General features: G+C 37.8%; 1 protein-coding gene across 3 annotated transcripts; it reads left to right on the top strand.

Moving 5' to 3' along the window:
• Positions 1–16757: 16757 nt before the first annotated feature.
• Positions 16758–59565, top strand: PNPLA8 (patatin like phospholipase domain containing 8). Of its 3 annotated transcripts, XM_061165273.1 has the most exons (11): positions 16758–16897; positions 23890–24184; positions 24869–25038; positions 25191–25340; positions 34125–34276; positions 38586–38680; positions 41853–42024; positions 45478–45535; positions 47617–47811; positions 54233–54428; positions 57773–59565. In XM_061165273.1, the coding sequence occupies exons 2-11, from the start codon at positions 23980–23982 to the stop codon at positions 58045–58047; spliced, it is 1668 nt and encodes a 555-aa protein (XP_061021256.1). In that variant the 5' UTR covers positions 16758–16897; positions 23890–23979; the 3' UTR covers positions 58048–59565. The 3 variants fall into 3 exon arrangements, with proteins under 3 accessions (XP_061021256.1, XP_061021254.1, XP_061021253.1); XM_061165271.1 differs by having other exon boundaries at positions 24027–25038; XM_061165270.1 differs by having other exon boundaries at positions 23890–25038.
• The last annotated feature ends 12524 nt before the right edge of the window (positions 59566–72089 follow it).

Genomic DNA, 72089 nt, shown 5'->3' with positions numbered 1-72089 from the left:
TATCAACAAGTGAGTATGCTGCCCAATCTGTATACACAGATAGAGCTATTAAAGAACAAATGTAATTAAAATGTACTGCTTGGTGGGAAAAAAACTCTTATGAATCTGATTAGAGTTAATTCATTTTCTAAAAGTCTGATCATACCTGAAGGTATAAAACTGCTTTCTTAAATACACATGTTTGAAGACAGAATATTGCATCCATGGAAAGCCCATTCTGAAACAATCTGCCGACCTTGTGCAGCACAATACTGTCAGTTGGGAGAGATGTGTAGAGGCAATGAGGCTTTACATACATCCAGTTGTACAAATCATTTGGGAAGCCTGGTGGGCTGACATCTATGGGGTCACAGAGTCGGACATGACTGAAGTGACTTAGCAGCAATAGCAGCAGCAGCAGGATCTGGTTGAGTTCATGAAGAATCCCAGTCTCCCCTAACCTTTGTTTTTTAATCAAACATTAGAACTATACCAAGGAGTTCTAATTTATTAGACCTCTGAGAAATGATTCCATCATCATTTATTTATCAGTAATAAACATTATTTTTTAATTAGGCTTAACAAGAAATTTTAAGATATCTATATAAGTATTATAAAGCTAACCAAATCACACTAGTCAAAATATCTTGAGTTCTTTAGATTTAAGATCCATTATATGGAATATATATATATATATATATATATATATATATATATATATATACAATATATATATATTGATTTTATTCTGGGCATAAAGCAAAGGCAAGAAATTTGAGTGTAAGTTTAAAAAAACTATGAATATAATGACTTTATAATATAGAGTATATAATCACACCTATATAGTGCTACTAGTCATTTCTTTTGTTGTTTAACGAAGCTGTTTTTTTTTCCTTTGTGGTATAGTTGATTTACAATATTGTGTTAATTTCTGCTATATAGCAAAGTGATTCAAATATATACACACACACACACACATATATATATATACATTCTTTTTCATAGTCTTTTCCAATATGTTTTATCATAGGATATTAAATATAGTTCCCTGTGCTATACATTTGGATCATTCTAAATATAATAGCTTGCATCTGATAATCCGAAACTCCCAATCCATCCCTCCCCTACATTGGCAGTAACAAATTCTCCAGGTCTGTGAATTTGTTTCTGTTTCATAAATAGGCTCATTTGTGCCATATTTTAGATTTCACATATAAGTGATTAAAAATGATATTTGGGCCCTTGGCTAAGAGGAGACTCTGCCTTGGGCCCGCCGGTGTAATAAACTGCACTCCACTATCTGCATTGTCCTTCTGAGTGAGTTTGTTTCCCGGAAAGCATGGCTATAACATTTGGTGCATGGGCCGGGAAACTCCTCACTTTGAGGAGACAGGTCTCATTTGAGGCCACCCCGAGGCTTTGTGGCTTGAATCTCCTAGAGGGGGGAAGGCGCCTCGCCCCTCTGGAAGGATTCTGCTTCTCAACGCCCGGACCTTTCACGTCAGCAGGTAGTGGACGGCAGCAGGGGAACTGAGCGCTCAGGTGAGGAGGAACCCACCTGGCAGGGTGGAAGAGGGGGCCTGATCACCCCCCTGGGAGGGACTAGAAGGAGCGGGTACCCACAGGAGCCTGGAATAGGCAGGCGGCGATTGCTTGGTACACAGGTCCGCGAGCGTGCTAAGGTTTAGGAAGGAAATTTGTGAAGGTCATTTAGGAAGTGTTTCCACGCCGTCTCGGGGAAAATTATTACCAAGCGATCGCCAGGGGATTTTTAGGATAGGAAACTGGTCCTTGTATGCTCGTATTCTGCCCTCCCCCAGGAGGTGTCCTGTCTGCTGTGAAATTCTTGACCCCCTCGGAATTGTTAGGCTAGAAGGAGGGGGATACAGAAGTGAGTATGAATTGGCTTTTCCGGAGATGGCCTGGGACATGGGATTTTTAACCCATCTGTGTTTTCATCCGCACCTGATCAAGCCCACCAAGGCAGAATGGACTTTAAGGGAGAAACAGTCTTGGACCATGTGATGTTCTGGTTCAGCTATGCTGACTGGCAGGTGAAGACACGCCGATCCCCCTTCTCCCTCTGGGGTCTGGCAGGATTTGGACGGGGATGACCTGACCCCTCCCGCATACTGGATAATGACACGCCTGCCTCCCAGTGCTTCACCAGGACCAGAGGCCGCCTTAATCCAGGGCCAGGTGAAGTTTCTGCAACAGCCAGCTTTCCCGGAGTTCATAGAGCCGCCGTTTGGGCAGGCTCCGATCCCGGTGACAGAAGCCTCTGGCCAACACTTCCAGAATCCGGCTCCAACCGAACCGCCCAAGCTATACCCGCCTCTCCCGAGCAAAGAAGACATACCACGCTGACCCGGAGGACGCCGAGTGGACCACCCAGAAGGACCCCACCGACCCACGGGAAACCAAGATCATTCTGAGGAGGAAGAAGAAAACTAGGTCCCAGACAAGCCCTCTACAGGATGGAGCTGGGTAAATGACTCCTGCTGCTCGGCCTCACCAATGCAATTTTGAACTTGGGTATGTGGGGCTATGCCCCTGTCAGTAATAGACAGACTCCCCTGGTGGGTATCGTCACTCCGTTATGGGGACTTTAACAACAGAAAGGAACTTTCCTCTCTCTCACCAACCATAACCTTTCTTTGCCCTCTGGTGTTAGAAGAAGCCATCAGTGGGTCAGGGACATAGGGTTACATTTAACATGAACACCAGCCTTATGGAGATAACAAAGGCTTATACCTCATATATGAGAACTAAAGAGGAAAAGGGCTCCCTTACAAAAGGGGGACAGGCCTCCCGGTGCCTTGAGCAATACTACCAGGTCTGGGATGAATATTTCTGGATGACTCCTGAGAAAGGACAGTTGATTGCCCCTGCTACTATTTGCTGGGAACAAAAAGAACAGAAAGTTGGATTTGGAGACCATCCCCTAGACCCAAAAGAATTGTTATTTGTCCCCTGAACAAAGTAAACAAATCTTGGAAGTTACCTATCACCCCAATCAGTCTGCTCAGTGGCCCGGTTCCGACTGGAAATATAATCCTGGAATCCGCTGGGTAGCCCCCAATGGGACCCAGTGGCTCTGTGGGCTTAGCTTATGGCCATGGTTACCAGTTGGCTGGGTGGGGCGTTGCACATTAGGATTTGCTTTCGCCCATGGCAGAATTAAGCCTAGCCTACACCAGCCTCCAGTAAACCTGCCTTATCTGCATGCAAGATGGACACGATCTGTGTTCCAATGGTATGACTATCTTGCTGCCTTGTTTATACCCTCTGTAGGGACAACGGATATCATGGTTAAGGTAGAGGCCTTAACTAATTTCATTAAACAGGCCCTCTTACACAGTACTAAAGCCATTCAAGCTTTGAACGAAGAACAGATTCAGATGAGGAAGGCAGTAATTCAAAATAGGATGGTATTAGACATACTCACAGCAGCCCAAGGAGGGACTGTGGCGAATGGTGTGTACATCCCTGACCTGTCTGAAGATGTATCTGCTGCCTTGGAGGATATGCAAAATCAAGTGAAAGCCATGTCTAATGAACTGTTGTTATAGTAATCTTGATCATACTGCTTTGTGGACCCTGCTTCCTACGATGCCTTGTGAATTTTGTAACCCAGAGGTTGATAGCATTCTCTCATGTGGGTGGCAGGAGGGCTAAGGTACAATATATCTCAATAAATGATGCTCATTATGGAAACTAAGAGCATCAAGAGAGGGGAATGAAGAAGGAATTCATAGGGCCTGGACTCCATCTCAGGCCTGTCTGTGCTGATCGTGCGTGGCCACCTCTCCAGTGGACTCTGAACTCTGTGCTTAGCGCCTGTGGGAATGACAATGGAAGGATAAGATCCCCCTCTGAGCAGGGGAATCTTGAAGAACAGACACTAATCACCCCTGCCTCCGGACACTATCTATCAGAATGTAAGCACAGGCTTATCAGTTATTAACTATTTGGAATGTAACTGCGGGCTTATTGATTATTGACTGTTTGAACACATAACACGTGAATGATGGGGTTATTGTAGTTGTATTTACCCTTCCTTTGTTCATGTAAGTCTCAAGGGAATTGGGGTAGTGGGTTTGGACACATGCGGTATAAAAGATTTTCACAAATGCTGGTCGGGGCCCTTGGCTAAGAGGAGACTCTGCCTTGGGCCCGCCGGTGTAATAAACTGCACTCCACTATCAAAAAAAAAAAAAAAATGATATTTGTCGTTCTCTTTCTGACTAACTTCACTTAGTATAATAATCTCTAGGTCTAACCATGTTGCTGCAAATGGTATTATTTTTGTTCTTTTTTATGGCTGAGTAGTATTCCATGGTATATATATACCATGTTTTCTTTATCTATTCATCTGTTGATGGACATTTAAGTTGTTTCCATATTTTGAGTATTATAAATGGTGCTACTATGAACATAGGGGTGCATGTATCTTTTTGAATTATAGTTTTGTCTAGATATATGCCAGGAGTGGTATTGCTGGATCACATGGCAACTCTATTTTTAGTTTTTTTGAGGAACTTCCATACTGTTCTTTGCAGTGGCTGCACCAACTTTCATTCCCACCAACAGTGCAGGAGAGTTTTCTTTTTACCACACCCTCTCCAGCATTTGTTACTTGTATATTTTTTAATGGTGACTTTCTGACCAGTGTGAGGTCATTGTAGCTTTGACTTGTCTTTCTCTAATAATTAGTGATGTTGAGCATCTTTTCACAGTGTCTATTGGCCATCTATATGTTGACAAGTCATTTTTTTAGAATACAGGAAATAGTGTAAAATGTGCCTTTTGCAGCTTTCAAAATTGCTTAAGAAGTTTGAAAATATTTGAAATACTATTTTCCAAGGAGGTTGGAATCAGGTTTTACTTCCTCTTTCTATTTGAATAGCAAATACATTTTAAAGTTAAAATTACTTCGGTAATGTCAGAGGAAGAGGAGGAAGTTAATGCCAATATCCTCAGATGGTTTCCAGCAGGTAGTGTTATGGATGTTACTGGGGTAGCACGCTCCCTATCTCTTCCCATTGCCCACACCACGTTTGGTGGACTATTTTATTTCAGTTTAGGAAATTCTCCCCCATACAGTCTAGTTAACTCAAAACCATTCATTTGCATTATAGTACCTGGCACATTAGCTAGCAGGGCACCTCTCCTTCCACCATGCTGCCAAATTTCTGACATTTGTACATGTTTGGCTGGGGGAAATGGAAAGCTTTTCCATTTGTGCTTTCTTGATGTGCTAAGATTCTCTCTTGACTCACACAGTGTGATTCCCTTGAATAGTTTCACTTCCTGCTCTTTGGGGATTTATAAGTACATCATAGTTTCTGAATATTTCAACTGCATACAGGCTTGCTTTGCCTTTGTCTATGACTCACATTCCTAAGTATTAACTAATTTTCCTAGAGAGAACTAACTTCCCATTTCTTTTAAACAGATCTTTTCCTCTTCTCAAGGTGTTCAAGTATTTTTGATTGTTTATTCATTTATTTAATTTAAATTAGCTCATTAATAGCTTCTGCCACTATTATAGCCACATTGCATTTGTAATGAATTAAAAAATGGAACAAAAAGTTATAATATCTATTTCACCAAAATTATACCCCACTGTAAATCATCATCAAAGAGTGAATTTCTAGGTCAGCCATCCAAGGCTATTTGTGATTTAGCTCTTTGTAAAATTTTCAGCTTTGTTTTCCAACCCAACATCTAAACTTTTGGCTTTTACCCCATTCTCAGGAAAAGCTGTGTACAGCCCTTATTTTCATTTATTTGTGCTGTCATTCTTCCTATACTAAATGTTTTTCTTTACCTATTCTACATTTTACACATACTTCCATTTGGAAATAATTATCGATGGCTTCTCATCAATTCTTCTTAATTAGGTTAGCCAAATAAAACACAAGATGCCCTGTTAAATGTAAGTTTCAGATAAGCAACAACTAACTTCCATAAGCCTCTTATCCTTCTCCATCAGAGGGCAGACAGAATGAAAACCACAATCACAGAACACTAACCAATCTGATCACATGGACCACAGCCTTGTCTAACTCAATGAAACTATGAGCCATGCCATGTAGGGCCACCCTAGACGAGTGGGTCATGGTGGAGAGTTCTGACAAAACATGGTCCACTGGAGAAGGGAATGGCAAACCACTTCAGTATTCTTGCCTTGAGAACCCCATGAAAAGTATGAAAAGGCAAAAAGAACATGACACTGAAAGATGAACTCCCCAGGTTGTTAGGCGCCCAATACTCTACTGGAGAAGAGAGAAGAAATAGCTCCAGAAAGAGTGAAGAGGCTGAGCTAAAGTGGAAACAATGCCCACTTGTGGATGTGTCTGGTGATAAAAGTAAAGTCTGATGCTATAAAGAGCAATATTGCATAAGAATCTGGAATGTTAGATCCATGAATCAAGGCAAATTAGAAGTGGTCAAACAGGAGATGGCAATAGGGAACATCAGCATTTTAGGAATCAGTGAACTAAAATGTACTGGAATGGGTGAATTTAACTCTGGTGACCATTATATCTACTACTGTGGGCAAGAATCCCTTAGGAGAAATGGAGTAGCCATCACAGTCAACAAAAGAGTCTGAAATGCAGTACTTGGATGCAATCTCAAAGACAACAGAATGATCTATGTTCATTTCCAAGGCAAACCATTCTAATACTCCAAGTCTATGCCCTGACCAGTAATGCTGAAGAAGCTGAAGTTGAATGGTTATACGAAGATGTACAAGACCTTCTAGAACTAACACCCAAAAAAGATGCCCTTTTCATTACAGGGGACTGGAATGCAAAAGTAGGAAGTAAAGAAATACCTGGAGTAACAGGCAAATTTGGCCTTGGAGTACAGAATGAAGCAGGGCAAAGGCTAATAGAGTTTTGCCAAGAGAATGCACTGGTCATAGCAAACACCCTCTTCCAACACAAGAAAAGACTCTACACGTGGACATCACCAGATGGTCAATACCGAAATCAGACTGATTATATTCTTTGTAGCCAAAGATGGAGAAGCTCTATACGGTCAGCAAAAACATGACTGGGAGTTGACTGTGGCTCAGATCATGAACTCCTTATTGCCAAATTCAGACTTAAATTGAAGAAAACCACAGGACCATTCAGGTATGACCTAACTCAGATCCCTTATGATTATACAGTGGAAGTGACAATTAGATTCAAGGGATTCGATCTGATATACAGAGTGCCTGAAGAACTATGGACAGAGGTTCGTGACATTGTATAGGAGGCAGTGATCAAGACCATCCCCATGAAAAAGAAATGCAAAAAGGCAAAATGGCTATCTGAGGAGGCCTTACATATAGCTGTGAAAAGAAGAGAAGCAAAAGGCAAAGGAGAAAGGGGAAGATATACCTATTTGAATGGAGAGTTCCAAAGAATAGCAAGGAGAGATAAGAAAGCCTTCCTCAGCAATCAGTTCAAAGAAATAGAGGAAAACAATAGAATGGGAAAGACTAGAGATCTCTTCAAGAAAATTAGAGATACCAAGGGAACATTTCATGCAAAGATGGGCACAATAAAGGACAGAAATGGTATGGACCTAACAAAAGCAGAAGATATTAAGAAGAGGTGGCAAGAATACACAGAAGAATTATACAAAAAAGATCTTCATGACCCAGATAATCACGATGGTGTGATCACTCATCTAGAGCCAGACATCCTGATATGTGAAGTCAAGTGGACTTTAGGAAGCATCACTACAAACAAAGCTAGTGGAGGTGATGGAATTCCAATTGAGCTATTTCAAATCCTAGAAGATGATGCTGTGAAAGTGCTGCACTCAATATGCCAGCAAATTTGGAAGACTCAGCAGTGGCCACAGGACTGTGAAAGGTCAGTTTTCATTCCAATCCCAAAGAAAGGCAATGCCAAAGAATGTTCAAACTACCACACAATTGCACTCATCTCACACGCTAGCAAAGTAATGCTCAACTTTCTCCTAGTCAGGTTTCAACAGTACGTGAAAGATTGAAGGCAGGAGGAGGAGGGGACAACAGAGGATAAGATGGTTGGATAGCATCACTCCCAGAGTTTGAACTAGCTCTGGGAGTTGGGGATGGACAGGGAAGTCCATGGAGTTGCAAAAAGAATCGGACATGATTGAGCAACTGAACTGAACTGAACTGAAGGTTGGTGGGGAGAAGGAGTGACAATTTGACAAGGAACACAGCTGGCATTAGGAGTGTAGAGCGGCTCCTGGCTAACAGCCAGCAAAGGAATCAAAACCTCAGCCCTATAGCTGTAAAAACAGAATTATGTCTACAACTCAAATAGTTTTTAAAAGAATGTCCTCTGACAGAGCCATCAGAGGTCAGCCTAGGCCAGTTGACGCTTTGATTTTGATCTCGGGAGACCTGGAACAGAGGACCCAGTTGATCCTGCCTGGACTTCTGACCTACAGAATTGTGACAAGATAAATTTGATTTAAGTCATTGACTGTGATATTTTGTTTCAGCAGCAAAAGAAAATTAATACAATTACCTTTACACAGTTTATAGACATTTTGTGGGACATACTTATACTAAAAAGTTCAGGTCAGTTCAGTCGCTCAGTCATGTCCAACTCTTTGCAACCCCATGGGCTGCAGCATGCCAGGCTTCCTTGTCCATCACCAACTACCGGAGATTACTCAAATTCATGTCCACTGAGTTGGTGATGCCATCCAACCATCTCATCCTCTGTCATCCCCTCTCCCCACCCCTTCAATCTTTCCCAGCATCAGGGTCTTTTCCAATGAGTCAGTTCTTCCCATCAGGTGGCCAAAGTACCAGAGTTTCAGCTTCAGCATCAGTCCTCCTAATGAATAGTCAGGCCTGGTTTCCTTTAGGATGGACTGGTTGGATCTCCTTGTTGTCCAAGGGACTCTCAAGAGTCTTCTCCAACACCACAGTTCAAAAGCATCAATTCTTTGGTGCTCAGCTTTCTTTATAGTCCAACTCTCACATCCATACATGACTACTGGAAAAACCATAGCTTTGACTAGATGGACCTTTGTTGGTAAAGTAATGTCTCTGCTTTTTAATACACTGTCTAGGTTTGTCATAGCTTTTCTTCCAAAGAGCAAGCATCTTTTAATTTCATGGCTGCAGTCATCATGTGCAGTGATTTTGGAGCCCCCCCAAATAGTCTCTCACTGTTTCCATTGTTTCCTCAACTATTTGCCATGAAGTGATGGGACCAGATGCCATGATCCTAGTTTTCTAAATGTTGAGTTATAAGCCAACTTTTTCACTCTCTTTCACTTTCATCAAGAGGCTCTCTAGTTCTTCTTCACTTTCTGCTGTAAGGGGGAGTGTCATCTGCATATCAGAGGTTATTGATATTTCTCCCGGCAATCTTGATTCCAGCTTGTGCTTCTTCCAATCCAGCATTTTTCATGATGTACTCTGCATATAAGTTAAATAAGCAGGGTGACAATATACAGCCTTGATGCACTCCTTTCCCAATTTGGAACTAGTCTGTTCCATGTTCAGTTCTAACTGTTGCTTCTTGACCTGCATACAGATTTCTTAGGTGGCAGGTAAGGTGGTCTGGTATTCCCATTTCTTGAAGAATTTTCCACACTTTGTTGTGATCCACACAGTCAAAGGCCTTGGTGTAGTCAATAAAGCAGAAGTAGGTGTTTTTCTGGAACTCTCTTGCTTTTTCTATGATCCAGCGGATGTTGGGAATTTGATCTCTGGTTCTTCTGCCTTTCCTAAATCCAGCCTGAACATCTGGAAGCTCTTGGTTCATGTACTATTGAAGCATAGCTTGCAGAACTTCAAGCATTACTTTTCTCGTGTGTGAGATGAGTGCGATTGTGCAGCAGTTTGAACCACCCCTACCACCTGGGCTTCTCTCTGTCTTTTCTTCTACCACATCTCTACTGCTTCCAGCATGAGAAAAAGCTCATGTAATTAGATTGAGACCTCCTGGATAATTTGGGATAATATCCCTTTTTAAAAATCGGTACACTTAATTACATCTGTAAAGTCCCTGTTGCCATGTATTATAATGTAACATATTCAGAAGTTCAAGGGATTAGGCCATTATTCTGCCTACCACAGTATATATTCTTCTAGGATTATTTTCTGGCATATCCTTCACTTTGATGATTTGGAGAAATATCTTACAGCAATATTGCTTAATTTATTTGGGCTAGAGCATTGAGTTATGTTTGAACAATAAAGAGGCTAGAAGTTCTTTGAAGAGTTCTTATAAGCCAAACTTTAATAATCAATATAAGGAGAAGTTGACTATTGATTTAGAGAAAGAAAGGTCTATAACAGATCACTGGTAAACCTTGTAAATCAAATGAGAACAAATAAATAATACAGGAGCAATGTGGATACCTATTTTATCTAGTAGCCAAAGGATATAGGGTCGGACAATTACTGTGTTTAACATTATTGCAAGTGTGATCTTTTCCTGTTGCTGCTGCTGCTGCTGCTGCTAAGTCGCTTCAGTCGTGTCCGACTCTGTGCGACCCCATAGATGGCAGCCCACCAGGCTCCCCCATCCCTGGGATTCTCCAGGCAAGAACATTGGAGTGGGTGATCTTTTCCTGAAGGATGTTAAATATTATTAGCCCACTATTAAAAATAGAAGACAATTTCCTATTTTGCACACCACTGAATTTATAGTGTTTAAAATGAACTGAACTTCTCTTTTCTCTTAAATTTTTTTCTAACATCAAAAGAATCATGAAAGGGTTTTAATTTCCATTTGTAACTTATTAACTGGTAATCTGAATGAAATTAAAAATCAATTCAATAATACAGAATTTTAGAGAATCTACACTTTGCTGGGTAGTATGCTAGACCCAAAGGATACACATATAGTCATGTTATACTCCATGCCTACAGGCAACTCACAGGCATATAAACAAAGAAATAAAAATACCGTGGTGGCAGGGAACCTGGGGAAGCAAACACGCATGGAAGGCATGTTTTATTCAATGAATCAGTGTTGCTGTTTCTTTTCTTTTCAATTACACTTTTTTTCAGAGCAGATTTAGGTCCACAGCAAAACTGAGAGGAAGGTATAGCTATTTCTCATTTACCTCTGCTTTCACACATACATTACAGATTAAGATATCGCTCAGTCAAATCTGACTCTTTGCGACCCCATGGACTGTAGCCCACCAGGCTCCTCTGTCCATGGGATTCTCCAGGCAAGAATACTGGAGTGCATATCCATTCCCTTCTCCAGGGTATCTTCCTGACCCAGGGACCGAAGCCAGCTCTCCCCCATTGCAGGCAGGTTCTTTACCATCTGAGCCATCAGGAAAGCCACCCCCACCAGAGTGGTACATATATGTTTCAATCAATGAATGTACACTGGCACAACATAATAACCCAAAGTCCATAGTGTATCTTAGAGTTTACTTTTGGTTATGTATATTCTATGAGTTTGAGCAAATGTGTAATGAGAGGTATCCATCATTAAATATCACAGAGTGTTTTCACTGCCTTGAACATCCTCTGTGTTCTGCCTAATTCACACCCTGCCCCCATCCCAATCCTTAGTAACCCCTGATTTTTTGTTTGTTTGTTTTTACTATCTCTATAGTTTGCCTTTTCAGAATGTCATATGGTTGGAATCACACAATATATGGCCTTTGTAGATTGGTATAAGCATTTAAGATTTTTCCACATCTTTTCATGGCTGGAAGTTTGTTTTTAGCTCTGAATAATATTCCATTATCTGATGTACCACAGTTTACTTATCTATTCACTTACTGTAGGATATCTTGGTTTCTTCCAAGTTTTGGCAATTATGAATAAAGCTGCTATAAACATCTATATGCAGGTTGCCAACTCCTTCAGGTAAATACCAAGAATAACAATTGCTGGATTGTATAGTAAGAGTATCTTTAGTTTGTAAGCTTTTCTAGTTTTGGAGGAGGTATAAGCAAAGGTACTGAAGCATGAAAAAGCACAAGGCATTTGAGGAACCATAATTATGGTCTTGCAGTATGAAATGAAGCAGGGCAAAGGCTAATAGTGTTCTGCCAAGAGAACGCACTGGCCATAGCAAACACCCTCTTCCAACAACACAAGAAAAGACTCTACACAAGGACATCACCAGATGGTCAATACCAAAATCAGATTGATAATATTCTTTGTAGCCAAAGATGGAGAAGCTCTATACTGTCAGCAAAAACAAGACCGGGAGTTGATTGTGGCTCAGACCATGAACTCCTTATTGCCAAATTCAGACTTAAATTGTAGAAAGTAGGGGAAACCACTAGGCCATTCAGGTATGACCTAAATCAAAACCCTTATGACTATAAAGTGGAAGTGAGAAATAGATTTAAGGGAATAGATCTGATAGACAGAGTGCCTGATGAACTATGGATGGACGTTTGTGACATTGTGCAGGAGACAGGGATCAAGACCATCCCCATGGAAAGATGCAAAGAGGCAAAATGGTTGTCTGAGAAGGCCTTACAAATAGCTGTGAAAAGAAGAGAAGCAAAGGAGAAAAGGAAAGATAGTCCCATTTGAATGCAGAGTTCCAAAGAATAGCAAAGAGAGATAAGAAAGCCTTCCTCAGTGATCAATGCAAAGAAATAGAAGAAAACAATAGAATGGGAAAGACTAGAGATCTCTTCAAGAAAATTAGAGATACCAAGGGAACATTTCATGCAAAGATGGGTTCAATAAAGGACAGAAATGGTATGGACCTAACAAAAGCAGAAGATATTAAGAAGAGGTGGCAAGAATACACGGAAGAACTGTACAAAAAAGATCTTCGTGACCCAGATAATCACAATGTTGTGATCACTCATCTAGAGCCAGACATCCTGGAATGTGAAGTCAAATGGGCCTTAGAAAGCATCACTACAAACAAAGCTAGTGGATGTGATGGAATTCCAGTTGAGCTATTTCAAATCCTGAAAGATGATGCTGTGAAAGTGCTGCACTCAATATGCCAGCAAATTTGGAAAACTCAGCAGTGGCCACAGGACTGTGAAAGGTCAGTTTTCATTCCAATCCCTAAGAAAGGCAATCCCAAAGAATTTTCAAACTACCGCACAATTGCATTCATCTCACATGCTCGTAAAGTAATGCTCAAAATTCTCCAAGCCAGGCTTCAGCAATACGTGAACCGTGAACTCCCAGATGGTCAAGCTGGTTTTAGAAAAGGCAGAGGAACCAGAGATCAAATTGCCAACATCCGCTGGATCATCGAAAAAGCAAGAGAGTTCCAGAAAAACATCTATTTCTGTTTTAATGACTATGCTAAAGCCTTTGACTGTGTGGACCACAATAAACTGTGGAAAATTCTGAAGGAGATGGGAATACCAGACCACCTGACCCACCTCTTGAGAAACCTATATGCAGGTCAGGAAGCAACAGTTAGAACTGGACATAGAACAACAGACTGGTTCCAAATAGGAAAAGGAGTATGTCAAGGCTATATATCATCACCCTGCTTATTTGACTTATATGCAGAGTACATCATGAGAAATGCTGGACTGGATGAAGCACAAGCTGGAATCAAGATTGCCAGGAGAAATATCAATAATTTCAGATATGCAGATGACACCACCCTTACGGCAGATTGTGAAGAGGAACTAAAAAGCCTCTTGATGAAAGTGAAAGAGGAGAGTGAAAAAGTTGGCTTAAAGCGCAACATTCAACTGGGAAGACCCAGAGGGATTGGGTAGATTGGGTAGAGAGGGAGGTGGGAGGGGGGATTGGGATGGAGAATACATGTAAATCCATGGCTGATTCATGTCAATGTATGACAGAACCCACTGCAATGTTGTAAAGTAATTAGCCTCCAACTAATAAAAATAAATGAAAAAAAAAAAAAAAAAAAGCTCAACATTCAGAAAGCTAAGATCATGGCATCTGGTCCCATTACTTCATGGGAAATAGATGGGGAAACTGTGGAAACAGTGACAGACTTTATTTTTTGGGGCTCCAAAATCACTGCAGATGGTGATTGCAGCCATGAAATTAAAAGACGCTTACTCCTTGGAAGGAAAGTTATGACCAACCTAGATAGCATATTAAAAAGCAGAGACATTACTTTGCCAACAAAGGTCCGTCTAGTCAAGGCTATGGTTTTTCCAGTGGTCATGTATGGATGTGACAGTTGGACTATGGAGAAAGCTGAGCGCCAAAAAATTGATGCTTTTGAACTGTGGTATTGGAGAAGACTCTTGAGAGTCCTTTGGGCTGCAATGAGATCCAACCAGTCCATCCTAAAGGAGATCAGTCCTGGGTGTTCATTGGAAGGACTGATGCTGAAGCTGAAACTCCAATACTTTGGCCACCTCATGCGAAGAGTTGACTCATTGGAAAAGACCCTGATGCTGGGAGGGATTGGGGGCAGGAAGAGAAGGGGACAACAGAGGATGAGATGGCTGAATGGCATCACCAACTCGATGGACATGAGTTTGAGTAAACTCCGGGAGTTGGTGATGGACAGGGAGGCCTGTCATGCTGCAATTCATGGGGTCGCAAAGAGTTGGACACGACTGAGCCACTGAACTGAACTGAACTGACTGAATTATGGCCAGTCTTTGGGGTCACAAAGAGTTAGACACGATTGGGTGACTGAACACTGAAGTACAGACAGAGGGTAAAGAGCAAGGGGAAAGTAGTGAAATTAAGGCTGGAAACTTGTTAGGCTTGACGCATATCATGCCCTGCACTTGATTCCATGAAGATGAAGCATAAACTTTTTAATTAGTGAAATCACGTGATTGGACTTGCACTTTAGAAAGATTATCTTGGCTGCCCAGAAGAGAATAACTCTAGGTTAGAGGTCAGTTACAGGCTGGAAAACCAGTTTAACAAGATTGAAGATGAAAGCTTAAACTAAAGCAACGGAGGCCAAGATGTAGAGCAATGGAAAGACTTGAGAGATCCTGCACTAAGATCCTCAGACTTCAGGCTGGTTAAAGTTATGGGGATTAAAGGTATGGAGGTGGACAACAGTGACAAAGAAAGAGCAAAGGAGAAGAATTCACGAGTTAAAAAAAAATTCTGGCAAGGGAGAAAAATTTAGATATTTGATAAAGTCTGACTAAATTAGGAAGTGAAGGAAAACAAGTGGGGGGATGGATGATTGGATGGTGACAAAGACTTTCTCATTTGTCAAACTTTAATTTGATTTCTCTGAGCCCTCTTCCATCAAGGCTTCCTCCCCAGGTCCTGGCTTTGGTCTTCCAAGTCCAATTTTACCAAGAATCCTACTGAGTCAGTTTAGAGAACATCTCCCAACCTTGATATCTAGTCACACTGGTCAGTCTCTAGCAAGAATCTTGTTAAAATGCTTTAGCAAGAATCACCCCTACCCTTGGCGTCCCCTCTTAGTAATTTTCAATCCACTGGCCCCTGCCTTTCTGTTCTTTGGCTACACGTATCCAACTGTGTCTGTTGTATTTGTAATTCAGCCCAATCTCTCTCCCCAATTGCAAAAGCCTTGACATCTATGGCAAAAGTCCTAAGTAAAGTCTATTGTTTTAACAAGTATAATTTTTTTAACAATAGGGAGGAACATCTCTTTGGAACTAAGGTTACTTCCATATGCCTCTAAAGTTTAGTTTATGCATGTACCTTTTAACTATAGTATGGCTAAATAACCTGTCTAGATCACGCACTGCAGGGGTTTATCAGGCATTATGATGTACATAATCCAGCCATTTGTGCCCCAAGAGCCTGGCAAGCTGGCTTCCTCCTCTTAATTAAAAAGAAAAAACAAGGTGTAAGTCCAACACCCACTATGTGACAGCTCATACAACTCCTTCCTTAAACACCTCACAATCATCTTATATGGACTAGAGCAGTAACATTCACCGGTGCGAGACAAGTCAAGTCTAGAGAGGAGAGAATCTGTCATGGTAACATTTTGAGGTGAGTAATGGCTACTTTTCTGTTTTCTAACCTCAACTTATTTAGAGGAAGCTACAGTAACTATCCAAATTCCCTGTTTTAGCAGTAAAGCTTCTTGACATATAAAGTCTATGCTCTAAAAAATACCTTTTTATTTTTTTTTAAAGAACATTGAATTTGAATTTGGTGTCAATGTCACGTGTCCCCAAAGTCTTTCCCCCCCCCCCCCCCCTAAACTATTGAAAATGAAAAGCCCATTCTTACTTTGCAGACGTACAGAAACAGGCCATGAGCTGTATTTGCCTTATGGGTTGTATAGGCTATTTGCAGACTTGGTAGGCATAAAATGTTAGGATTGAAAAACGAATGTGTTAAGTGTGGGACCCTTTGGAAAGAAGAGGGTAGCGGGGCTTTCCTGGCTGACTGCCAACAGGATAACATATGTGAAAGAGCTTTCCAGCGATTTTTAGTCCAAGTGGCGAAGCTCAGGAATGATGACGGCAGAGTGGTTAGGCCCCCGGTCCATGCCGCTCACCATCCTCCAGGCGGCTGGTACACAGCCCGGGTTCCGGGAACCTGAAGGAGCGCGGACAAAATCTCAATGGACGCGGAGATGGATGCTTAGCTCAGCTAAGCGCGTACTGAGCCCTGTACACAAGCCCGCGGAGCCAAAGAAACTCCCACGGCTGGTCTCCAGGCTGCGGCTCCGCTGGTGCCCGCAGGCAAGTGCACGCACGCACGTCTCCCGGCCGCGCTCAGCCGTGCTCTATTGCGCATGTCTGGGGAGGGCGGAGCGGCGGCTGACGGGCAGGCAGAGGCCTCAGTGAGGCGGAGGAGCTCCTCCCCAGCCGGCCAGTAGACCCGGCCGCTCTGCGTCACTTCCGCTGGGGCGGGACGGAGCTGGGGGAGGGTGGCACCCCAGCTGCTGCCCTGGTGTTTGTGCTGGAAGCTCAGCTGATGCTGGCGGGCAGAGGGGACGCGCGTACGGGGGAAAGGCGCGTCGCCCCTGCCGCCCAAGTAGTTGCGGCCTGCATCCCGGTAGGTGGCCCGTGGGGGGCCGGCGGGACGGTCGGCGAGGGGAGAAGGCCGCGAGTCGCCCCGGGGACTCATTTGCCCCTCTGGGACTTCTCATCTCTCGTCGGAGGGCGCTTCCAGGGCGAGAGGGCGGGGAGACGCCCGGACCCGGGCTCCTTAAGGCGACCGAGCACCGGAAGGGTCCGCCGGTCCCAGGCCTGAGGGGTGCGCGATGCTCTCCGCCTCTTCTGGCCTGGTGGGCTTTGCTGGTCCGCACGGCTCAGACTGTTTAGGTTTTTTTGGTCCCGCCCGGAGCTGTCAGTTCCACCCCCGAGCCTCGCAGCCGAGGTTCCCTGAGTCTCTCTGACTTCCCTGGGCAGTGGGTGCTCCGGCAGGTCCCGGTTGCTTGTCAAAACCGCGTCCCTGTTCTACCTACATCATTCCCCACTGTCAGTACACCTGATGAGTCGGCTGCTCCAGGCTTTTAATTATCAGCAGTTTCTATGTCACCCCACCCACAGTGAACTCTGTCTCTCGCTCCTGTTGCTTAATCGGTTTCAGATGTGTGCTGTTCAGTAGGTGAAGGTTTGTTGCACTGCTTCCAGTCGCTGTCATATAAGTCATCATGCGGGGAGGAGACTGGTTTCTATACCTAATACTATGATAACTTTAAATAAAAAGTGGTGACACCTAGGGAGAACTTAGATGAGGAACTATCACATAATCCTATTTAAAGTGGTGCTTTTTACTTCCGGTAACATCCCAGTGGAACTGCATCCCAATCTACAGTCCCGATTATTGAGCTTTCAAAAATGACAAAAGTAGGTTTTGGTGTATCGAGGAAATGCTGTTAAGACAGTGAAATACTAAGAATTTTTAAATCCGGGAGTTTTAGAAACATTTGTTGCACTGTGAACCGAGAGTTTAATGCCTCTTATGAGTCAAATATTTCATGCCTATTGTAACTGTTTTTGTCAAATCTCTTGTGCACATTAGTTGTACTTTGAATATAAGAACATATTCTTACTTCATCATTTTTCTTAAACTTTTTTCTCAGTGTTGATCTTGTTTTTCTGTTCCTGGGTCAGATCTCAGTTAAAACCTTGAGAGCAATGTCGTTTTAACAAGTCATGTTGGATGAAAAGATCACTTTCACTAGTTTATATGTTTACTTGCTTGAAGTGCAGAGTTAATAAAGGTACATCTTTGAGTTGTTTTTTTGCTTAGTAATAATGACGGAGGATTTGTGCCAGAGGGTACTTACTGCTTCGTGTGTGGAGCATATATTTGTGAAAAGATCATAGAACTCTTAGCCGAACATCTTCCTGTCTTGTCTTACTTAGTTCTGACCTTTATTTCCCATGTCTTATATTTTATTTCATTCACTGTTCAGTACTTTTTCCGACGTCCTGCCATTGCCCTGAGCTTTTCTGGATGTCTTTTCTCCTGTGCTTTTTTTTTTTTTTTCTCTGCTTAGCAAACTACCTCTTCCTAACTCTGAATGGCTGTCAAGGCTCTATCCTTGTTCTCTCCACACCAGAATTTTTAAATTTGAAACCCAAGGAATACTTTAGTACTTCTGTAAATATCCTGAAATGTCTTGGAAAATATAGTGCATATATGCAGATAAGCATTTTTTTGAGGAAGAGAAAACTTGTATCAAACTCTGCGATCCCCAGATTCTGGAGAAGTATTAACTGTATACCCTTCTTTGGTAAATCCAGTCTTATGATTTCAGCTGTCGCTGTGCTAGTAACTCCAAACATAAATCCAACAGCCTATGTTCCTGTAGTATGTCTCCATGTGAATGCCCCACTGTTTCTGCATTCTAATTGGCCCCCTTCCAAGCTATCTCACATCCACAAATGGCATTCTCCCTGTTTCTCTGATTAAAAACCCTTAAGTTGTCTTGACACCTCCCTCTCCTTACCCTATTCTTTGCTGTCACCAAGCCCTGTGTTTCGCTGATTGCTCCGTTTTCAAAGTGTGGCTCAGAGCAATAGTCATCTCCTGTAGTACTTTTATCTTAATCCAATCCAAACCTCTGTCACTTCATGTCTGCATAATTGCAGTATAACCAAGTGAAGTCCCCCATAAATTAATTCTTTCCATCCTTAGCGGAGCCTCCACCTAGCAATTCCTGAATTTCTTCTAGTTACAACTTCATTCCATTCCCCAGTGGTTGGTCTAGGCCTCACTCTTCCATTTATGCCTGCATCTGTATTTGTACTATCCTATAAATAGAGAGTCTGGTCCTCCTGCTTTTTTCTCAGTTGATGGTGGCACTTTACAGTTTATCTTCTTATCTGTTTGCAATCTAAGTTTTGTCTCAGCTCAATTTGCTCTCCAAACCCTTATCTGCATTTACTAGTGTGGTTTGGGAGCAGTTAAATTCAGCTTGTTGATTTTGTTGACAGCTCTTTTCTGCAGTTTTGGCCTGATAACTGTAGCTTCTAGAAGAGTGTTTTAAAATTGTATGATCATGAGATTGTATAGACTTCCTTTAATTGTTCCCCTTTTCAGATTTGCTTTATTGCCAAGTTGATAGGTGTATTCTTGTTGGTCTTGAGGATTATCTCTTATTGGAAAGAAACAATGCAGATCCCTTATTGTAATCCCCGCTTTTATAGCTCTGTTCTCTGCTTGACCCTTGGGCCCATGTCTACCATTTCTCCTATTTCTTACTTTACTTTAACTACCTTAATCTTACTATTCTTGAATAGACAAAGGACATTCCTGTCTCCAGAGCTTTGGTTGCTTTTTCCTCTGCCTTGAGTGCTTTTTCCCTGGATACTTTTAAATAATTTGCTTCCTCAGTTCATTCAGATCTCCAGTAACGTGTCAACTCAATTCTTCTGACTACATCAGCTGAAATAGCCATCCCTGGGCCCTTTTCTACCCAGCCTCCAGCTTTATTTTTCTTCATGGTACTTCTCGATCTGTTGTTATACATTGTATTAGTTACTTGTTTATTAATAAGTTGTCTTGTTCTCCAAGACCTAGGAAACTGAGGTTTAATAACTCTCAATAAATGGATTATTCCTTTTACTATGGAATAGTATGCCTTTTGAATCTTATTTAATGTTTTTGCTTTAAAGTGCTTTTTGCTTTCTTTTGATTATATAGGCCTTGGTATATATTTCCCGTATTCCTTTTCAGCCTTTCTTTGTCATTATATTACAGTAACATCTAGTAACTAGCTTGTAGCTGGAATTTTCATTTCTAAAATTTTACTCTTCCTGTACATTTTGTACAGTTTTTTTTTTTTTTTTTTTTGCTGCCTTATTTTTGTTCTATCATTGAACGTCTGAAACCTACTTAATTTTTTTTCTATTGTTTCTAATCTCGGTTACACTTTTTCCTGTTGGCTGTACATGCCAGTCGTCTCTTGCAGTGATGGTTCTTTAACTGTGAGTTCGCCTTCAGTGGGGATTGCTGAATGAGAGAGTCTCTTGCCCGAGCTTTGGAAGTGTCCTTTATTTCTCAGGTATTTTTTTCTTTTTTTTTTTGGTAATAGCCACCCTGATAAGTGTGGGATATATACCTCATTTGGTTTTGATTTGTATTTCTCTGATATCAGTCATGTTGTTCATCTTTTCTTGTGCTTATTTACTGAATGTCTCTTTGGAGAAAGATGACATCTTTCATCTATTCAAGTCCTTTGTCCATTTTTTAATTGAGTTATTTGATTTTTGTTGTTGAGTTACAGGAGTCCATTATTAGTTTTGAGTATAGCTTTTTTATCCACGAGTCCTTTAGATGTATTTTATCATGTACTTCTGTGTTGGAGATTGTGAAACTTTTGTGTTAATTCAGCTTATTACATTGACTGCAGATCTTGAGGGGTTCTGAAGAGTCAGCAAGGCAGATAGTTTTGCTTCTTTTCTTTCCTCCCCTCTACAGATTTTAAAATAGTATGTTCACGGGCAATTTGGAAAGATGTTAGTTCAGACTATCTTCTGAAGAGTCACAATGGGTTCTTGATTCCTGTCATTCTCAGTCTTGTCCCGTTACTCCATCTGTCAGAGATCTGCTGGAAGCGTCTTCCTAATGTCATTCCTTTGCTTAACATAGTTCATTGACAGTTCGATCTTTAATCTCTATGGCAAGATTGTCGGACCCTTCATAATCTGGCTTCTCCTGTCTTTGCAGTATCATCTTCAGCTTCTCCCTCATTATTGGCTCCAGGTCCTGGAAAGAATTGACTGCTTGCGAATTTTGCTTATATTGTGTGTACTTTCTTAAATGCTTTTTTTTGTTTGTTTGTGTTTGTTTTCCCCATTATTTAGAATTCTCTCCTTCCCCTCTCATCTTTTACCATGTGATGAATTACTGTTTTGCCCAGTTTTCAGCATCATTTTTTTTTCAGACTTACCTGGATGTCTGCTCTGACTTTGTGTCTTCCATTCGTATAGTACCATCTATTAAAGTGCATTGCATTGTTTTCTTAAATTACAAATTTAAGAAATTTGTAAATAATAGAATCCATCCAAAAGTAAAAGCCCTTCTCAAAAGCTGTTCTCTCGAAAGCCCTTCTCTTTCAATTCCACTTCTCAGTTCACAGGAATAAATAAACAGATGCTTACCCTTTCAGAATGTGTGTATGTGTGTGTAGCCACAGATTCCAGCTGCATATGTAGGTTTTTGTTTTCTTGTATTACAGAATACCTTTGTGTCTACATCTGTGTATCCTTGTGTTATTGATATCATACATAAGTTATTGCAATTTGCCTTCCTCTCTATACTGTATATGAAGGATATATACATTGGATACATTGGATCATCTAGTTCCTAACTGCTATATAACATTACATTGTAATTCATTGTGTTGTATGTTATCTACCGTAGTTTATTTAACCATCCCTTTCTAGAAGACACTTAAGAGTTGTTTATCAGTGTTTTGATATTTCAAGCAATGTGGCAAAGAATGTGTATATATACCTGTACTCCTGTGCAGTTATTTCTGTAGGACAGATTCTTTATGGTGGAACTACTAATCAAAGAACATGTGCCTTTAAAATTTTGATAGATAGCTATTAAAATTTCCTTAGATTCTGTCAGGTAGCCCTTTGAGTCCCATTTCCCCAGGTTATTATCAGTACTGGATATTATCCATTATTTGCATTTTACCAATTGAAAGAACAAAATGTCTGTTTTAAATGGCATTCATGTTGTGGTTATGAGCCCCTGTCTGTTAGGTGTTACACATAGTTTTGGAGAAGGTGTCTAGTACTCTTGCCTGAAAAATCCCATGGACAGTCCATGGGGTCTCAAGGAGTTAGACTCTACTGAAGCAACTTAGCATGTATGCACATAGTTTATTCTAGTCTGACTTCTTTGCTTAAATGAGCAGTTACTACTAGACTGTGAAATCTTCTTTACAAGGCTATCTCAAGCTCTAAACTGAAAGTTTCTTGGTATCCTCTTTGTGGTCTCAGCATTTAGGACTATATCTGGCATCAAGTTGTTGAATGTGTGCCCAGCACACAGTGAGGCCAGACAAACTGAAATGTCCACGTTTGGAGTAGGAGAAGGGTTTATTGCAAGAGCCATAAAGCAGGCAGCTCCTACTTGAAAGACCTGAACTCTGATGGGTTTGGGGGAAGAGATTTTATAAGCAGAATTTGTGGGGGGGCCTCTTCTGATAGATTGAGGTGACAAAATGGTGTCCCAGGAATCTCAGTCATCAGCTTTCTGGTTCCAGCCAGTCTGGGTCTTGTGCTCAGCCTGACATTACCATCATCTTCCTGGGGACGGGCCTTAGTTCCCGTAGAAGAACTCAGAGATTTCTATCTGATTGTTATATACATCCCCCCAGGATGAACCAGGACCCTGCCCCATCTCTGCACTGATGTCTCTGCATTCCCTCACCCTCTTAATTAACTATTTGAATCTGCCCTTTGGAACTCAGGGAGGGTCTCGGAGGCTGAAGGCCTTTTTCTTACAAACAAGAAATTGGGGACACAGAGAGGCTTTCATGCATTGGGGGGGTCCCATAGGGTCCTACTTGGTTTGAGTCCCCCCCTTTTCTTTGATATGCCTCAATCCTGAGGGGAACAGGTGTTGGACAGGAGAATAACATTTTGGATAGAGGTTAATAAATTCAACAGAGGGACTCGGTTTCAGGGGGACTAAGTTTCAGATTAAATATTCTATAAATGGTTTGCAGTGAATAGGAGTATAAGACTTGACTATTGTCCTCAAAGAACTTAATGTCTAGTGTCACATAAACTAGTCGAGACTTCAATAATAAAGAAGAAAAACAGCAGAATATTTAAATTGTGTCAATGAAAAATTAATCAGTAGGTCTAAGAAAGAATTGGGAAATTTTATTTGAGCCAGATTTGAGGATTATAACCCAGGAAGAGTATCTCAGAAAACTCTCAGAACTGTTCCACCTGTTAGAAGTTGAGACACAGTTTATATAAGTTTTTTTGAAACAGAGGGCTGTACATAAAATAATGTGTATTGACAGTTTGCATAACCCAGACTTAAGAACCATCACAGTGGGCCATGGGACCCTTTACAAGGTCAAGAAAAGATGTTCTGTCTTGCTGATGTTGGGCGAATGTTGCTGTGAACGTGGAGCAGGGATTCCTGCTGGTGGGGGAGGTATGGTAGGTCGAGAGTGCAGGTAGAAAGGAGGCCAAGGGGCAGAGAAGAACTTTTGTGTTTAAGTTTTCCTTGTCTTACCATGAATACAGATTTTGTTTCACAGTTGCATGTTCGGTCTTGTGTTTTGGAGACCTTATCTATCCGGTAGTTTCTCTAAATTAGTTTTCATGAAACATCCTACTACTCACTTTCTTTTCTCATTGATTTCTATACCAGACGATTTAATTACCTTCTATTTGCTTAAAAATGAGATCTCTATTGCCATCATGAAAATATATTGTCCTATCTTCTTTTGAGACAAGTTGCTGAGTTTAGTTCAAGTAATGTAATGTATTTTATCTCTTCCCCGACTTCAGTTTTACCTTAAATCCTAATCTTTTTTTTTTTTCTTGCCATTTTAGGTAAGACCATGAATTATGGCATTTCTTAAATGAAGCATTCAGGAGTGAAGTGAAAGTCATAACGTATAGAAAATAAGTAATTTTTAAGTTATGTCTATTAATTTGACTATAGATCTATATTATATTTACCTCCTTAGTAATGCGAGAAGTCTTTGTGGGAAGCAGAGAAGCAAGCAGCTGCCTTTCTTGTGCTCACCTGAACATTACGGGAGGATAAGCCACATCAGTCTACAGAGAGGTGTTCATACAAGCAGAATAAGATGTAAATGGACCAAAAGTGAAGCTCATTCTTGCAGTAAGCACTGTTCCCCCCTAAGCCACCATGGTTTACATCTTGGAATCTTGAGACTTAGCACTTCTGCTCCCAAGGGACTTACAAAAGTGAGCCCTCGTATGTCCCGTATTAAAAATACTTTGAACTCTGTTTCAAAGGCTGTCTTTGGCAAGCAAAATGAAATGATTTCTCGTTTAGCTCAGCTTAAGCCAAGTTCTCGAATATTAAGAAAAGTGACAGATAGCGGTTGGTTAAAACAGAAAAGCGTTAAACAAACCATCAAGTTTCTGAAAAAGTATAGTGACAAGTCAGCAGAAAAGAGTTCTCTTCCAGCAAAGGAAAGTCAGGTTATAGAGAAAGACAATATAGGTAAACCAAGCCTTTTTCATTACACAAATAATATAACCACAAAATTTGGAGAGTCATTCTACTTTTTGTCAAGTCATATTAATTCATACTTCAAGCGTGAGGAAAAAATGTCTCAACAGAAGGAAGATCAACATTTCCAGGAAAAATCAGAACTTGAACTAAAGGTTGAAGATGAGAAACCCAGTTCTCCAGATCCTGGCATCCTGTCTGATAAGAAGCTAGACTCAGAAGCTTCTTTATATTCTGAGGACAAGCCTGGAAGTCCCAGTGAGACACCTGAGGTTCTTCCCATTTCTACTAAACAGAGTATTGCTAACTTTCTGTCTCGTCCCACAGAAGGTGTACAAGCCTTAGTAGGTGGTTATATTGGTGGACTTGTCCCCAAACTAAAGTATGATTCAAAGAGTCAGTTAGAAGAGCGGGAAGAGGCGACAAAAGCCGAGCAGGCTGTCAGCAAAGACAAAAACATAGAGGAGAAAAGGCGGTTATCTCTTCAGCGAGAAAAGGCAAGTCGTAATTTATTGTGATTTTAAGTTTTAATTTTTATCAGATTTCTAAGTTTCATTTCCTTATGTGATTGAAGAACTTTGATCATCTGTTGGTATCACTGGAGCAGTTTTCATACTTGAATCATACATATTTTAATATGTCTTTGCAGATCATTGCCAGAGTGAGTATTGATAACAGAACCCGGGCGTTAGTTCAAGCATTAAGAAGAACAACTGACCCAAGGCTCTGCATCAATAGAGTTGAAGAACTGACTTTCCATCTTCTAGAATTTCCTGAGGGAAAAGGAGTGGCTGTCAAGGTAATTTTGATTACCTTTAGTCTGGTTTTTTCTTGGAATAAAAGTACTAGTAAACCTTCTGAAATGGGGAAGGCAACACCTTTCATTTTTTTTTTTTTCATTTTTCTTTTTTTGTGGTTTTATCATACATGTGGTGTTTTACATACTTAGTAATTGCCCATTTATTTTGTGATATGCATTGCACTAAATGCTCATTTTTCTTCTGTAATTTGTTATGCTCTTAGTACTCATATTTGTTTGTACTTTTAAGATACTTCCAAGATAAGAAGATATATCTCAGTATATTAGTTGAATTGCCTAATAGCTACCAAGGTTTTCTTAAATGCAATGTTAAGTGTTTATGCTATGCAGCTACTGTTCAGACAGGAGTTGTAATTCATAAGTAAAACCATTACTTGTTTTTATTTCATGATCTTTTTGTATTTGAAAGTCTAAAAATTTTTATGATCTTATTGGCAGTTGAATGTGTGATTCTATTAATAAAACAAATAGATTTTCTTTGCCTCAGTTTTTTCAAATATAAAACAGTGAAAATAATTTAGATCTATTTAAGTAGACTGTTTTCATGGTAGCATGCATGCTAAGTCGCTTCAGTTGTGTCTGACTCTTTGCGACCCCATGGACTGTAGCCCGCCAGGCTCCTCTGTCTATGGAATTCTCCAGGCAAGAGTACTGGAGTGGGTTGTCATTCCCTTCTCCAGGGGATCTTCTCAGCTCAGGGATCGAACCTGTCTCATGTCTCCTGCATTGGCAGGCAGGTTCTTTACCACTTGTGCCACCTGGGAAGCCCTGAAATGCCATAAAATGTGAATGATGTCTCTTTACCTCTATACTATGATTATTTGTAACATATAATTAACAGTTTGGACATGTCATATAAAGAATGGTAGTGTTAATATTTTGTTAGAGATCCATCAGTGCTTATTTTTTACTTGCCATCCAAAAAATTGTCAGTTAACTTAGTTCATATTTATTCAACAGTTTGATAACAATCTTGCTAAAAAGTTACACATTTTTAATTAATTTTCCCTCAAATTTCATACAATACATATATTGTAATAGCTAAACTTTAGAATGTCATGTTCATAGAATTTGTAATTATCTTTCATATATGTGTAATCTCTTACCTAAAAGATAAATTTTCCTAATATGGATATGCTTTTAAGTCATTTTAACATTTGGGTGATACACTGAAAGCAAACGTCTAAGAAAAATATGCATACTTTAAAGAACTTTTAAGAAAAACATTTTATTGAAGTATGATACACATGCAATTGTAAGTATAAAGCTCAATGAGTTTTCATACACCTTCACATAGCCAGCACTCAGATGAAGAGCAGAATTTGTCAGCACTTCAGAAGTCGCCCCTGGACTCCGTTTCAGTCACAGTCTCCCAAAAAAGGATCACAAGTTAGTTTTGTCTGGTTTTGTACATTATGTAAACTGTTGTTTCTGTCGCTCAGCACACTGGTAGGAATCTTTTACATTGTTGCGGGTAGTTGTAGGTCATTCATTCTTGTTTCTTTTGTATTCCATTGTGTTTGAATGTATTGCAGCTTTTTTACTCATGGTAGTGTTGATGGATTTCTGGATAGTTTTCAGTTTTAGTCTCTTGTGACCTGTTTTGTTAATATAAACTTTGAGAACTCATAACTGACCTTAAATCCAGGGACCCTTCAATACCTTGGAGAAATCTGATATATATTTTCTTGTAGACTGGCTAACCTTCTGAGCTTACCTAGCTTCCTTTTTGTTGGTATTGTTGATGTATTCCTTCTTCCTTTTTGTTTCTTGCACATTGGAATTTAAATATAAAGACTTGATTGCGTTGAGTGTTTTCTTGTTGGAGCACAGTGCAGATGATATTATTCACCTTATATTGCATCATGTCAAAACAAAATTGGTTGAACAACAATTAGTAATGCTAAGGTTACCACTGAATTTGGAAGATTACAGTCTTATCTTTTCACTGTACTGTTAGGCTAAAAATATTAGTCCACCGTTAACCTAATTGTTTCCAAAACATGTCATTTTATTAGGGTTGCAGAATGATAAATTTCTACTTCTGTCATTCCTTCTGCCTTATAATTGACATGTTCCTGTAAAGTAGAGCTTTCTTCACCCAGCTAAAGCTATTTGGTTACTCTCAGAAATCAATGTTGCGGGAAAAGTAAAAGAAATGTGTAATTTCTTTCTACTTAGTCTCCAGTTTTCAAAGTAAAGAGTTTGCTCTAAAAGCTGCTTCAATGGTGAGATGAATCCTTGGTGTTTTTTTCTTTTTATTATCATTATGAACTCATAATTTTTCATAAGTTGTGTTTCCATAATCTTTTCCTCATCCTTTTTTTAAAATGTGTAATTTATTTTAACTTTGACTAGTAGGGTGCCCTTCAAGCTGTTTCTTGTGTCTTTTTTGAAATTTTTGTAAAAATATTATACAGAGAAAATGTATATACTATAAGTATACAGCTCCATAAATTTTCAAAAATTGAACACATCTCTATAACATCCACCCAGTTAAGAAACAGAATGTTTCCAAAAGCCTCTCTATGCTCCTTTCCAATCATTTTCTTTAGAAAGATTGACCAGTTTTCTAGCAGTATAGATTCGTTAGTAGTACCTCTTTCTACTTGTTATATAAATGGAATGACACCGAATGTGCTCTTTTATGCCCCCCCACCCCCATCAGCATTATGTTTGTGCAAACCTTCTATACTGATGAGTGTAGCTAAGAAACCTTTATTCTCATTGTTATGTATTCTGTTGAGTGATATAGTGCAATGTAGCGGACATTTGGATAGCTTCCTGTTTGGAAATATATAGGAATAGTACTTCTGGGATGTATCTTTTGGAAAACGTAAGAGTAGTCCTGCTTGGGCTTCCCTGGTGGCTCAGCAGTAAAGAGCCTGCCTGCAATGCAGCAGACCAAGGTTTCATCCCTAGGTTGTGAAGATACCCTGGAGGGGGATGTGGCAGCCCACTCCAGTTTGCTTGCGTAGAGAATCCCATGAAGAGAGGTTCTTGGCAGGCTGCAGCTGATGGGGTCGCGGTCAGACACGACTGAAGCCACTCGGCAACAGCAGCAGCAGCAGCCCTGCTTATAGAATATGCCTGTTCTCATCTGAGTGGGTACTGCCAGATGGTTTTGCAAAGTGCTTTTATCAGTTGATACTTTCACCAGGATTGTATGAGCCTTCTGGTTATGCTTCCTCCTCTCCAATGCCTTATTTTATCTTCTTATTTTAGCCATTTTGTTAGACGTTTAGTGATTTAAATTGTGGTTTTAATTTGTACTTCTCTGGTAACTGTGAAGTTCAGCAGCTTTCCATTGTTTATTGGCCATTTGTTTACTGCTGAAGCTGAAGCTCCAATACTTTGGCCACCTGATGCAAAGATCTGACTCACTGGAAAAGACCCTGATGCTGGGAAAGATTGAAGGCAGGAGGAGAAGGGGATGAGAGAGGATGAGATGGTTGGATGGCCTCATCAAATTCATCGGACATGAGTTTGAGCAAGCTCCAGGAGTTGGTGATGGACAGGGAAGCCTGGCATGCTTCAGTCCATGGGGTCGCCAAGAGTTGGACATGACTGAGTGACTGAGCTGAACTGTTTACTGCCCTCATGAAACGCCTATGCCAGGTCTTATTCATTTTTCTGTTGGGTTGATCAGCCTTTTCTATTTGACCTGGAAATTTTCTTTATTAATTATGGATATGTCTTTATATATTATAACACCTGTATATGTTATACATGTATGTGTCTTATAAATATATTCGTCTACTCTGTGGGTTACCTTTCGTTCTTTCTAATGGTTTTTGATGAGTAGATGTTCTTAATTTTAATATACTACAGTTTATAAATATTTTCCTTACGATTAGCACTTTGTGTCCTATTTATGAAATATTTGCCTGTTTTAAAATCAGGCAAAGATTTATCCTGTGTTTGGTTCTGAAACTTTATTGCTTTCACTTTTACATATATACTATTATAAAATATCATGTACTATCTAGAATAGGTTTGATTGTATAGTGTGAGGTAGGAGCCTTGATTTTATGAAATGCCTATATCCAGTTGACCTAGCACCATTTATTGAAGAGTGTCATTGTAAATCAGGTGATTATTTATGGATATATTTTTGAACACTGTATTCTTTTCTGTTAATACATTGTTTATCCTTGTTTAAATATTGTACTGTCTAATTTATTGTGTGTGTTAGTCGCTCAGTCATGTCCGACTCTTTGCAACCCCATGGATTGTAGCCCACCAGGCTCTCTGTCCTTGGAATTCTCCAGGCAGGAATACTGGATTGGATTGCTATTTCCTTCTCCAGGGGAACTTCCCAACCCAGGGATCAAACCTGGCTCTCCTGCTTTACCGTCTGAACTACTATGGAAGCCCAATTTATTGTAGCTTTGTAATAAATTTGATGTCTGTAGTATAACTCTTCCAGCATTGTTCTTCCTCTTAGTAATTGGCTTAGTTATTCTTGGCACTTGTGCTTCTGTATAAATTTTAGAATCAGCTTTGTTGTTTTTCAGTTGCTCAGTTGTGTCTGATGCTTTGTGACCCCATGGATTGCAGCACGCCAGGATTCCATGTCCCTCACCATCTCATGGAGCTGCTCAGATTCATGTCCATTGACTTGGTGATGCCATCCAATCATCTCATCCTCTGCGGTCCCTTTCTCCTCCTGCCTTTTATGTTTACCAGCATCAGGGTCTTTTCCAATGAGTTGGCTGCTCGCATCAGGTGGCCAAAGTATCAGAGCTTCAGCTTCAGCATCAGTCTTTCCAATGAGTATTCAGGATTGATTTCCTTTAGGATTTACTGGTTGGATCTCCTTGCATTCCAAGGGACTCTCAAGAGTCTTCTCCAACACCACAGTTCAAAAGCATCAATTCTTCAGTACTCAGCATTCTTTATCTTCCAGCTTTCACATCTGTATATGACTGTTGGAAAAACCATAGCTTTGACTATATGGACCTTTGTTGGCAAAGTAATGTCTCTGCTTTTTAATACACTGTCTAAGTTTGTCATAGCTTTCCTTTCAAGGAGCAATCATCTTTTAATTTCATGACTGCAGTCACTGTCCACAGTGCTTTTGGAGCCCAAGAAAATAAAGTCTTTCACTATTTCCACTGTTTCCCCAACTATTTGCTATGAAGTGCTGGGACTGGATGCCATGATCTTTGTGTTTTGAATGTTGAGTTTTAAGTCAGCTTTTTTACTATCCTCTTTAACCTTTATCAAGAGGCTCTTTAGTTCCTCTTTGTTTCTGCTGTAAGGGTGTTGTCATTTGCATATCTGAGGTTATTGATGTTCCTCCCAGAAATCTTAATTCCAGCTTGTGCTTCATTCAGCCCACATTTCACATGATATACTCTGTATATAAGTTAAATAAACAGAATGACAATATACAGCCTTGACACACTCCTTTCCCAATTTGGAACCAGTCTGTTGTCCCATGTTTGGTTCTCATTGTTGCTTCTTGACCTGCATACAGGTTTCTCAGGAGGCAGGTAAGGTGGTGTGGTATTGCCATCACTTTCAGAATTTTCCATACTTCGTTGTGATTCACACAGTCAAAGGCTTTAGTATAGTCAATGAAGTAGAAGTAGGTGTTATTCTGGAATTCTCTTGCTTTTTCTATGATCCAATGGATGTTGGCAATTTGATCTCTGGTTCCTTTGCCTTTTCTAAATCCAGCTTGAACATCTAGAAGTTCTTGGTTCACATACTGTTGAAGCCTAGCTTGGAGGATTTTGAGCATAATCTTACTAGCATGTGAAATGAGTGCAGTTGTGCAGTAGTTTGAACATCGTTGGCATTGTCCTTTGGGATTGGAATGAAAACTGACCTTTCACAGTCCTGTGGCCACTGTTGAGTTTTCCAAATTTGCTGGCATATTGAGTGCAGCACTTTCACAGTGTCATCTTTTAGGATTTGAGATAGCTCAGCTGGAGTTGCATCACCTCCGCTAACTTTGTAGTAATGTTTCCTGAGGCGCATTTGACTTCACAGTCCAGGATGTCTGGCTCTAGGTGAGTGATCACGCCATCATTGTTATCCAGGTCATTAAGATCTCTTTTGTATAGTTCTTCTGTGTACTCTTGCCACCTCCTCTTAATATCTTCTGCTTCTGTTCAGTCCGTACCATTTCTGTCCTTTTTTGTGTCCATCTTTGCACGAAATGTTCCCTTGGTATCTCTAATTTTCTTGAAGAGATCACTAGTCTTTCTCATTCTATTGTTTTCCTCTATTTCTTTGCATTGGTCACTTAGGAAGACTTTCTTGTCTCCCCTTGCTATTCTTTGGAACTCAGCATTCAGATGGGTTTATCTTTCCTTTTCTCTTTTGTCTTTCACTTCTCTTCTTTCCTCAGGTATATGTAAGTCCTCCTCATACAACCTTTTATTTCTTCATTTTTTTTTCTTGGGGAATTTGATACTATCAAAAAAATTTAAAAATAAGAAAATCATACTGAGATTACATTAAATTTATGGAGTAATTGTGGTGAATTAAGTCTTTACAGTAGTGTCTTCCAAGCCTTGAAAATCATGTCTTCTTCCATTTATTTGGACTGTTTTTATTTTCCCTCAACGTCTTAGTCTATTCAGGATGCTGTGTTATAACAAATGCCACCAACTGGGTAGCTTAGAAACAGCAGACAGTTATTTCTCAGAGTTCTGAAAGCTGGAAGTCCAAAATCAAGGTGCCAACATGATTGCTCTTGAAGATGGCCCTCTTCCTGGTTCACAGCGGGTGCTTTCTCACTGTGTCCTCACCTGGTGGAGTCTCCAAGGGCTCTCTCTGGAGCCTCTTTCATAAGGGCAGTAATCCGATTCATAAAGGCTCCACCCTCATGACCAAGCACATCCCAAAGGCTTCACTTCCTAGTACTGTCATTTTGGGAGAGTTAAGATTTCAACATATGAAATTTTGAGAAGACACAAATATTCAGACCAGGGCACTTAATATTTAAAAACTTTTCAATGTAGGTGTCTTATATATCTTTTGTTAGATTTTTTGAAAATTTAATTCCTAGATATGTGAGAGATTTGGGTTTGATCCCTGGGTAAGGAAGATGCCCTCGAGGAGGAAATGGCAACCCATTCCAGTATTCTTGTCTGGAGAATTCCACGGACAGAGGAGCCTGGTGGACTACAGTCCATAGGATTGCAAAAAGTCGGACGGGACTGAGTCGGATGGGACACACACACACATATACACATATGTTTGGGGATAGTAATTTTATTTTTGTTATTTTTATTCTATTATAATACCATCAAGATCACCTTTTGGTGTTTGGTCGTTTGGTACCAGATTCACATACCTTATAATTTTCCTGGATGCTGGATGTTGTAAATTTTAAATATTGCATAGGCTCTAGACCATATCAGATGATTTCTTTTTCCAGAGATAGTCTGTTTGTTCCTTTACTTGACATACAGAGTGAGGCACTGATAGCTTCAGTTAAGTTAGGGTCAGAGCTGCGTCATAGCTGGCTTACAATTGGCTGACACCTTTAGTTTGCCCAATTTTTAGGGTATATTCTTCTAGGACTTTTAATTGAGAACCTGGCGTGCTGTCTACCTCCACCACCCTCTTGACCACTAAAATCTCAAAACTACAGAAAATCCCATTCTCACATTCAGAGTTTTTCATTCTAGCTTTTGAACTTGTCATTCCACATAAAAAAATCTAGCAAATGTCTTGAGATGAAACCAGTCATGTGATTGAGGCCCCTCAAGGCTTCAGTATTGTGGCTCCAAACCCTTGAGATTCTAAATGCTCAGCTGATTTCTCTGGCCTCCATTCATGGCCCGCTGTCTGAACCAAGCCCAGCTTTTCAATCCTTTTTTTCTTCCCCAAATCACAAGTGCCTCAAGGAAAGAAAAGTTATACTTCCCAGCAGTTATCCCCCTTCCAAATCTGATTTATCATAGTAGACAGAATGATTGCAGCCTTGTGAGGTCACTTGATTTGCTGAATGACAGGGAAGTCTGGCCTGCTGCAGTCCAGGGGGTCATAAAGGATTGAACATGACTGAACAACGGCAAAGCACAAGTATAGCTGTGACTCAGTTGTTCTCTTAAACTTGGGGTGCTGACAAGATGAGATGCTTCTGTGTATAGTAGCTAGAGAAGCTCAGGTAAACTCAACATAGAACCCCTAGGATTTATTTAGTCTCCTGCCTTTGATCAACAATATGAAGTCGAATGCTTAGAATCTTGAGGTCTCAGGTTTGTTTAAACTAATTACTTGTTTGTAATGGTCACCCTTTGCCTTCTACCTTTTATTTATTAACGCTTGTTCATATTTCACAATGAGCTACCCTTGTATTCCATATGCAGTATACATGAGATGGTTTATTTTTTTCTGTTAATAACAAGTTTAATTTCCAATAATTACTATGAAGCAATTTCATCCTCTTTAGGATTCAGACAAAATATTGTATGAACTATATTACATTAACCTTTTGTTGTGACAGTACTTTGTAAATTTGTGTTAAGCAAATGGCATTTTCTCTAATTTTTAAGCACTGAACCTTTTAAAAAATATTTGGATTGAAGTTAATTTTTGGCCTGGGTATTAGGACAGATACATTCTAGATATTAGTTGACAGTAATATGTGAAAAGCTAGTCTATCATTTAAGATTACTGAGAAAGTAATAAACACTGGCATTCTGATTACATGAGATGATCTACATGTGTTGATTAAAAACAATGATATATTTTCACTCTTGTGACAAAAGCAGCAAAATGTCTTTACCTTCAATATAGGAAAAAATTATTCCTTACTTACTACGACTGAGACAAATTAAGGATGAAACTCTACAGGCTGCAGTTAGAGAAATTTTGGCCTTAATTGGCTATGTGGATCCAGTGAAAGGAAGAGGAATCCGAATTCTCGCAATTGATGGTGGAGGAACCAGGTAAAGCTAGAAAAATGATTTTTTAAAAATTCTTTTTACTGAAGTTAGTTGATTTGCAATGTTGTTTTAATTTTTGCTGTATAACAAAAGTGAGGCAGTTATAACATACATACATTCTTTTTTTAATATATTCTTTTCCATTATGGTTTACTGTAGAATATTGAAAAGAGTTCTCTGTGCTGGTCAGTAGGACTTTGTTGTGTATCCATTCTGTATATAACAGCTTATATCTGCTAACCCCAAACTCCCACTCCATCTCTCCCCAACCTTCACCCCCTTGGTGACTATAAGACTGTTTCCTCTGTCCATTAGTGTATTAGAAAAATGATCCTTTTAAAACTATAGATCCTAAATTAAAAAAATAGAACTACCATATTATCCAACAATTTCACTTTCTGAGTATTTATCAGAAGAAAATGAAAACACTAATTTGAAAAGATATCTGTACCTTTGTTTGTTACAACATTATTTACAATAGCCAAGATGTAGAAACAATCTGTGTCCATTGATGGATGAATGTGTAAAGAATATGTGAGGGATATGTGTATACACACACACAGGAATACTGCTTAGCCATAAAAATGAATGAAATGTCATTTGTGACAGCATAGGTAGAACTTGAGGTTATTTTGCTAAGTGAAATAAGTCAGACAGGGAAAGACAAATACTGTTTGATCTTACTTATATATGACATATAAGAAACGAAAACAAAGCAAGAGAAAACTCAAAGACTCAGAGAAGAGCTTGGTGGTTACCATATGGAAGGCAGGTTGGAGGGTGGGTGAAATGAGCGAAGAGAAGTGAAAGGTACACATTTCCAATTATGAAGTAGGTAAGTCGTGGGGATGTAGTGTGCAGCATAGGAACTGTAGTTAATAATATTGTATTTGCAAATTTGAAAGTTGCTTTAAAAAGTAAATCTTAAATGTTCTCATCATAAGGAAAAAAAATTATACTTTATATGGTGACAGATGGGGTGGTCATTTTGCAGTGCATACAAATGTTGAATCATTGCATTGCACTTGTGAAACTAGTATAATGTCGTATGCAATTATACATCAGTTGAAAAAAAAGCATACCTATAGATCAGTTCAATTGTAAGAATTTTTTAAACTGATTCAGTATAATTATGTTATTATAAAATCAAATTCTAAAGTGAAACATAAAATTATTTTTCTTGATTTACTGATTTATCAATCTAAGAACTTTTATTTCTAAGAACTTCTTTTAATATATACCTCAATTTCCTTTTATTTTAATGTGACCTAGTCTTTATGTTTTAGTTTGATCTTCTCAGACATTTTTGGTAGTTGAGGACAGTTTATCAACCATGATTCTCTTACAATTTTGGCAATGTTGTATAATGTTACCGTTCTTTTATTGTGTGTATCTTACCTATATGTATTAGTCAACTAGTAATAAAGTGATTGTTAGAAAAGGAGCCTATATCAGTAACTTCAACTCCCTACATCTTGTAGATGCCAGTTCTGGTGTACACAAGAAATATTTAATGCATTCTTAGCTCAGAAGGAGATTTCACCATCTGCTTTCACCATTTGGTAAAATTCACCAGTTTCACCATCAGACTCCTTTCTTACTACTGGCAATCCATCCATGCTTGCTAATTGTGTAGTTCCTTATTATTTGTTGGCTAGACACTTTGGCTTGGTTTTATAAATCTTTTCCCCCTAAAATTTCTAGCTTGTGTTCTACTTCCCTGCCATCTCTACTCTTCCCTTAAGAGATAACAACTAGAAAAACAGAAATGTATAATGTGTGCTATGAAGAAAAATAAGGCAAAGTGAAGGGATAGAGCATAACAGTGCTGTTTTAAAGAGTGATCATGATTGTGAGTCTTTGAAGAAATAACATTTGAGTTGAGATCTGAAATAAGAACCTTAAAGAGCATTCAAATGTCTGTTTAGAGTGAGGGATCTATAGAGTGAAAAGAGGTTTGTGACCAAAGAGTATTTGATTTCGTTTTATTAGTCAATACAGGGAGAAAATTGAACTGAAGACATTTGGGAAAATCCAGAGATTGGTTAGGATGAAGGTGGGTTGAGGTCAGTGATTATCTCCACTGGAGATGATTTTGCCCCCTGGAGAATATTTGTCAGTGTCTGGAGACATTTTTTCCTTATTACAACTGGGGGATCCCTGCTTTAATTTAGTGAGAAGAGAACAGTTGGTGCTAAATATCCTGCAATGCCTGGAATAGTTCCTACAGCAAAGGAATATCTTGCCCCGAATGTCAGTGATGTTGCTGTTGGGAAACCCTGGTTTAGGGGACTATGAGAAAGCAGCTAGGGTGGGGAATTTGTATAGAACGAGTAAGATAAGAAGGCTCATGGGAAAAGGAACCCATGCCCTGTATTTCCTTTACAAAACAGAACCTGGTACAGCGTTAAACATAGAATTGACCTAGAGATAATACTGATTTTAAAATTTGTCCAGAATTACTTTATGAATACTGCATTTTAAAAACAGTTTTCTTCTGGCTTATACAAGTAAAACTTGGGAGAAAAAAAAATATAAAGAGAAACAAGCCAAACATAACAGTCATATCTCATGTATCCAAGATTATTTTTACTATTTTGATTTATTTCTTCAAATATTTTTTCTGTGTGAATATATATATATATATATATATATATATATATGTGCATGTGTGTGTGCATGTTTTATTTTCCTTTTCATAAGATATATTTAACACTGTTAAATATATTTTATCCGGCATGATCTTTAATTCTTCATGTCTCACATTAAAAGCACATTAAATCTGCAGTGTCTCTCATAAACCATCTTGTCTTACCAGCTGTCTTCGAATTTACATTATTTCTACAATTAATAATAATCTTTCATTTTCTACATTCATAATACAATATTTTCTAGTGACTTTGTGCTTGCAATATCAAAGCACAATTTGACACTAAATTTTATTTTATGGTATCAGATTAATACAGTGTTCTCTGCTCCACACCTTGTATTGAGACTAAAACTTTTAATTGTATATGTATGTCCTCCAGTATTAAGGATTGTCCACCTGTTACACACAGCCTAAATTGGCCTGCATCTCCTAGGCTGTTTCGTCTTTCACATTTGAAGCTACTTGCTGCCTTTGGTGAGGATTCAGAAATGAACAAAGTCAGCAGCATAAATGAATACCTCCTTAGTGCAGAACCTTGTCTTGAGATAGTTGAGAGTTTTAAAAAAATGAATAAATAAAGCTTAAAAATATGACTGATGAGTTACAGAAAATGAAATGTGTAGAGGCACAGGTTACCAACCATGTTGGTAAGTGGAGAAACCAATGCATGACATCCCAAAACCGGTGAATACAGAGTTTAAGGAATTTCCAGAGTTATAGTGTCTGCTAAAATACCTTATATTGCCATATCTTCATTGTCTTATTTAAAGAAATACTAGTGTCAATTCAAAATGTGCTGCTGTAACCCAGGTTTTAATACCATTATTCAGATACTGTATTTTCAAAAGCAATCCAGAAACCTTTGGCAATTTTAACTGATGCTAATTTATATTACTAGTTTTCATGTTAACCTATAAACTAGAAAACCAGGGATTGTTTTAGTCAATAGATTCAGTTCAGTTCAGTTCAGTCACTCAGCCGTGTCCGACTCTTTGCGACCCCCTGAATCGCAGCACGCCAGGCCTCCCTGTCCATCACCAACTCCCAGAGTCTGCCGAAACCCATGTCCATCGAGTGGGTGATGCCATCCAGCCATCTCATCCTCTGTTGTCCCCTTCTCCTCCTGCCCCCAATCCTTTCCAGCATTAGGGTCTTTTCCAATGAGTCAGCTCTTTGCATGAGGTGGCCAAAGTGTTGGAGTTTCAGCTTCAACATCAGTCCTTCCAGTGAACACCCAGGACTCTCCTTTAGGATGAACTGGTTGGATCTCCTTGCAGTCCAAGGGACTCTCAAGAGTCTTTTCCAACACCACAGTTCAGAAGCATCAGTTCTTTGGCACTCAGCTTTCTTCACTGCCCAATTCTCACATCCATATATGACTACTGGAAAAACCATAGCCATAGCCTTGACTAGACGGACGTTTGTTGGCAAAGCAATGTCTCTGCTTTTAAATATGCTATCTAGGTTGGTCATAACTTTTCCTTCCAAGGAGTAAGCATCCTTTAATTTCATGGCTGCACTCACCATCTGCAGTGATTTTGAAGCCCCAAAAAATAAAGTCTGACACTGTTTCCCCATCTATTTCCCATGAAGTGATGGGACCAATAGATTAGCTTTCCTTAAAACAGGAATTCTCATTTTTGCCTTTTATTTTTCCTACAGAGGTGTGGTTGCTCTTCAGACCCTGCGAAAATTGGTTGAACTTACTCAGAAGCCAGTTCATCAACTCTTTGATTACATTTGTGGTGTAAGCACAGGTAATTGTTATTATTATATGGGAGTGGTACATCCCAGCAGTGCATTAAGAAAAAGAACATTAAACTCTCATGATTAAGATCATGGTCATTTCCTGAAATGATGGATGTTAGTTTCATATTTTGATACTGAATAGTCCTTTAATTTGCTTAATGAACTTTTAAAAATGCTTATTGGAAATAAGTTAACATTCAGAAACAGATTTTAGTGTGCTTTTCTAATATGTTTTAAATAAGCCACAGTGACAAGAACAATTTGTAAATTAATTGCCTTAAGGAAAGTAACAAAATGGTGAAAAAGTGAGTGTTAATTGCTCAGTCATGTCCAATTCTTTGCAACCCCATGGACTGTAGCCCGCCAGGCTCCTCTGTCCATGAGATTCTCCAGGCAAGAATACTAGAGTAGGTTGCCATTCCTTTTTCCAGGGGATCTTCCCGACCCAGGATCATACCTGGGTCTCCTGGATTGTAGGTGAATTCTTTACGTCTGAGTTACCAGGGAAGCCCACAAAATGGTGGGTATTCAAAATTGTACTTGAACCAATAGAACATCAAAGATGGATAAGATTTTGCTTTCTTTTGGAAAGTGTCCCTCTGTGAGGAAATCTTTTAAATGGATTCTCACATTTATCTGTTTTAAGTTTTGATTTCAGACAACTAGATAAAAAAGGATATAAGAAACAATTTCCTCACAGAAGGACACTTTTGCTACTCTAATATTCCTAACTGATGTACATTTAAAATTCTAGTTTCATATTTATGTAGAAGAAATTGGCAAGTTAGAATATGGTTGTTTCTGAGTAACTTTTAGTTTTTCACTGACTCACCATCAGATGAATATGTTTGTTTGCTTTCCGTTGGTTTTGTTTTTGTTTCCTGTATCAGCGTCTCACCCGTGTGTCACCGCCACCCCACCCACACACCTGCTCTCCTGTGTGTACATCCAGGAGGCTTCTCAGGGACCCTGGCTGTTGCCTATTGCCCGGGGAACGCTCAAGGACTGTTAGCATCACAGATCCCTGCTGTACCTGAGAGTTCCTTACTTTACATTAGTTCTTCATCATAGAGTTTTTTTTTTTCTGTTTTTTTCTCATTCTTCAGAATTATGATAGTAGTCCTAAAGACTACCAGCATCAAAGCCAAATGATTTTTCTGTATTATCTGGACCAAGTATGACATATTCCCAAAGGGCATGTTAATTTATGCTCCATTTTGAAAACTCAGTAACAGTTATGGGGATAATTTCAGAAGCATAAGGAGTTGATGATTCCTGTGATGTTCCACCAAACAGTGATTCCTCAGATGATAGCAAATTTGGAAAAGCCTGGGTTAAAGAAAATTAAGGGGCTTCCCTGATGGCTCAAATGGTAAAGAATCGGCCAGCAATGCAGGTGACTGAGCTTCGATCCCTGGGCCGGGGAGGTTCCCTGGGGGAGGGCCTGACAACTCACTCCAGTATTCTTGCCTGGAAAAGCCCACGGACAGAGGAACCTGGCGGACTGCAGTCCGTGGGGTCTCAAGAGTCAGACGTGACTGAACGACTAACACATACAAAGAAAGTCAAACAGTTTTCTTTACAGAGGCACTTCTTAGATCTTCTAGTATGTTAAAAATGCATTGAGACTCACTCTCAGGGTAGGAAAAAAAAAAAGCAAAGTCGCCCAGTCGTGTCCAACTCTTTGCGACCCCATGGACTGTAGCCTACCGCGCTCCTCCGTCCATGGGATTTTCCAGGCAAGAGTACTGGAGAGGGTTGCCATTTCCTTCTCCAGCAGGATAGGAAAGTAATACAGGATAGGAAAGTAATACTTATATACCCAATTATTTAACTATGGAAACTTTTCTTAAAGAGACCTTTCCCGGGGCAAATGTTGTTGGAATTTTTTTCCTGAAGCTGTTATTTCTGTTAATATTTGAAATGGTCCTAGCAACTCATACCTTTAAATGTATCTGCAGGCTAACTTCTTGCTTTGGCACCATGGTTAGTAGGTGGATGCTCGATAAGGGGGATTCAAATCAGAGATTCATCCATGGAGTAGAGTATCTTGTGTGATACGTGCATTTCTGCACTTACCACAGTGTATCTTTTCCGCTGTGTCTTCTTGATTATGTTAACCTTAGCTTATAGTGCTCATAATTTTCCTTTCTTTTTTCATTTTGTATATTCTAATATAAAACTTTTGTTTGCACATATAGTTTTTGTAAAGTTAAAAATACATATTTAGTTTAAAGTTAACATCTCTGTTGTTCTTTTTTCTACCCGTGCAGTAAATTCAGCTTTTTAAATATCTGTTTATCTTTATAGTAGCTCTCCTTAAAAGCAACTTAATTTTTTTGGCAGGTTATTTCCAGTGTAAACGTTTTCTGAAACTTGATAAATAACAATTTCTGTTACATAGTTATACCATACAGTGAATTTTAAAACAAGCTGAAGACTTCTTTTACTAGAAAAAGACTTAAAAAATACATAAAATATTTAAAATGCATTATGATAATGACTTACTATTTTTGTTTCTTTTTGTAAGCAGTGATGCCATACGGATCTTTGCCCCTCACACCCTTCTCTGCATCCCCCAAAGCATTCTTCTCCCCTTTTCCTCCTTAGTTCAGGGTAATGCCAGCTAGGTACACTAGATGGCAGTGTGTGATATCAGTTGCTGCTAGGGTATTAAGTCAGCTGTTTAAAAAGACATCCCAGAGACCTAATTTCTTTGTTATGTGAGTTCCTGGGACCAACCTGAAGGTGTAATTATTTTAATGAGTTGCTAAGTTGTCAAATATACTGTATTCTGTGACTAAAACTAAGGAATTAAGGTTAGAAAGGACATTACCTACCACAGTATCTTAATTATATGTTATTTAACGTATAATAGCACCTTTTTATATATTTTAAAATTATCATCAGTGGTTGGTATTTGTTGAATCTTCTTTGAGGCCTGGTAATGGCCTTTACATGTGTTATTCCAGTGTTACAATAATGTATGAATTTTAGTTATTGTCATTATCCTTATTTTATAGATGAACAGAATTAGAGCTCTGGGAGGTTAAGAGGTTTGTCTCAAGTGATACAGTCAAAAAGTATGAAAGCTAGAATTTTAACCAGGTCTGTGACTCAGAAGATCCTATAAGTACTGTAATGGTCATGCTGATAAAAACTAAGGATTCTTTCTTTCAGGTGCTATATTAGCCTTCATGTTGGGATTGTTTCATATGCCCCTGGATGAATGTGAGGAACTTTATCGAAAATTAGGATCAGATGTGTTTTCACAAAATGTCATTGTTGGAACAGTCAAAATGAGTTGGAGCCATGCATTTTATGACAGTCAAACATGGGAAAACATTCTGAAGTAAGTTGTATTTATTCTTTTTAAAAATGTCTTGTATTTAAACAAAGCAGAAAAATGTAAATACTCAATTGTTGACCTCATTCATTAGGAATAACCACTGTTAATATATTGGTGAATTGCATTCTATTCACTGCTTTGTTGGGTTCACATGTGTGAGATTGGTTTGTAAAACTTGCAGTCACCTTTTTAAAAGTTGCGACCACATTGTATATAGGACATGTTTGTCTCCTGTTTTTCCTTCACATACAGTTTCCCCTAGGCATCTTTAGTGGGTTGGTTCCAGGAACCCTCAGGGCACCAGAATCCACAGGTGCTCACCGACCGTATTTAAAAAGGCATAGTAGTATTAGCCTTTCTCAAGTCATTAACAGATATTGTTCTAAAAGATTTAATAATTTTAAACATTTTCCTCAAAATACTGTAAAGCTGTTATGCTCACTTTCTAAAAATATAAGTGTAAAGTAGAAACTTAAAATCACCCACAGTCTTATTCAGAGCCAAAGACCTTATATTTTCTAATTTTTTTCCCTAGATTATAGATATTTTCATATATATTTTATATGGTAGAAGTTATATTGTAATTACAACTTTGTCTTTTTCCCTTTTTTCAACTTTATTAAAATCCCTTGCCAAATTTTTAAAAAGACTCTGCTACATTCTGCAGGGTGATGCCATATTTTCTTAACCTAGTGTTAAGATTTATATCCTAACATTTCGGACATTTATGTTTCTGATTTTTTTGTGATTATGAACAGTGCTGTTATAGGAAAGTTTACATTTCTGCCCACACTTCAGAATATATCTGTAGGTCAGTTTATAAGAAGCATAATTATTGGGTCAATGTTGATGTTTTTCTAAAGTAATTATTAAATATGAAATAGAAAATATAGAAAGAAAATAGTGAAAATGTATAGTTCTGCAGAGACCAGAAGCACCATTAACATGGTGATGTACATTTTTCTAGAATTTCTCAGAGATAAATAAGTGTATGTGTGTGTGAGGTTGTGAGTATGCATTTGTATTCATACCATTCATAAAATTGGGATGATGATGCATATGCATTTTCACTTAGCATTTTATTTTGATTGGTTTCCTATGTCATTAGATATTTTTTGAGACATGTTTTAATGATTGTTCACAGTCCATTTTATGGATGTTCTATTTTCTAACAAATTTCCTAGTGAAAAAAGAGGACATTTCAGATATTTTTGCACCTAAAATAAAGTTTTGGTGGATACCCTGCATCTCTACTTAAATCTCTGGTTATGTATTTAAGATAAACTTCTTCAGTGAAATTTTTTGGGTCAGAGAGTATACATGTTTTAAGAATCATTTTAAAGAAAGATATATGTGTATACCTGAATTTAAATCAGTTGTCCCAGCTTAGCCACCAGCATCAATTTGTGTTTCCATTTCATGAATTACTTAACACCAAGCATTTTAATTTTTAAAACTTTGTCAATTTTAGAGATTTTTAAACTGGTATTTCCAGTTGGCATCACATTGGTTATTGATAAATTTGAACATTTTTTTAAAAATTTCTTTTTAGTGTGCAGATTTCAAGAACATAGTACTTGCTCATTTTCCTACTGGGACATTGTGCACTATATTTTAAATGTATTAATCATTTGTTGATATGTTGAAAATGTGCTGTTTAATTAACAGTATTTTTTAATGTGAGCTTAAAATCTTCATGTAGTCGGATCTTTTCCTTTAATTTTGAACTTTGATATTTAGAAAATGTTTTCCATATTGAAATCAGGCAAATCTTTGTATTATTTTCTAGTCCTGAAGTTTAAGTTTTTTTTAGGTCATGATTAAGTCTCATGATTCTGTGGTTTGAACTCAGTCATGGCTGCTGGCGGCCAGTGGGCAGCTCAGCTGAGATGGCCGGGACAGGTGGTCTCTCTCCTCCTGGGCTTTATTCCACTGTGGCAGTCTCAGAATCCCATCAGGGCAAGCCCAGAGCATGAGGACTCACCAGACCTTAGTTTAGTGACATGTTTGTTGATGTCCTATTGACCAAAACCACTCAAACCCAGGATCTGTGTGGAAAGGGATTGTATACAAGGATATGGAAATCAGAAAGGGAAGATTGGAAAATTCAGTGAAGGCCTTGCTGTTAATGCTCTACCATGCCCATTCCCTGGCCTTTTGGGTCATTTTTCTTTCTTTCATTGTTTATTGAGAACATTTTTATATTCTTCTTCCCCTGGGATAATGATTTTGTGTTACTTAATGGACACTATTTTTAATTACAGCATCAGTAGACTCTGGGAATGTTTTATTTTATTTTAACATTTCTCTAAAATAAGCAATTAATGTTTTGATTTTCTCTTCAAGTTTATAGTCATAACAATTCACTAAAACCTTTTAGCTCTTTATAAAATTAAGGTTTAAACAAAAAGAAAAATGTGACCTTTGCTTAAAGTGTGAAAGTAGCATCTTGCTTCCAGGATCTCTGTCCCAATCTTATAGAAGATTTCTATGAAAGGATAAAGTGAAAGACCCTTAGGAGGACGAAATTGCCTTGATCTTCATGCAGAAGAAACATGTAGATCTGGTTAGGGAAGACAAAGATCTTGTCCTTTATAGAAAGCATTTTACATTGTATTTATAAAAGATAATAAAGGGTATATTGCTACCTAATTTTTAAATATGTGAAATTCACTAATATTCTAGTTGAGAAATGTAAGTACTGTTTGAAAAAAATGTTGTTAGGAAGGCATTTTTCCTTACTGAGGCAAGTTGGTAAAAAAAAAAAAAAACATTTTTTATATTCAGTACGGGGAAAAATACATAATTTTTAAGTCTGGAAAAAAAATAAGCCCTGAATAAAATTTCCTTGTAATGGAATTGTGAAAATTGCTGCCTAAGGGTAATTTCTATAATGTTGCAGTAGTTCAAATGCCAGTTCAGATGGTTTAAAAAGCATTTTTGGGGGGGTGGCATAGGCTCTGTATTGCTAAAACAGGTTTGAAGTCTGAATGTCTTGATCTGGTTTTTAGACTGCTCTATATATAGCCTGCCATAGTTCAGCAGTCTTATTTCAGCACAGTTCCTTTATCCTATTAGGACCCTGAAAACAACAAATCTGTTCTGCCTCTGTGCCTTTACTCTGTATATGTTCTGGCTTTTAATGTGTTTTCTTGCCATCAGTGGTGTCCTTGTCAAGCTACACCTCCATCTATCTATCTTTCCTAGATAGGAAAGCCTGTATCGACTCCTCCCCCCCCCCACACACAACCTCCTGCAGGATTGTAGATACTTGTAGTTTGATTTGGAGGTTAATAGGTAGCTATATATTGTTTTATGTGCATTAGTTGGATTGTAAGCTTCCTAGAGGAGATTTTTCTTTTTTGTCCCACATAACAGGAACTGCATAATGTATGTTCCCTGATATTGGGAAATAAAATCATTTTGATATAATTTAATTCTTCTCCTTTAATAAAGGGACAGGATGGGATCTTCACTAATGATTGAAACAGCGAGAAACCCCACATGTCCTAAGGTAAGTTTAGAGTCTGTTAACTATAACACCTAGATGAAATTGAAGGTCAGGTGAATGGAATATTATGAAGGCCCTTTATTAAGAGAAAAGTTTTCTTAGGAATTGCTGTAGATTATATAGATTCCTTATATATTGGGTCATTTTATGAAGATACAGAATGTGAATGTTGGAGCTTTTCTGTATCAAGTAAAATAAAACAAAAGTTTAAGAACATGAAAGACTGGGACTAAAGATAAAGAATTATTATAGGGTTAATCTAATTAGGGATTTAAGGAAAATTGTGGCATTTTCCCCCATAGATTTTTTTAAAGAAACTTCATGTGCCTCGTGAATATATATTAGATTAATATACAAATGGAATCCCAACTTTTAAAGTGTCAGTGTTACTAGAATATGTCTTGGTATGGCTCCTCTTTTTATTTATTTTGTGATTGAATATTGCTAGAGTTCCATGTCCTGTATTAAGACTCATTATTTGATTAAGGAATAAGGGTTTGTGTACCTAGGAATCCCATGCAGCTTGTATTTATTCTTGAATACCAAGCTGTAACCATGAAAAGTCAAATACAACTCCCTCTATTGCTCTTTCACTCCTGCTTACACATATTTCATTCATTCTTAAGATATTAATTATGTACCCCATGTGCCAGCACTGTGCTGGGGACTTTGGATACATTAGTGAGTAAATGCAAACATGGAGTTTACAGTCCAGTAGGGCAAAGTAAGCATTAGTCAAATGATCACACAAACGAGATGCAGTTTTCCTGAAATAAGTGCTATGGAACACAAAAACAGTTCTCTGAAATCATGTGTTTACAAGGACATGAGGGAAGGCTGCTGTAAGGAAATGTACTCTGAGGTCTCAGTGTAAAGGCTGATGAGCAGTCCTGGCAAAGGAAACAGTCCGTACGGGGGGAGCCTTCGAGAAATGCAGGCCCCAGAGATTGGAGCTTAGGGATCCAAGGGCAGCGTGTACAACGAGGCTGGAGGGATGGCTCCGTCAGACCACATGAGGCCGTGAGGATGAGATACAGTAGCTCGTTGGAAAGGACCCAAAGATGAATGCCACACCTTTTGTTTGTTCTCCTGTATCTTCAGGGCTTCTTATTTGTTCTTAAAATGTGAGCAGATGGCGGACTTAAAAAAAAAAAAAAAGAGTGGGTGTGAGGGAATTGCAGCCACCTCAAAAAGTAGTTCACTCCTGATAAATGAGGCAGCCACCCACACATTTCTTAATTGAGCCTGCCTGTATACCAGTTAATGGAAAGACTCTAGTTTTTAGTACATGGTCAGCTCTTACCCACAGTGGCCTCTGTAGGCCACACTTGGGTCACTCACAGGAACTTGGAATGTGACTTTTGGTTTATAAAATAGCAAAGCACACAGGCCTCTTGCAGGACTTGGCATAGAGCCCTAACAACTTAGGCCTCACCAGTATCATTCAGCTTCTTAAAGTTCATATTGCAGGTTATTAACAGATACATCACATTTTATATAAATTTAACTGATATTGATAAAATCTGAGACCCTAGGTGATAAAGACTAGTTTTTTTTAGTTAAAAAAATAATTACCCAGCTTCCAGTTATTAACTATGATCAAAAAGCCTTGAGAATTAGTTTATTGTGTTAGAGTTTCAGTTACTAAAGTCATAATACTTTCAAAGAGCACAGAAACAGAGTGCTTTATAAGTGATATGAAAATAGTGTATTATTCATCTTTAAGTAGTTTTTGTTCATTGCTACTACTGCAGTATCATATAAAGGTCTGCAAATTTATGCCTTCTTGTCTTTTTAAATAGCTAATCAAATCGTGTAGTCAAAGAATATCTTTTATTACTGTTCTCTCATAATGCATTTGTCAAAATTATCCCAGCCCTAACTGTTTTCCCGTAAAAAAAAAGAAAAAAAAACCTATTTAAAAGGATCTGCTTCCCTTTGCTTAACACTCGGGTTATGTTATACACTTTACCTTGATGGGTAGAGTTGTAGCGTGTTCATTCATACCACTAAATAATATTTAATTTTTACAGTCCCAAATATTGCTGCTTACAATGCGTATTGTCCACTTTTTAATCGACTAGGTTGCTGCAGTAAGTACCATAGTGAACAGAGGGATAACACCAAAAGCCTTTGTGTTCAGAAACTATGGACATTTTCCTGGAATCAACTCTCACTATTTGGGAGGCTGTCAGTATAAAATGTGGCAGGCCATCAGAGCTTCATCTGCTGCTCCAGGCTACTTTGCAGAATATGCATTAGGAAATGATCTTCATCAAGTAAGTTGACTGTGTGGCTTGTCTTCTAAAACTTTACATGACTGAAAAGAGTCAGCACTTACAACTGAACTTAGAGGGATCCACCAAGGAAACTTTGCTCATGTCTCCATGTGGCAAAAGATGTATGTGCAGTACAGGATATTTTTAGCTGTTTGTTTTTCTTAAATTAACAGGCCTTCTGGCTTGAGAGCGTATTTTAGGAAAGATTTGTTTGTATCTTCTGAGATGAGATTCATGACCAGTTAACGATAATTTTAATTTGATGGAAAAATGAAGTAGTATGTATGCTTGACTTTCCAGATGTGATAAAAATTAAAAGTGAAACAGTCCCTAAAAATGCAGAATGCAGTCTGTTGATAGTTTTGGTGGACGTATTTGGAAGGAGATGTAATAAAATAGTAATACTAAACTTCAGGTTAACTAGGTGCCAGACACCTATATAGTCCTTTGTACACATATCCTCATATAATTATGACTGCTTATGAGGCAGATAGAGTGATGTCCATTTTGCAAATGAGAAATTGAAGTCTTAAGAAAAATTAAGTGACCAGACTAGGGTTGCAGCTGTTAATTGATGGAGTTAGGATGCTGTCTATAATTATACTATTTTAAAGTTTATGGCTAAATGATCTATTAAGCTGAACATTGTTTTTATAATGTTGAATGACATATTCTTTTTCTTTGACAGAGACTTTTATTTATCATAAATTATTTTCCCTATCAAGTTTTCCCACTATTTATGAAAATCTTAACTCATAATTTATACTCAGTGATAAAAAAGTCAACAAAGCTTTTGAACTGATGACTTCCAAAATATATGTTTTAATGTATGCTTAGTTTATTATATACTATTGCACTTAAAATTCTTTGATGGAGTCGATAACCTTAACTCTCCTGTCTGACTCGGTTTTCAGATATAGTCGAGAAGAAAACTTATTTTGATAATAATTTTTAAATATTGTTCAAAAACTCATAGTTTTTTATATAAATGTGTAACATCTATATATGTGTTAATGTTATAATATCTAAAACATTGTTCTCAATTTCATCTTCTATAATTTTATGTACCAGCTTAGATATATTGTATTAATTTTAAGTGTTACATTCAGCTATCTCATTTTATTTCTGTCTTACCAGAAGTAATATTATAATCTTGGTAGTTAAGAGATTAACATTGGTTCGTTTGGTCTCTGGAGTCAGTGCAGACTGTTTCCTACTTGGTCAGCTCAGTCATTGCAGAGTTATGTAAGGCACTTCCCATTCTCACTTTCCTTTGCTTTATTCCTCCCACTCAGGGCAGAAAGTGCTAGCTGTAGAGCTTCATTCTGACATTTTATTTAAGGACTTACTGGTCAAAATAAAAATTATATTTTAATATATATGTTGCCATTTGTAACGATGACTTCTTCATATTTCATAGTGTTTTCACCATGTCATAAATGGAGAAATAACAGTTTATTTGGAAATGTAATAGTTAAGGTTTATAGCTTACAACTTGAAGACCTGTCATGTTACAAAATTGCAGTTATGCCAAATATTAGTGAAAGTCTCAAATGATAAGTTACTGCATTTCAGGACCATACATTCCCAGACTTCAAAAGAAGTTATCTCATATGCTCTTTATGCTTTATCTAAGAGGAAGTAGTTCTGAGATTTAATTTAGTCTTATAGAATGCAAATCATAAAGTAATTCAGTGATTCTTTTTCCATTTCAAATTAGACTAGTGATGTTCCTTTCCATGCAAAGCAGGTTTTATTTTGATGACCGTAATCTTTGAACTTAGGCTGGTCTACAGATTAAAATAATTTATATAAATTTTATTTAAAGCATACAACTATGCAGGGAAATATACTCAATAGTTTGTAATGACCTCTGAGGGAAAAGAATCTGAAGAAGAAAATATTTAATTTCATAAATATATATATATATGAATTGCTGTGCAGACACGACTTAACGATTAAACCACCACCACCTCCATCACATGAGACTAACATGATATTGTAAATCAACTATTCTTCAATTGTAAAAACTTAAAAAATAATGCATAAAATCATATATGCAGAGAATATACTTTCATGTAAATCAATGACTTGATTCCAGAAAGATTAGCACATCTGACTTAAAAATATTCAGATAGAATCTAGCATCTAAGCAAACCATATGTGAGCAAATATTTTCCTTATTCCATATTCCTTTCTGGATACTTGAAGAATGGGATATTTTTCTCTTCCAAAGACACCATGTAAGGCTGATTAGCATATTCTAAGATATGAATGATCTTATTGCTCAAAGAAAACATTCAAGCAAAGTTCCCTTCCTATTTTCAAAAGTTGCCAAGAAGTTTTAAAACTATCACTCACTATTTATTACAATCCTCTTCTCCTTAGCTCTTAGAATAATTATATTCAATATTTCTGGTCTCATTTTTAAAATGAGACTGTCATGTCTTTTTAACTGTCGTGTCTGACATATGTTTTAATGTAATTTCATATCCTTTTTATAATCAGGTAGAGTATAAATTATAAGTTATGGGACTTCCCTAGTGGCTCAGACTATAAAGAATCTGCCTTCTGTGCAGAAGACCCAGGTTCGATCCCTGAGTTGGGAAGATCCCCAGGAAAAAGGCATGGCAACCCACTTCAGTATTCCTGCCTGGAAAATTCTATGGGCAGAGAAGTCTGGCAGGCTTCTCCCATAGTCCATGGGGTTGCAAAGAGTCAGACACAACTGAGTGACTAACACTGAAGTACAAGTTGGTGGATGGGTAGATTTCACTTGTCTTTGTAAAGAAATGAATGTTATTACAGTATTGCAAGGTTTATTAGATGTCCTGGGAAACTATAAAGTAGGAAGAATTCTTCTTGAATAGCTTCTAATGTATTATTTGTCTCCCCCAACCTAAGTAGCATCATATTTATCTTGAAATAATTACTTTTTACAAAATTATCCCTTCTCTCTTTTTAATAGCTTTATTTAAGCTTTATTGATAGACAAAAAACTACACATATTTTATGTATACAGTTTAATGAAGTTGATCATATGCATATCCCTTCTCTCTTTCCACCTCCTCCTCCAAAATTAAATCATTTTTTCACTGTCTTTGGAGAAAGATCCTGATAAATTAGCTTGCACTAAAGGTTTTGCTGGCAGATTCTAATATATTATTTCTTTTAGTCCTTATTTACATTTTAAAATGTTGGGTTCAGAACTCAGAATACTTTAACCTAAAACAAATTATGATATTTCATATAAACCTTCCAAGTAAAGGATGTTTTAAGCAGAAAGAGCCTGCCTAGCATTTTCTGTGCTAAATTATGCCTGTGCCAGGCCACAACTAACAATATTCTTTTTAACTGGATAAAATGTTGAGAGTGCTTACTTGGTTCCAGACATTATGTTAACCATAAAGAATATGAAGGTTTTTAATAATTGCTGACACATTGTTTGTGTTTCCTGGATCTTATCATCAAATGACTCAAAACTAGAAGAATATAAACAGTTATAGAATAAGACGATAAATTCAATAATAAAAATATGTACAGAGTTAAGAAGTAGTATAAAAGATGTGATTTATTTTGTCATGATTGGCTTTACAAGGAAGTCTTCTTCTGAGTTTCCATATAAAGAATGAATAATTGATTAGGATACAGATAGGATGGAGAGGACAGGGAATCATTGCCTAATGGTTGCAGATCCTGTTTGGTATAATAAAAAAGCTTTGGAAAACATTCTGAGTGTTACTGATGCCACTGAATTGTAACCTTTAAAATGCTTAAAAGGACCAAATTTATGTTATATATATTTTTTCATAATAAAAGACAAATTTTTAAACACCCTATTAGGGAATTTCCTGATGGTTAAGATTGGCACTTTACTGCCATCACCCAGGTTCAGTCCCTTGTCAGGGAACTGAGATCCCTTAAGTTTTGCTGCATGGCCAAAATTAAAAAAAAAACAACTAAACATGAGTTGATTAAGAGACATTCATTTGTATGGTCCATCGGTTATTTTCTAGTACAAATTCTGATTTATGATGTGAAATGATTAAATATACATTAAAAGCTGTAAAAAGTATCCAGATATTAGGCTTTTAACACATGCACAATGTACTACAGTTAAAACACAATCCTGTGTACCTCTAAAAGATAAGTATCAGTTTACTTAACAAGTTTATTTTTCAAGTCTATTTTACCTCAGCGCTTGGTATAAGCAGTGGCTGATAAACACGAAGTACACAATAAATAAGTAAATGTGAGTATGAATACTATGTGGGTGGAAAGGCTTCAGGAGATGCCATAAACATTACAATAGCCTAATGACTTGCTGATAGAAAAGGCATCTAACACGAGTGGGCTCTCATCTAACACGAGTGGGCTAATAACTCTGTAAATGGCATGAGGGATGGTATGCCTTAACACTGGGCTGCAGTGAATGCCAAAAATGTCAACTCCTGCACTTTTTTGATGGAAACCAAGTAAGGTTTAAGGAACAAGAATTTTAATTTTGAAGCAAGCTATTAAAACCATTGAAAACTTGGCAACTTTTGATGGGGGATTAATTTTACTATTATCACTTCTTGCTAAACCTTGTTTGCTCTTCTTTTCTCCCGTTTTTCTCTTTTCTTAATCCTTCTTTATCAGTTCAGTTCAGTGGCTCAGTCATGTCCAACTCTTTGCGACCCCATGGACTGCAGCTCGCCAGACTTCCCTGTCCATCACCAACTCCCGGAGCTTGCTCAAACTCATATCCATCGAGTCAGTGATGCCATCCAACCATCTCACCCTCTGTCGTCCCCTTCTCCTCCTACCTTCAATCTTTCCTAGCATCAGGGTCTTTTCCAGTGGGTCAGTTCTTCTCATCAGGTGGCCAAAGTATTGGAGTTTCAGTTTCAGCCATCAGTCCTTCCAGTGAATATTCAGAACTGAGTTCCTTTAGGATTGACTGATTTGATCTCCCTGTAGTCCAAGGGACTCTCAAGAGTCTTCTCCAACACCACAGTTCAAAAGAATGAGTTTTTTGGCGCTCAGCTTTCTTTATATTCCCTCTCTCACATCCATACATGACTACTGGAAAAACCATAGTTTTGACTAGACAGACCTTTGTTGGCAAAGTAATGTCTCTGCTTTTTTAGTATGCTAAGTTGGTCACAGCTTTTCTTCCAAGGAGCAAGTGTCTTTTAATTTCATGGCTGCAGTCACCATGTGCAGTGATTTTGGAGCCCAAGAAAATAGTCTTTGTTTCCATTGTTTCCCCATCTATTTGCCATGAAATGATGGGACCGGATGCCATGATCTTAATTTTATGAATGTTGAGTTTTAAGGCAACTTTTTCACTCTCCTCTTTCATTTTTATCAGGAGGCTCTTTAGTTGTTCTTTGTTTTCTTCCGTAAGGGTGGTATCATCTGTGTATCTGAGGTTATTGTTGTTTCTCCTGGCCATCTTGATTCCAGCTTGTGCTTCATCCAGCCCAGCATTTCACATGATGTGCTCTGCATATAAGTTAAATAAGCAGGGTGACAATATACAGCCTTGACGTACCCCTTCCCCAATTGGGAAGCAGTCTATTGTTCCATGTCCAATGGAACTATCCTTCTTTATAGTTGTTATGATAATGAAATGTTTCATCTAAAATAGCCAAATGATTAGAAGTTGCAGAGTATAAATACAGAATTGAAGATAAAAGTAATTTAATGAAAGAAATAGCTTTCTGCTGAATTAGAAGTAGAATATGGGATGGGCATCGTTCTTTATCCCATTCCTGGCATAAACCTCAGGTGATACATGTACTGAATTTTGAACAGCTATAAACTTTTAGAAAATTATTTTCTTTTCTTGTGGGTTCTTCAAAATAATGTAGATTATTGATAATGCTTAGAAATATAAAGCTTGCCTACTTTGTTTAGGTTATATCTGCAGTAAATGAAATTGATACTTTGTATTGTTAATAAAATTTCAACTTAAATTGCTTTAATCAATTTGGTTTTATTGGATTTGTGAAAGAACTGGTCTTTATTTATTTGGTAAAACCACAATTCTTTTGTTAGATTTTATATAGACTCTATTAACCACTAAACAAGGATAAAAACCTTTAAAAGTAATTCTGTTCATTTGAGTAATTTTGAGCAAAATATTCAGAGCAATCCAAAGTTCAGAAAGAACCTCCGTAATAGTAAAGGAAAGTTTAATAAAGCCAGTGAGACCAGTGAATTTTCATATGACTTCTTTTGCAGCTGTAGTTTATAAAATAAATTCACTTTAAAGGAATCTCTTGTTTTTAAATAATTTGTTAAGTTTATTACATAGTTCAGTTTTCCTAATTGACTAAATTTCAAATTGTGGAAAATGTAATTTGTTTTCACGTTTGTAAAAAAGAATTTCACTTCAGATTTACTTCCTATTTGTTTGACTTACATTTTACAGGATGGAGGTTTGCTCCTGAATAACCCTTCCGCATTAGCAATGCACGAGTGTAAATGTCTTTGGCCAGACGTCCCATTAGAGTGTATAGTGTCCCTGGGCACTGGGCGTTACGAGAGTGATGTGAGGAACAACGTGACGTACACGAGCCTGAAAACCAAGCTGTCTAACGTCATCAACAGTGCTACAGACACAGAAGGTTCGTCTGTTTGCTGTCTTAACATACTTCACCTTTAGAATTCAGTTTCTGGTAGACTATGCTGATGCTCACTGCAGAAAGTACATTGTTATGTCTGTATTGCAGGCTTAGGAAGCACATGGGAGCAGGTCTTTGTCATTTCTCTTTCGCCTCACTCATTTCTACAGTAGCAACTTCTCTGTGTGGGAGCTAGTGGTACCTTTGCCTCCTTACAGTTGGAGAAGTAGCTGAGGCAGGAGTCACACAAAGGCTTGGTTGGAGACTCTTAAGAAAAAGAAAAAGGAGGTTGGTTCAGACAAACACAGGATAACAGGGAGAGAATTGGATTCCTTCTGGATTATTTAATGACATGGAGGTAAACCAGAATAAGTCCTTACTTCCACTCTGGCTGCCCCTGTAATCTAGCCTTCGTAATAAAGCCCAAGTAATCCTTTAAAATGTAAATTACATCATGTCTTTACCTGGTTACAAACCCTCTAGGCATCCTATCACACTTAGAACAAAATCCCAAAGCCTCATTCACTGAAATTCACCAGGCCTTGGAAGACCTAGCCTTTGAATGCATCTCTTCCCCTTCTCTCAAGCTGTGTCCCCTCTGTAAAGTGTGTCCGGCTACACTTGAATTCTTGCTGTTCCTCAGCTTCCTAAGAAGGCCCTGCCTCAGATACCTATCTGTCTTCTGTTTGTAAGGCCTTGCCCAGATGTCAGTACGTGCTCAAGTCCCTCCCTTAACTTCATTCCCGTCTCTGCTTAGATGTACTTTCCCTGAGAGCCCTTTTCTGTTCACTTTCTAATCTCTGTATCCCACCAGAATGTAAGCAGGAACTTACCCAACTATGTTGACTGCACTGCCTGGCACATAGTAGGTAGTCATTATTTGTTGACTTTCTAATTTTGGCCTTGAGGTCTAGAGCTTGTTATTTTACTATGTTATTTTTTAAGTCCTATGTGAAATCTGTTATTAAATTTGTAAAAAGAATTGTTCCCACTTAACAGCCTCTTGCTTCTGAATCTCATTCTTTCTCTGATATCTTATTACTGACTGAGTCATCAGCCTACATGAGCATCTTAAACTTCCCACTAAGGACGTTTATCTATTAAATGATAACCCAAGAACAGGTGACATTCTGGATTTTTCACTGTCTACAATTTTGTTGTCAAATCAATAAAATATTCTTACTGTAAGCAGTTTTCTTAGAAAAAGATAGCTTTGATCACCCAATCTCATGATACTTATATGTATATCTTGTGCAAACCACATTATTGGCTCACTTGAAATTTTTAAGAAATATGAAATACTGCCTTTGTGCACATACACTCTAATTAATGAAGAATTAGAGTGAAACATGTAATTGCTGATACTAGATGGTTATTGATGTATAAAAACAGCAGTTCCCATTAAAAGTTATATGCAAGACCTGAACAGTAAAAAGTACAAAACATTACTGAGAGAAATTAAAGCAGGCCTAAATAGTTGATAACTGTGCTAATGAATTGGAAATGTCAGTATTGTTACAGTGGCAAACCACAGATTGATTTATAGACTTCATGCAACTGCTATAGAAATTAAAACAGACTTTCTGTGGGGTAGAGATTAACACGATGACTGTAAAATTCATATGGGTATGCAAAGGACCTAGAGTAACCAAAACAGTTTTAAAAAAGAACAAAATTAGAGGACTTCGACTCTCTGACTTCGAGGCCATAAAACTATAGTAAACAAGGGTGGTGTTTGCATTAGATCAGTGGTACCTAATAATTCAGAAATTGATCCAGACATGTATGCTCAAAAGATTTTTGACAAAGATAACTCAAAGAGGAAAGGATAATCTTTTCAACAAATAGTACCAGGACAATTAGATAACTGTATTTAAAAAACTGAAACTTGACCCTTCACATCATATACAAAAACTAACTTGAAATGGATCATAGATCTAAATATAAGAGTTAAAACTGCAAATCTTCTAAAATACCCTGGAGAAAATCTTGATGATGTTGGGTTAGGTAAAGAGTTTTTGGTAGTACATAAGAGGCAAAATAGATAAATTAGACTTCATTAGGTTATACATTTTGTTCTTCAAAAGACACTTTTAATAAAATGAAGAGACAAGCTATCTACTGAAGTCAAATATTGGTAAAATGTGTTTGATCCGTCATTAGAACGAAATGTATAATCAGATACAAAACATATAGAAAATGCTTCCAATATATCATATAAGGAATATATAGAGATGAAAACAAAACAAAAAATCAGTGAAAAAAAAAATGGCCAAAATATTTGAACAGACACTTCACTGAAGAAGATATACAGGGGACTGCTAAGTACATGAAAGATTTTTCAACATTATTAGTCATTAGGGAAGTGAATATTAAAACCACAAGATACCAGTACACACCCTTTAAGATGATTAAAAATAGACCAACAATATCAAGTCTTTGCAAGGATACGAACAGTGGGAACTCAGATAATCCTAGTGGCTGACATGCAGAACGGTGCAACCATTTGGAAGAGTGTTGTTTGTTCTTAATAAGATAAGTAAACTTTTACCATATGAACAAGCAGTTTCATCCCTGAGTATTTATGCAAGAAAAACAGAACCATATATCCACAAAATGATTTAGAATTATTACTAACAGCTGAAAACTGAAGAGAAGCAGACCCAGTCCAGAGAGAACAAATTGTGTAATATCCCTACATGAATTACCACTTAGCAATAAAAAGGAAGAAACTATTGATCCATACAGCAACATGTATTTCAAAAGCATTTTGCTGAGTAAAAACAATAACCAGACACAGAAGAGCTATGTATATATTTGTAAGTTTATTTATATGAAATTCTAGAAAAGGCAAAAGATAAGGGAGGAATCAACCATAAAGAGGCATGAAGAAGCTTTTGGGGTGATAGACAATATTCTGTGTCATGGTGGTTGTGATCAAACAAGTGTATACAGTTGTCAAAACCTGGCAGTTTAGACATTTAAAATTTATTAACCTTATTGTATATAAATTATACCTCAATAAAGATGACCTCAGGAAATTAAAAAACAACAAAAGGAAGGTTGAAGAGGCATCTCAGCAGTATGACGGAAAACAGAGAAGAGAGTCCTGGAGCTGGGATCCTAATTTAACAGAATTATATGGTACATATCAGGAATTGAATTTCATTTCATAGTTATATTCAATATTACCCGTTCTTTACTCCTGCCGTTAATTAGCTAGAATGTGAAAAATAAGCAGGCTTTCTGATTTGCCTAAAATAGGATAATTTAAATAAACATAAAATTAGATCATTGCAGAATAACTTGATTTTTTAATTCGCCCTGTCCTCTCTTTGTTTTAACAGAAGTCCATGTAATGCTTGATGGTCTGTTACCTCCTGACACCTATTTTAGATTTAATCCTGTTATGTGTGAAAACATACCTCTAGATGAAAGTCGAAATGAAAAGCTGAATCAGCTACAGTTGGAAGGGTTGAAGTACATAGAAAGAAATGAAGAAAAAATGAAAAAACTTGCAAAAATATTAAGTCAAGAAAAAACAACTCTGCAGAAAATTAATGATTGGATAAAACTAAAAACTGACATGTATGAAGGCCTTCCATTCTTTTCAAAGTTGTGATGAGTGTGTGCGTGTAGTCTCCTAACTGAATGCCTGTTAAGAAGATCCACAGAATTCAACAAGGAATCGTGGGGTTCAGCATGATTTATCTCTAAAATGCTCTTGAATTCTGGGGAATCCTGAAAAGACAGTGTTTGGACCAGCTCGCACAGTACCGAGAGAATGTACTTGGTTACAGAATTCATATGGAAATTAGGTTTTTATGATGTTAATAATTAACTGCGCTTTAGGAATCTTACTGTACCTAGTTGGTTTTAGTACATATCAATGTTGTATTGTTTGATGTTTGAAAATTTATTAATATATGTGCCAAACAAGAACTGAAAACTATCACATTATACTTGGTATTTTTACTTTAGTCACCATAATCATGTTAAATTTATTTGATCATTGATTTTCTTTCATGTGGAAAACCTAATTTCTTCTTCATTACTTTAAACTATACTTAGGTTTTTGATAGCTACATTCTATGATCCAAATGTTGCCTCCTACGATTGTCATGTGATCTAAACAGATGCAGAAAAAAATGGAATTCTCTCTATCAAAGGACTTTTGCATTTGAAATATGAAAGAGCCAGATACCGTTTTCTATTCCAAATATGTTTATTTCAACATTGTTTGGTTGCAAAAGATAGGTGAAGTTCCAGTCAACCACTTTCCCCCCCTAAAATTTCAAGGTAATGCTGTGTGTCAGTTTTCTAGCTCTAGCTTATCATTCATTCATATAAAATTAATTATTTGAATTTAGTGAAGAAATACCCCATCATTGGCAAAAAATAAACTGTTGAAATAATCTGTTAAAAGGCTGAAGTCATTTTTTAATTATTTACTATTTATAACGTAGCCTGTCATCTCTTTGTAGCTCTGTCAACAGTATGCTTTGAAAAAAATGTCAGGCTTGTTTTATCTTAACTCCTTTAACCATCTAGACTTCACAGAGATTAATAATATACACAGCCACTTGCATCATTGGTTATGCTAACCAAATTCATCTTTGTTGTATTATCTATCTGCCATGTAAATCCTTTACCACGTTTAGATTTGTCAAGAGACATGAAAAGAGGTGAGTGTCCTCTGCTTTCTTTACATAAACTAGAGCTAAACCCGTTATTGTGTCTTTGAATAGTGTTGCATAGAGCCAGTGAGGCGTGGTTCACAGATGCTGGGCGAGCTGAGAGTCTGGGTGCTAATTTGGGCTCTGATGCACAGTCCTTCAGTTTTGACTTGGAGCAGGGTGGATGACCTCTCTGGGCTTCAGATATTTTATTCTGGGAAAGTGGGAAGAGCTAGCTCTAAAATTTTATTTACTCTTAGGGCAGCTGGAAAGAAAATTCTACAAATATAGAAACAAAAGATTAGAAGAGTTGTGAAAATGAATTTTCAGTCCTACACAGGTAAAATATCTGCTCTTTTCAAAGAGGCAAAGAATTCTCTTGTTTCAGAAAGAAAATGTAATAAATTATCCAACTCATCAATTATTTTAAAAATATAGAAAATAAAAGTTGTAGCTCAGTCTTTTTTGGACAGTTCTGTTCTTATTTATGTGATCAGTGCTGTGCTGGTAATATTTCACTTCTGTACTTGCTGCTGATGTTATCCATTATTAAAAATGGTGCCTTGGGAAGAGTTGTCCTTAGAGGCATATAGGCTGGGATGGAGAGAGCCTGGCTGGGGTTATAATTACACCCTGCACCTCTCCCTCCCCCACGCCACACTTTATCTAGGAGAAAGAAGATGACAAAGGAACCTTCTGAGAGGGAGGGAAGTCAGGAATACTGAGCATGCAGTCTGAGGGGACACAGCCCCTGCTTCCTGCCCAGCAGTTTCTGACAAATGCCTTCTCCTTTCACTTGGAATGAATCTGCTAATGACTGAAGGACTGGGACCACTAGAGTTCCAGGCTCAAAATTTTACCTGACCCGCTATGCTCTAGATATTGGGTTGGCCCAAAAGTTCATTCATACTTTTCTTTAACATCTTACAGAAAAACCTGAACAAACTTTTTGGTCAACCCAGAAATTCCAGTTACAGTTTTGAATATTCCATAAGTATCAGTGCTAGTTAATGTGACTAGAAGCATCGCCTTGTAACGTCCAAATTACACTTTCTAGACACGTGTAAGTAACTATGAAGCTACCGTTGATTTTTAAAGATAGTGTAAAACAGTCATTTCAGACCACAGATATTGCATATTCATATACATCTAGAAGAACTTGTACATATGAGAAAAATGCAGATAATTAGAAATCAAAATATTCTGAATTTTCATTGTAATATTGTAATATAGCAAAGTTCAAGTACATTAAAAGTATTACTTAATGCAGTTTACATACTTGTAAATTACATTCTTGTCCTAACATGATGCAGTTCATCTGTTTTATAGCTAAAGTTAACTCTCCATCCCTTTTTTTTGCTTGACCGATTATTTCCCTCTTAAACATCACAGGGTACTTTAGCTGAAGCTTTTTTCTGGAACCACACACGTGGCATCTAAGTATGTTCCCATGTCCCTGTCTCTGTTCTTGTTGCTTCTGCTTTTCTCACTCTTCAACAAAAGGCACCCAGTTGGGTGGCACACCCATTTTCCGTTGTCCCCATTTGTGCTTGAAACTGGTTATCTGAAGAATTGTCATTCACCTGAGATAACCTTCACTTTACAGTGAAGCCAGTGGATCCAAAAGCAGAGTGGATTTCTTTTCAGAAAAGAACAGAAGAAAAGAATATTCTCCTGAAATATGAAGACACACTACCAAGTAGGTTATGGATTCTTTATTGGACTGTTTTTAAAGTACGATCAGTTCTTTATGAGAAGAATGTTTTAAAGTTTTAAAGATAGATAATGGCCTAATTAGGTTCCTTCTAATGGAATAATTCTGTGATAACTTATAAAAGTAAACAGTGATCAAATGAGTTAAATGTGTGTCAGTCAAAGAAGAAATTAGGATATTCCTACTTATTCATTCATATCACTTATTCTTGTAAGATTTAACTGATGTCTTTGGCACACAGTTTATGCTTCTTGATAAATTCATTTAAATCAACTAGTTTTCATTCATGCTAGTGAATTATCTCATTTTTAAAATTATTTTGATTTTTTAAAAATACAGCAATGTGTGCCTTGCAGGTGGCTATATTTTGAAAAATGAAAAACCAAAATGTATCTACTGTCAATAGTTTTGCAGCTAAACCAATAAAGTTATTAGATTGTAGTTCCATTTTTACTGTAAGGGAAATTTCATAGCTCTGAAAGTAGAGAAATATAAATGTATTTAAGTGTTTTCACATCTATAGAGGAAATGTGAATGTTTTTATGATTATTACTAGCTAATATCTAGCACTTACATGCCAAACACTATGCTGAAAGCTTTATGTCCACTATCTTATTATATTATTTATATCCCTGTGGAAGAGGTACTGTTACTATTATCCCTAATAATAAAAAAAAAAAAAAGAAAGTTAAATAAGGAGCTTCCCTGGCAGTCCAGTGGTTAAGACTCCATATTTCCAGCACTTTACTACAGAGGATTTTAGGAGCTAAGGTCACACATGCCAAAAAAAAAAGTTAAATAAAAATGAGGTAAAGAGAAAAATCATAAACGTTTTGAACTTTTTGTTTCTCTCAAGTAGCCAGGTTCAAAAGTTCATTATTCATTTTGCAAATATTTATTAACTGACGTCTTTGTTTCAAGATCGACTCCACCCTTTACATCACCCATATTGGATCATTCTGGCTTTCACGTGATGTATCTTTTTTTTCCTTCATTTTTTACAGCTTGATTGAGATGTGATTTCCACACCAAAAAAGTTATCCACTGCAAGTGTTCAACACTTTGTGGTAGATTTATGGAGTTGTGCAACCATCAAGTAGTCCAGTTTTAGAGCAATGCCGTCATCCACAGATCTTGCCTCATGCTTGTTTATAGCCATTGCCTACTCTTGTCCCCTACTCCAGAAACCAGTGTGCTTTCTGTCTGTATAGAGTTACTGTTTCTGCATATTCCTATAAATGGGATCATATAGTATATAATCTTTTGCATCTGTTTTCTTTTCACTTAGCATGTTGCTGAGATTAATCCAGGCTGTAACATAACAGTAGTTGGCTCTTTCTCATTACATTCCATGGCGTTGCAAAGATTCAGACATGACTGAGCAACTAATACTTCCAGTAACTATTGATGTTGAGTATCTTTTGAGGTATTTATTAGTTATTTGTATGTCTTCTTTTATGAAATATCCATTCAACTCTTTTGCCCATTTTTAAATGGTTTATTTTATTGTTATTGAGTTGTGCAAAAGCTTTTTATGTTCTAGATGCAAGTCTTTTGCCAGATAATATGTATCTCCCAGTCAGTGGCTTGTCTTTTCATATTTTCAGTAGTGTCTTTTAAGTATGCATATGAGTTTTTAATTTTGATGGTCAGGTTATCAATTTATTCTTTTGAGTTAATTTTGTATATGTGTACATGTGTGTTCAGTCACTCAGTCATGTCCAACTCTTATCAACCCTATGGAAACTGTAGCCCGCCAGGCTCCTCTGTCCATGGGATTCTCCAGACAAGAATACTGGAGTGGGTTGACATTTCCTTCTCCAGGGTATCTTCCTGACCCAGGGATGGAACCCATGTCTCCTGCATTGGCAGGCGGATTCTTTACCACTGAGCAACCTGGGATACCTATATGGTGTGAATAAGGGTCAAATCTCTCTTTCTCTGTTTTGCATACAGATAATAGTTGTGCCAGCATCATTTGTTAGTCACTCAGTCATGTCCAATTCCTTGTGAACCCCTAGACTGTAGCCCGTCAGGCTCCTCTGTCTGTGGAATTTTCCAGCAAGAATACTGGAGTGGAGTGCCATTCCCTTCTCCAAGGGGATCTTCCCTACCTAGGGATCGAACCCAGGTCTCCCACATTGCAGGTGGATTCTTTACATCTGAGCCACTGGGTTGGGAAGATCCCCTGGAGAAGGAAATGGCAACCCACTCCAGTATTCTTGCCTGGAGAATCCCATGGACAGAGGAGCCTGACAAGCTACAGTACATGGGGTTTTAAGAGTCGGATACAACTTAGTGACTACACCACCACCACCAGCATCATTTGTTTAAAAAAAGTCCTCACACCACTGAATTGTCTTTGTTCTTTTGTCAGAAGTCTGTTATCCTTATATTTGTGAGTTGATTTCTGGACTCTCTTTTCTGTCCCGTTGACCTGTATGTTAATTCTGTACTGGTACCACAGGTCCTGTTACTGTAGCTGTATGTAACTTTTAAAATCAGACAGTAGAATTCTTTCAACTTACACTTTTTCAAACTTATTTTGGTTTTTCTGGTTCCTTTGCATTTCAAAATAAATATTAGAATCAGCTTGTTGGAGCACATGTACACATACACACATACACACACAGAGCTGAAATTCTGATAGGGATTGCACTGAGTGTATTAAGTTGAGAGAACTGACATATTAACAGTATTGATCAATTGTCTGTCCTTTGAAGTATACAGTGAACATGGACTATCTCCATTTTATTTAGATTAAAAAAATTTTTTTCTAAAGTGTTTTATAGTTTTCAGTGTATATATATATCCTGTACGCCTTTTGTAGAATTTATTTCTAAGTATTTTTAAGTGTGCAATTCCAATTGTACAGCAATATGTGTATATACTAAATGTTACAATTAATTCTGTGTAAGAATTAACTGGTGTAAGGGATTTAAATCTCAGGAAATAATATTGATTGAGAAAGATCAGATCTAATTCTGCATTAGACGATATTTTATTGTTGCAGGTGCTCAGTAACTGGTAAGTTACTGAGTTAGATTTTAACATTTTGTCTTCCCTTATTCTTATGTAAAATGTTTTGAATTTATTTCTGATTGAATGAGTTGGGTTGGTGTTCAGTCTCAATCAGGAAAAACAGGAATTATAGACTACTTTAGAGAAGATCAGTGTGGTAGATACTTAAGACATTTGCTAGATTTTGAGTTTAGAAGTTAGCGTGCTTTCCTTTTCATATTTCTTCATTGTAGATTTCTGTGTTGATACTAACTAATAAAACAAAATCCTTTTACATAGGCTAAGCAATTACAAACTCTCAAGTGTAGAAGTTCCTGAAATGTATTTAGTTAGAACAGGAGCCAGTGATGAATTTAAACAGTGGCTCAAAAGAATCAACATGTGCAGGATACAGAATTAATACACAGAAATCCCTTGCATTCCTATACACTAACGATGAGAAAACAGAAAGAGAAATTAAGGAAACGATCCCATTCACCATTTCAACAAAAAGAATAAAATACTTAGAAATAAGTTTACCTAAAGAAACAAAAGACCTATATATAGAAAACTATAAAACACTGATGAAAGAAATCAAAGATGACACAAATAGATGGAGATATATATACCATGTTCGTGGATTGGAAGAGTCAATATAGTGAAAATGAGTGTACTACCCAAAACAATCTATAGATCCAGTGTAATCCCTGTCAAACTACCAACAGTATTTTTCACAGAACTAGAACAAATAATCTCACAATTTGTATGGAAATACAAAAAACTTCGAATAGCCAAAACAATCTTGAGAAAGAAAAATGGAACTGGAGGAATCAACCTGCCTGACTTCAGACTATACTACAAAGCTACAGTCATCAAGACTTATGGTGCTGGCACAAAGACAGAAATATAGATCATAGGAACAAAATAGAAAGCTCAGAGATAAATCCACACACCTGTGGACACCTTATCTTTGACAAAGGAGGCAAAAATATGCAATGGAAAAAAGACAATCTCTTTAACAAGTGGTACTGGAAAAACTGGTCAACCACATGTAAAAGAATGAAACGAGAACACTTTCTAACACCATACACAAAAATAAACTCAAAATGGATTAAACATCTAAATGTAAGACCAGAAACTATAAAACTCCTAGAGGAGAACATAGGCAAAACACTCTCCGACATAAATCACAGCAAGATCCTCTATGACCCACCTCCCAGAATATTGGAAATAAAAGCAAAACTAAACAAATGGGACCTAATGAAACTTAAAAGCTTTTGCACTACAAAGGAAACTATAAGTAAGGTGAAAAGACAGCCCTCAGATTGGAGAAAATAATAGCAAATGAAGAAACAGACATAGGATTAATCTCAAAAATGTACAAGCAACTCTTGAAGCTCAATTCCAGAAAAATAAATGACCCAATCAAAAAATGGGCCAAAGAACTAAACAGACATTTCTCCCAAGAAGACATACAGATGGCTAACAAACACATGAAAAGATGCTCAACATCACTCATTATCAGAGAAATGCAAATCAAAACCACAATGAGGTACCATTACACGTCAGTCAGGATGGCTGCTATCCAAAAGTCTACAAGCAATACATGCTGGAGAGGGTGTGGAGAAAAGGGAACCCTCTTACACTGTTGGTGGGAATGCAAACTAGTATAGCCACTATGGAAAACAGTGTGGAGATTCCTTAAAAAACTGGAAATAGAACTGCCATATGACCCAGCAATCCCACTTCTGGGCATACACACTGAGGAAACCAGATCTGAAAGAGACACGCGCACCCCAATGTTCATCACAGCACTGTTTATAATAGCCAGGACATGGAAGCAACCTAGATGCCCATCAGCAGATGAATGGATAAGGAAGCTGTGGTACATATACACCATGGAATATTACTCAGCTATTAAAAAGAATTCATTTGAGTCAGTTCTAATGAGAGGGATGAAACTGGAGCCCATTATACAGAGTGAAGTAAGCCAGAAAGATAAAGAACATTACAGCATACTAACACATATATATGGAATTTAGAAAGATGGTAACGATAACCCTATATGCAAAACAGAAAAAGAGACACAGAAGTATAGAACAGACTTTTGAACTCTGTGGGAGAAGGTGAGGGTGGGATGTTTCGAAAGAACAGCATGTATATTATCTATGGAAACAGATCACCAGCCCAGGTGGGATGCATGAGACAAGTGCTCGGGCCTGGTGCACTGGGAAGACCCAGAGGAATTGGGTGGAGAGGGAGGTGGGAGGGGGGATCGGGATGGGGAACACGTGTAAATCCATGGCTGATTCATATCAATGTATGACAAAACCCACTGAAAAAAAATAAAGGAAATCAGTTCTGAATAAAAAAAATAAATAAACTCAAAATGGATTAAACATCTAAATGTAAGACCAGAAACTATAAAACTGCTAGAGGAAAACATAGGCAACACACTCTCTGACATAAATCACAGCAAGATCCTCTATGACCCAACTCCCAGAGTAATGGAAATAAAAGCAAAAATAAATGGGACCTAATTAAACTTAAAAGCTTTTGCACAATGAAGGAAACTATAAGCAAGATGAAAAGACAGCCTTCAGAGTGGGAGAAAATAAAAACAAACAAAGCAACTGTCAAAGAATTAATCTCCAAAATATACAAACAGCCCATGAAGCCCAATACCAGAAAAATAAACGACCCAATAAAAAAATGGGCTAAAGAACTAAGCAGACATTTCTCCAAAGAAGATATACAGATGGCTAACAAACACAGAAAAGATGCTCAATGTCACTCATCAGAGAAATGCAAATCAAAACCACGATGAGCTACCATCTCATGCCAGTCAGAATCAAAAAGTCTATCAAAAAGTCTACAAACTATAAATGCTGGAGAGGGTATGGAGAAAAGGCAACCCTATTACACTGTTGGTGGGAATGCAAACTAGTACAGCCACTATGGAGAACAGTGTGGAGATTCCTTAAAAAACTGGAAATAGAACTGCCATATGACCCAGCAATCCTACTGCTGGGCATATACACCGAGGAAACCAGAATTGAAATAGACATATGTACCCCAGTGTTCACTGCAACACTGTTTACAATAGCCAGGACATGGAAGCAACCTAGATGTCCATCGCAGATGAATGGATAAGAAAGTTGTGTTACATATACACAATGGAATATTACTCAGCTATTAAAAAGAATGCATTTGAGTCAGTTCTAATGAGGTGGATGAAACTGGAGCCTATTATACAGAGTGAAGTAAGTCAGAAAGAAAAACAGCAATACAGTATATTAACACATATATATGGAATTTAGAAAGATGGTAATGATCTTATATGCAAGATAGCAAAAGAGACACAGATATAAAAACAGACTTTTGGACTCCATGGGAGAAGGTGAGGGTGAGGTGATTTGAGAGAATCACCTTGAAACGTGTATATATGAAATAGATGACCAGTCCAAGTTTGATGCCTGAAACAGCACTCAAAGCTGGTGCACTGGGACAACCCAGAGGGGTGGGATGGGGAGGGAGATGGGAGGGGGGGTTCAGGATGGGGGGACACATGTACACTTGTGGCTGATTCATGACAATGTATGGTCACCACAATACTGTAAAGTAATTAGCCACCAATTAAGACAAAAACATGAAAGCTCATCTCAGGCTTTGTGAGTTTATGAAAGTGCACACTTTCTTATTTTTCTTTTACCAGTTGGTAGGACAACAGATGAGACATTTCTAGTAGCAGAAGTTGACCGCTTGATTTATTTTTTAGTTGTTTTTAAAGCTGCCATAATTTACCTTTTTCATCCAATGTATGTTATTCTGACAGATTTGTGCTCCTCATGAATGAATTAGCTATTAAATGCATAAACTTCCTCTTTGCTCCCTTTATGCATTACAGCCATGACATTTGAGTATTTGCTAAGTACCAGGAGCTGAGCTAAGCAGGCTGCATGTATTATGTAGCACATTTAATACTCACATGTAAGCCTATGAAGTGAATAGCATAATTATCCCTTAGAAAGAAAATGTTTCCCAAGATATCCCAGCTAGGAAGTGGCAGATGAACCCATTTTCTAAACCATGACTCTTCTATACGTCTTCCCTAGAACATCATTTTGTGAAATGTTGTAAAGAGATTTCAGGTCCTGTTTACTAAACTGAATCTGTAAACTCAAGTTTAATCTGTGAAGTATAATTCTAACATCTAATTGTGTGAATACTTTCTGTGTCCTTGTATACCACAGTGGTTCTCTACTAGGAGTGGTATTACCCTTCTCCCTGGAAGGATTTGAAAATCTGAGAGAGTGAGGGGAGATTGTCTGGTAGAACTACTGGCCTTTAGTACCCCAGGAGTCAGAGATAGTAAATGTTATATATACAATGCACAGGGCAGCCTCTCATAATGAACTCTTCCACCCAAAATACCAATATTGCTCCCTTTCAGAACCACGAGCTACTTATCTTTACGACGTAAATGATGAATTTCTTCCACCAGAAATTGAGGGTATACTTTGCCCAGAGTTAGGGTGCATATTTGTAAAGTTCCATTTTGATTCCATCTCAAGAGGAATTCTTTGTGCATTCATTGCCCCTTGTTCACTGGGTCTTTTTTTTTTTTTTTTTTGCCAAGTTTAAATACAACTGAATTGTTCACTTAATCTTACTTTTTGGACCAAATCTGTGGCAGCTACTCTGTCATGACTAGGAAGGAGGGAGATCACATTAAAAAACAGTTTGTTCTGTTCCTGGCAGAGCTATCCACCATCCGAAAAAGGATTCATAGAATACAGATGGCCCTGAACGAAAGTGTTTTCATGTGCCGGTCCAGGGGTTTGATAAATGTGTGTCTCTCAAGAGTCAGACTGATTGCCTTGTTCATTATAACCTTTATTCAACTGATGCAAGTCAACTGAAATATTCATTACATTCCACAGATACATATTATTAATTGAGTCTTTTGAAGTATTGACTGTAATGTTGACTCACTTTCATGATGAAAAATTTTAATACAGATTCATTCCTTACCTCTAGACAATATATGGTGAGTTGTATTTTAAAGATTTCAGTTTAATTGAATGTGAATAGTTTACATGGTCCAAAATGGTTGAGAGTTCCAGTAATAGTTGTAGCTAACATTTATTGCCATATAATCTTCATACCAAAGTACTGTCATTATCCTTATTTTATATTAGCACTGAGATGATGATGGTGGTGATGAGAAAAGTCTTACATTTCTTGCCTGATACTGAGTTTGAGCTCTGTATCCTTCCCCAAAGAGAAAACAAATAACCTTTTCATTATAAGTGGAAGGTTATCGATCATAATGTGGACATGGGTGGATAGTTGTCTTTCTTAAATTATTTATCTAAAATAACAAACACCTTACTATCCCTTTGTGTATTTTATTCTCATCTACATTAGGTATTACTATAATACCTGATTTATATTTTTAGACAATTTTCAAGGATCAGACTAAGATAAATGTGCTCATCTTATAGAAGAATAAAATAGTAAGCTAACAATTATGAGTTGGTAACACTCTTTCCTGGCTACAGTCCATGGACTCGCAAAGAGTCGGGTGTGACTGAAAGACTAAGGACAGCACTCTTATAGATTGTACTGCTACTGACAGTGTTTGTAAAAACAAAGTGATAACAGCAAGCCAAAAATCAATCCAATGATCTGCGAAGAAAGAGAGGCTGTGTCATCTTAGATTAATTGTGTGACATTGTATTCCCAACACACCTTGCCCCAGAAAGTATTTAATGTAGTGTTAAATAGCCTATCAAGATAATTTTAAAAGAACTCTGAGTACAATTAAAAATAACCCATACCTTGGCCAAACAACAGAATATGAAAAAAAAAAGTCATCCAGTGTTTTATGCCAAGATACACAGTCTTTGGAATTCACTGTAGGAAGAACGTCTTACCTTTCATTATGTTTTGTACAATTGGACCACCTTTTCAAAAGCAGATGTTCTACGGTAGCAAACATGTCACCGTGCTTCTGTGTTTGTGATACTATATGAACAATCTAAGGAATTCTTAAAAGTCTCTCAAATTAAAAAAGTTAAATAAAACTAGGGTGACTTGCCCCTCTCCCTGCCTTTCAGATTTGGCCTTAAAAACACGTTTTTAAAAAATAATACTAGTAGAATTAAGACCCATTTAAAATCACTTTTTTCCCCTGTGTCTCAGATGTTAAAACTACATCTTGTAAATCATGGGTGCTGTTATTTTGCTAATTTTGAATGAACTTGTTTGGTATCAGGATGCAGTTAATCCATGCACATCTAAACATGTTGAATTCCATTTCCTGAATTGAATTATGTGAAAAGTCCCAATACTGACACTCAAAAATTACAGAAGTGATGACACTCCAGACTATTTGCTTAGTATATAATGCAGATAAACTAACATACATATAGTGTATAACAAAGCAATATACACTTCAGAGGTTTTGATGAAAGTTAGGTGGTTAAGAATTTTGTGATACAGGCTTATACCACTCTCATTTTTTGAGTATGGGTGAGTGGCTATGTCCTGATCTCCCAATGGAGCATCCCAGTTCAGTTCAGTTCAGTCGCTCAGTCCGACTCCTTGTGACCCCATGAATCACAGCATGCCAGGCCTCCCTGTCCATCACCAACTCCCTGAGTCTACCCAAACCCATGTCCATCTAGTCGGTGATGTCATCCAGCCATCTCATCTTCTGTGGTCCTCTTCTCCTCCTGCCCCCAATTCTTCCCAGCATTAGGGTCTTTTCCAATGAGTCAACTCTTCACATGAGGTGGCCAGAGTATTCAGCTTCAGCATCAGTCCGTCCAATGAACACCCAGGACTGATTTCCTTTAGGAGGGACTGGTTGGATCTCCTTGCAGTCCAAGGGACTCTCAAGAGTCTTCTCCAACACCACAGTTCAAAAGCATCAATTCTTCGGCACTCAGCTTTCTTCACAGTCCAACTCTCACATCCATACATGACTACTGGAAAAACCATAGCCTTGACCAGATGGACCTTTGTTGGCAAAGTAATGTCTCTGCTTTTAAATATGAGCATCCCAGGTGTCTATAATAGTGTGTGGAAAAATACTGCTACCATCCGTCCCATCACAGATATAATCATCAGCTCACAGAGTAAGACTTCAACTTTCTTTAGAGTAATTTTCACAATCTTATATGCCCTGCAGTCATTTTAGAAACACCTGAAAAGTCATGACGACAAGTTTAAAAGATGTAAATAGAACTATCATATATGCTGCTTTATGAAGCATGAGAGAAAAAGAAAGGAAAATTCTCATTGGGCAACAAATAATTGCTATAATGTAGTTTTATTTTTATCTGTATTATGCATTCCCTACCCAGCTGGTCACATGCTGCTTCCAACTCTCACAGCTTCTAACACCCTGCTAGATACATTATAGGCCCTTAGTATTTGTAGAAAGTGAAAGTGCAAGTTGCTCAGTCATGTCTGACTCTGTGACCCCATGGACTATACACTCCATGGAATTATCCAGGCCAGAATACTGGAGTGGGTAGCCTTTCCCTTCTCCAGGGGCTCTTTCCAGCCCAGGGATCATATCCAGGTCTCCTGCATTGCAGGCAGATTCTTTACCAACTGAGCTATCAGGGAAGCCCAAGTATTTGTAAGTCGGACTTAATTGAATGATCTGTCTTACACAGTTATGAGGAAGTGGGGAAAAAATCTGAAAATGAGGCTGGTTCCCTGTGCTGGTGCATAGAATCATGGCTGGGATCCTTTTCCTCAGTGTGTGCACAACCCTTTCCAGACAGTGAGAATCACACAGGTTACAAAGCCTGTCATTCTCTCTCACCTGATGCCCGAGGTAAATACATCATTCATAGTGTTTGCATGTCTTACCTCCTGACAGGGACTCAAATACAGTCCTCTGGGCACAGAAGAAAGGTTTCTTTTGTTTGAAATGTGAGCTTTTTTCCACCTTTTACTATAGTATATGCTCATTCTAAAACCCATTCTTATTGGACTGCCTTGTTGCCATGATCCTTAAAGATACATCTTATTTTAGTAAATTTGTGGGTGGAGCCCTCAATGGTCAAAATAACTGTAGTCTATATTTGTATACAAAATGTATTTATAGTTGCTTATGGCATTTGTGTACTTTCCAGAACACCTTCGAATCAATTTCTTCATTTTATTGTAACAACTGTCCTGTGGGCTTGGCAAGGCCAGCGTTGTTATTCCACGAGGAATATGTAAAATATAGCTCTGAAAACCCAAAGGTTT

The sequence above is a fragment of the Dama dama genome, chromosome 18 (genome assembly GCF_033118175.1).
Source record: "Dama dama isolate Ldn47 chromosome 18, ASM3311817v1, whole genome shotgun sequence".
NCBI classification, from domain to species: domain Eukaryota; kingdom Metazoa; phylum Chordata; class Mammalia; order Artiodactyla; family Cervidae; genus Dama; species Dama dama.
This window is presented reverse-complemented; position numbering and strand designations above follow the sequence as displayed.

Coding starts and splice junctions, on each gene's coding strand:
- PNPLA8 (XM_061165270.1), top strand. CDS start 23,980: ATGTCTATTAATTTGACTATAGATCTATATTATATTTACCTCCTTAGT. Junction 34,277..38,585: donor ATTGATGGTGGAGGAACCAG/GTAAAGCTAGAA, acceptor TTTTTCCTACAG/AGGTGTGGTTGCTCTTCAGA. Junction 38,681..41,852: donor CATTTGTGGTGTAAGCACAG/GTAATTGTTATT, acceptor TCTTTCTTTCAG/GTGCTATATTAGCCTTCATG.